General features: G+C 37.6%; 2 protein-coding genes across 5 annotated transcripts in view; one reads left to right on the top strand and one right to left on the bottom strand.

Annotated features, from left to right (window-relative positions):
- Gm29986 (predicted gene, 29986) overlaps positions 1–3,237 on the top strand; it is a 15,612-nt gene extending 12,375 nt beyond the window's left edge. For 2 of the 3 annotated variants that reach the window (XM_011246743.1, XM_017317743.1), the window contains 2 exons: positions 691–745; positions 3,084–3,237. In XM_011246743.1, coding sequence (XP_011245045.1) covers positions 691–745; positions 3,084–3,211 — 183 coding nt within the window. In that variant the 3' untranslated portion in view covers positions 3,212–3,237. The remainder of the gene's footprint in view (positions 1–690; positions 746–3,083) is intronic. The other variant, XR_385443.3, reaches the window with a different exon arrangement.
- Positions 3,238–37,163: 33,926 nt separating this feature from the next.
- On the bottom strand, positions 37,164–70,412 carry Vmn2r92 (vomeronasal 2, receptor 92). Of its 2 annotated transcripts, none has more exons than NM_001104541.1 (6): positions 70,192–70,412; positions 55,426–55,720; positions 54,300–55,091; positions 53,393–53,608; positions 50,957–51,080; positions 37,164–38,098 (listed from the first exon to the last, which is right to left on the bottom strand). In NM_001104541.1, exons 1-6 carry the CDS (start codon positions 70,410–70,412, stop codon positions 37,164–37,166), a joined length of 2,583 nt encoding a protein of 860 aa, NP_001098011.1. The 2 variants fall into 2 exon arrangements, with proteins under 2 accessions (NP_001098011.1, XP_030105800.1); XM_030249940.1 differs by having other exon boundaries at positions 37,164–38,095.
- Between the last annotated feature and the right edge of the window lie 1,677 nt (positions 70,413–72,089).

The raw sequence follows: 72,089 nt of genomic DNA, 5'->3' as shown, positions 1-72,089 counted from the left end.
TTACTTAGTTATGGTTTTTAACTTTCAGTGAACCTGTGGAGCTGTGACAGCTGATAAATATGTAGCCAGATAATTACTCCTAATTGATATGCATGTAAACATTCTGTCTTGTATAATTCTATTTCAATTTATGATTTGATATTACTTGTGAAATTTCAATGAACTTTTTAACATATGATCATGTATTCTGAAAGATGTATAAATGCTGAGCACCAAGAGAAGGGTCAGAGGAACTGAGCTGAGGAGAATATTTTTGGATCAAGCACTTTTTATACAAAGGAGAAGAAAGAAAGAATAATTCACTCCTCCCACTTAGAATCTTTCCACTTTTCCCCCTCTTCTTAGATAGCTTTCATAGGAAATGTTTTAGAACATAGAAAAAATTCTATAATAATTTTTCAAGTTGTCCATTTTTCTTCCTGTGACTTCTGACTAGCAGACTGAAAGTTAGAGCTGAAAGTTCCTGGGGAAATAGAACAAAGGCTGCATTACTTATTTCTTTGCTGCAGGATACAGGGGTCACTCCCCAAAGCTAGCAGTTTTTACACTCAAAAACAGAAAAAAAAATTAGGACATTTGAGAAGTTATTGTCAGTATTTATTTGTAGTTAGGGAGCTAGAACTTCCATGGACCCACAAACTTTACTGCCACACCAAAGTCCTAATCTGTCACTGTTTCTACCCTCTCCAGGCTGGGAGGATCCTGGTGTCTAAATTGGTGCCTTGGAACAGGTACTTTGAAGAAGGTAAGTTGACAGAGATAGAACTCTTATCTGTGTTTTGCAAACTACTTGGGCAGTGAGTGTGATCTTATGGAGGGTGAGAAATAGGAGTTTATATTGCCTAATGCCATCAGCAGAGGCTGATATTGGGCTGATAGCAGAGGCTATCTGTACCAAGGGTATGCCAGAGTAGGTGTTAATTTCCTATTGACACCAGGCTGTTCTCCCAGCATTGCTGTTGAGAACTATCAGCACCAATCTTATGTTAGGAGCTATCAGCTCTGGGTTGTGTGAATTTTGTGTATATCTTTCAGGATGGACAAAGTGAATCTACATAGAGTCCTTTGCATGTCACACCCACTCCACTAAAAGCTGCATGGCAGGCCCAAAAGCTTGGCCTCCGTCCTGAGGCATAAAGTTTCACAGAAACTTGTCTCCTGGAAAGTTTCTGGCACCCCAGAAACAGATGTATTTCAGATACATCCTTGCTATAGTTGGTGAATGGTTCTGTGTGCTTTCTTTCAGTATTGTTTTATTATAAGTGCCTCCAAAGAATGATTTGACAGATACTTAAATTAGGTTGAACTTTGCTTCCTGGTCTTCACCAGTGTCCTAGGCAGTCCTTGAGCTGACCCTGGGGTTGGAATTTAGTAAGAATGTTACCTATTCGGACAAATTGCCAACAGTATTGAAAGAGAGATAGTAAAAGAAATCAGGCATTACTATCTACTACATAGAATTAGAAATTTCAGGGCAAGCTTAGCAAAGTAAGTTTTAAATTCTTATCATAGTTATGAATGGCAGACTACATTATTTAATAGAAGAAAGTCTCCTACAAAATCACTGAGAATAACAGCCAAGTCACTCCCATATACAGGAATTTACAGTGGTTTAGGAAGAAGATCATGGTGTGGTTTGAGGAACTAGAGTATTGCATTATTTATGAGAAAGTTAGTGAGAGAAGAACTCCCTAACACATCCTTTCACTAGTCCAGAGGAATAGCATAGTTAGGCTGGTGGTGGGCTAAACAATAAATCAGAATTAGAACTATGTCTTGGGCATGAAAGCCCTTGCCCTGAGAGCATAACAACCTCACACCTGACTTCTAAGCATATAGCTGACCTTAGATAGAGCTGACTTTGCCTCAGTTCTTACATTTCCTATTTCCTGCCAGTCTTTATGTGTGTATTCCTCTGTCTTGTGTAAAGAGTCATTAAGCATCGGTTAACCTCAATGTACCTTGCCTAATGTGTCACCCAACTTCCTTATTTTTTTTCTGTATTATAAGTCTGATGCTCCCTTTAAGAAATGACATTCAGGGATGTGGTAGCACACACCTTTAATCCCAGCACTTGGGAGGCAGAGGCAGGCAGATTTCTGAGTTTGAAGCCAGCCTGGTCTACAAAGTGAGTTCCAAGACAGCCAGAGCTATACAGAGAAACCCTGTCAAACCGGAAAAAAAAAAAAGGAAAGAAAAGAAATGCCATTCAGATCAACATTCCCTTATGTTAGTATCTGTTTGTCATATTTTTTTACCAACTCCTTGCCTATCTGTGCACCATAAGGCTGATTCTCCCATGGGTTGAGGGGCTGATTGAGTTCAGTCTGCAGCATTTACATATGCTATTAAGGATACTCTTAAAGAAAAAAAAAAAAACATTAAGGTTAGCACTATCAGCTGACTGACTTTTTTCAGTTTGTACAAATGGTCAGGCCTTGATTTCTAGAAAGGAGAACTTTAGTTATGGATACATGGGAGAATGTAGGGTTAGATATTAAAAACAGGTTTACAGAGAATAGAGGAACAGGCATGCCCCTTACTGAGTATGCTATTTGGAATGAGCTTAGGTAGGCATTGATGAATGACAAAAAGGCCATATGTGCTCAGGAGATATTAGTATCGCCTCCTTGTTAGAGGACTGTGCTACTATTGTCTCACTCAGGATCTAAGAACAATGTTTATTCCATGACAGAATAGTCTGGGAAGATTGCTCAAGACAGGTTAGTGAGAATCAAAAGAAAAACAAATCAACCTCAGAGGAGAAATCTGACTCTGAAAATAAATTATCAAAATATCATAAACATATGTGGAATACCCTGCAGCATTTAAATATAAGTCATTTCTTAAGACCCCCTAAAAAAGGTACAAGAAACCAATAAGACCTATTTGATCTGCTGCTGGTATGCTCCAAACTCAGCAGAAGGTAAATTGTTAGGCTGTTTACCAGTGAGTATGCAGAATAATATATGGGAATTGCTTATATCGCCTCATGATTGGTTTAAAATAGCCAGATGTTGGGAGCTATTAAGACAACACTATTGTCCTGATCTCTAAGTTGGGCCTCTCCCCCCCCCGAGAAGAAAAGGGGGTCAAAAGCGGGCCACCGACGCATCGATTCCGAGAACAACCACGGGATGTTCCAGCCCTCAGTCATCGCCAATCTCCTGACCATACCCTGATACCACCAAGTTCCTGCTTCCCCGTGTAGCTGCCAAAAGAAAGAATTTCTATTGCCCCCTCCCACTGATAAGTACTTCTCCTTTTGCTTGTATTGCCCCACCCCTCCCGCTGATAAGTATCTGTACTTCCCCTTTTGCTTGTGCATTTAAGCCTTGGGCCTTTCTCAATACATTTGGGGTCTTGATGCAACCCAGAACGGTTTCCGTGTAGTTATTCGCACAAGACCCTCGTCTCTCTCTACACCCCCCCATTTGGTTATTAGAAGGAGGTCCCCTCGAGACCCTCGAATAACTGGACCTGCTGGACAGGTCAAGTGGTGCCCAATGTGGGGCACGAGGTACGACCACCCTTTGGACAACGAATTAAAGAGGTACCGCGCAGACAGTGAAACAGTGGGACAGTCCACCAATACTTCACTCAAGTGTTGAGGACCGACGTCAGAGAGGTAAGCCTAGGCATTCATTTGTTGTCCCCATTAACTATGGGGAAGGTTCTGTCCTAGAGGCAGTCTTTATTCAAGAGATGAAGGGTTCTCTTAAGGAGAGAGGGATAGAGTTTAAAAAAAAGGGATTTAATAAAATATTTTTGTTTTGTGGACGAGAGATGTCCATGGCTGTTATTGAATGGTTCTGAAATACACCCTTTAACTTAGAATAAAGTAGACAAAGAAATCAATAGTTTAATAAAACAAGGAGAAGATGTCCCTGAGTCCTTTTTTAGTTATTGGGGAATCATCAGAGACCTCCTAGAGCAGGCAGAAAAGGGCAGAGAAGGTGCTCACCTCCTAGCCCTTACTAAAGATTTTTTAGAAAACTCCTGATCGCCGTCTCGCAAAAGCGAAACTAAGCCGCAGGCGAATCGGCGGTCATCGATTATCAATGCCCGTTCACAGTATCTATATTAGAAGGTTTAGCAGGAGAAGGCTACTTGATACCCAATGAATGGAATAAAGTTATTCAGTCTGTCCTCACTAGAGGCCAATATTTAACTTAGAAGTCAGAGTTTAGGGCTGCCCTGAGAAGTAAAACCAAAAGTTCAGATATAAATGGTATGATCAAGCTTTGGAATGAGGTAGATGTGTTTTCTCAACAAATTTTTAAGTCTATTAACCTGGTCATGGGGGCTGCTCTACAACTAAATATAGGAGAAAAAACTTGCTATAGATGCAAGCAACCTGGACATTTTGCTAGAGAATGCCCTACACAAAGACAGTACACCCTAGTAACTGCCATCCAGGGAAACGGCCAGAGGGCTCCCCTGCAAGGCCCGTCTCCCCTAATAACAACTGCAGACAACCCCCTAGCCCCCACGAGAGATTGTCCAGGGTTCCAATAGAGAGCACAGCAAGCTCAGGAGTGCGGCCTTCTTCGCACCGAGCCCCTCATGGCCTCAGCCAGTGCCAGGTGAGCCCGCACAGCCCGAGAGCAGCCTCAGTCCCTACCCTGCGGATGCCAGGAGCCCTTGCCCTCGAGGCAGCCACCAGCTAGGCCTAAAGGCCAAAGCTGGGCCTTCAGGGCTTCTGCAGCCTGAGGCGGCGGGTCTGAGCAAGAACACTCTGCCCGAAGGCCCGGCCAAGCATGCAGACCTAGATGAACTGAGGCCTCAGTGGGCCTAGACTAAGGTGAGCAGCCCCCCCCCCTTCCACTGATTTATTGTGGTCTATATTAAATGCTTCTGCTTTAGCCTGGTTGAATAAGACACAAAGAGATAATGCGTCAGAATTTGAAGATTGCTGGATGTGCTTTTCTGCTTCCCTGCCCTTTTATGAGGGCATAGCCTCATTTGGAAATTTTACCCTGCTTTCAGATGCTAGGCAGCTTCCCCTCGAGTCAGTTCAGCTTACCTTGACAGAACTCTCTGGGGTAAGAAGTTGTGTGTTGGGCCCAGGCATGCTTCGAGGCCCTTGCTAGAGATTTGCAATAACACGTCTAAAGTAAATAAAAATGGGTTTTAAAGAGACTTCGTAAAGGTGAAAATATAGCTCAATTCTTACTGTTACCTTATTTACAACTCCCCAATCCTACATTGTGTCAAAAAATTCAGAGATTAGGTTTTATTGGAAGTTAAGAAATCATTTTCTAAAACATATATAATTCATTTTGTCAATGGTGTTTTTGTTGGTTGCAGAAATTAGAGAGCGTTTTTGCAGATGGCTATAAAATATTTAATTAAGTGTGGACTGATGATGGCTTCAAAAAAGATTTAGCATTGTAAACTTTTAGGCTATTTGAGACATTTAGTGTATAGAGATTGTGTGTTTTCTCAAAAATTTGCCCTCAGATTAAATAAATTAGTTTTAGATCCTTGCCAGAAACTGTTAGAAATTTTTGGATTTTAATCTTGGTTTGACAAGCTACCTCTTACAAGCAGGAAAGGAAAGGAAGGAATAAAGGAAAATGGATTTTAGAACTTTCCCAGGGACAGAGAGAAATCGGGGGACGCCCTGTTTTATTCTCTCTGGCCCCTACAGGAGAAGCTCTCTACCCTCTTTCTATTGTCTATGTTTGGTGCACCAATCACATCAATTCATGTATGTTTTTTGTTTCGTTGTCTGAATGATTGTTTCGTTGTCTGAATGACTGACTGTTTTATGTTTCATGTTAAAAAGAAAAAAAAAACGGTTAGAAACTTTACCTACTGAATCACTCTCAGTTTGCACAACGGAGGCTGAGAGAGGCCCCTCCCTTTAGCCAAAATTCAAGCACATCAAGAGAGGTCCTGCTGAAAAACTGTTTTTAAAGAAAAGGAATCTGCAACATTTTAGTTCTAAGGCAAATAAGCTGATAGTTGTTTTTTCCTAAAAAAAATTCTCTGCAATTTTGTGATTATTGCGTTTAGCAAATTACAAAGTGCTTTTTTATCTTATAAGTATAGCTATAAAAAGTAAAATTCTTTGATTGATCTAAATGTATAAGATTCATGTGGCCACTTCATTTGGTTTTTGATTGGTCTTAAAGGTATAAATATGATCTGTATATCTTGGTCATAGAGAATTGGCTTATAAGTATTTGGGTATGATTAAAAAGGTATAACACTGGTTACAAAGTTAGCTTAAGTAGTAACTCAGGGCTAGAGTCATTTTCGAACGAAAGCACCTGGCATAAGCCAGCCCCGAAAACTAGTCCCATAAAGATACTTCTAAATTGAGATAATATTTTATGTAATTCTTATCCTAAAAAGTAGACTTATAGAGATAAGATTTTAAAACAATGTCTCCTTAATGGAACATTAAAATTTACACTGTCATACATTCATGAATTGGCAGCCAAACTTCGTAACGTGATAGTGATGTTTCTAGTATTGATTTTAAGAAGAATAAATTGTTTAAAATTGGGTCTTGCTTTTCAAAAGTTATAGATATATTCTAATATTGCAACGGAAACTTAAAAATTATGGTTAAAATTGCCAGTGTTCCATTGACTAGAGCTTGCAGTTTGATTTCAAATTTAAGATCTTTAATTCACCTGTACATTGTAATTAAGATAATTATAAGAGTTTTTTAATCATCTTTTAAAAAGAGTATCAAAAATTTGAGGCATAGACAATTAAATTGTTCCTCTAAAATCGGTCCTTATTACAGGAAGGCCAAAATGCTCAGATTAGAAAATATATACATTTGGGTTGATACTAAGCTTAGAGCAGCCTCAGGGAAGTTTGTGCAATGTTTCTTGTGTTTTGCAGACTGCGCCTAGGGAAGTTCTTGAAATTTCACCCCTCCCTGCCTTCAGAGGAATTTCTTTTTAGCTAAACAACATTTTCCAGATCTACCCAGGTGTTGTTCATAATAAAGTCTAAATTCAAGATTTATAAAAGGTCAATCAGGCTGTAGAACTTATAAAGTCATTACAAGATAGCTTGCCTACTTCATATAAAATTATTATAGATTTGAAAGATTATTTTTTTCCTTTTACATCCTGTTAATTGTAAAGAGTTTACTTCTAGTGAACTGGTGACCATTAGCCCCTAGGTATGGCTAATATAGTCTTACATTATGTAAAATTTTCATTGTCCAGGCTTCAATACAAGAAGCTAAGACTTTGAATCTTTCAGTGTATATTGTTTCCTGGGTGAAAAATATTTTAGCTAATTCCTCTAAAGGAAAGTTTAAAGTTCTAGGGAATAGTTGTTGCTCCATAAGTTTCAAAGGCAATAGTTTTAATATTTAGGGTTTTTAGTTATACTAGAAAATTGTAGTACAAATTTGCTTCAAAATTTTATTTCCAAAAGTTTCCAGGAGATGTTAATTGGCTAAAGACCTCACCTTAAACTCACCACAGGAAAACCTAAGCCTTTGTTAGGTGCTATCAAGTGAGATTCAAATTAACTGGTGAGAACCAAAAAGGCTTTAACAGAAAGTAGAGGAAACTTTTATAATCTATTGGTATCAATTATAATTGGTGGTAATCAAATATTAGCTACATATTCTAGTTATTGTTATTAAATGTGTCCACAGCTATTCTCTGGCAAGAAAAAGCATTAATGTAAAATAATTCTTCTTCACCTTAAAGTTTTAACATCCTATTATAAAGCTGCTGTGGTGCTAATTAAGAATTCCTTGTTCCAAACAGCAATTGGTTATTGCAAAATATTGATATTTGACCTATTACATACCATCATTTTAAATAAAATTGATACTCATCCTAAAAATAAGTTAAAAATTCCTTATATGCATGCTTTTGTATCTCCTATAAATTCATGCATGCATGCATCCCATTTACTGTATTTAAAAACAACCCTTCTATGGGGAAAAAAGTATATGTGAATTGGATCACATGTTTATTCTTTTGAGTTTCTACCTGCTTCAGCACAGATAATTAAATTATGTGCTGTAGATGGTGTTTTAAGATGTTGAAGATTGCCTAGAAAAGACCTCTTAAGACAATGCCACGCTAGATTTATAGCCCAGGTAGATTATGGATCTTATACAAAAATAATTGGCCATATAATCTCATTCTTTACATCATCAAAATAGTAATGGCTTAAAATAATAATTTGGTACTTAAAATGAATAAATAAATATGCACATATGACTTTTGACACCTTTTTAGTCTTTCTAATTACAACTGCTTTAACAAGAAAAGCAACTAAAAGTATAGTTAGTCATTGCTTGTGTTGATTTTTTTTTTTTGCTTGCTTGCTTGCTTGGTGTTCTAAATCAAATTAAAACTGACTATTACAGCCAGAGATTTGAGATGTTTTGTCAACAATTTAATGTTACACATGTTATTGAGATATTTTATAATTCTCAAAGACAAGGTATTGTAAAACTTTAAAAACTATACCTTCTTTAAAAACAAAGAAGGGGGGAATTATATCCCTGTGCACATTATTTAAGTCACATTTTTATTAAAAAAAAAAAACTAGATATAATGATGTCTAGGACAGACAAAAAGGATCCACTTATTGGCACATGCCATGATCCTGTTCAGATACTTATTATGGGGAAAAGGGGGAGTGTTTCTGATTTTTCCACAGAATGCTACAATAGCATACTAGCTTCCAATGTGACAGGCTGACCTGTGACCTGTGAGTGCCCTGACAGTGGTGACCAGAAAGCTGTGTTGAATGCACAAAGAAGAAAAATCTGAGAGTAGCCACTTACAAACAGATAAAGAAACTTTGTATCTCCACCATGGGCTGCAGCAAGGAGTGCCAACTTGGTGCCAACTTAAAATAAAAACAACTTAAAAAGCTGACTCATGAGGCAAAAAGACTGGTACAGAGAATGTACAAGATGATTTTGTCATAGACACTGTTTTTGGCCATTCAGGCCAGCTCCTTATAGCTATGAAAGTTTGTGTACCTTACCTATATGCTTATTGTTAGATAATTTTAAGAGTTAACATCACCAATCTTGGCAAGCCTTTTCATATTCATTGTAATTCTTGCCAATCAATTTATTGTGTAGATCCTAATTTAGATAAGGAATCTACTGTTATGTTTTTGTAAGAGACCTGCTTATGTTTTGCTGCCTATTAGAGTTAAGAAATGATCCTTGGTTTAAAAATCTGAGAATGCAAACTTTGAAAAGGTATCTACCACAGCTTTAGATCAGCAGCTACATACTGCCCATTTTGTTAATGATAAGCATAGGAATATTTCCATAGCTTTGTCAGAGCAACATATTATATAGATAAAAATTTGGAGGCAAAAGATAGCATCCTAGAAAGTCCTTGAGCTGACCACGGCCTTAGAATTCAGGAAGAAAGTTGCCTATTCAGTGACATTCAGAATTGCCTCTGGCATTACACTATCACTTTGAATAAAAGCTAGGTCACTGCCTTACACAGGAATTTACCATCATCTAGGAAGAAGGAAGTTTAAGACCTAAAGAGGAACCAGAGTAGATACTTAGAACTATAGATAGCTGAGTTACACCCATACACACGTATTTACAATGGCCTAGGGGAAAGGTGGACTACTAAAACTGGTTTTCAACCTCCCCCTGGCTTTTGACCTTGTTGCCCTCCCTTTTAGGGCCCCTATTGGGACTCATATTATTGATCTCCTTCGGTCCTTGTGCCTTTCAGAAATTGACCTGATTTGTTAAATCTCAAATTGATTCATCTCTTTCAAGCGCATTTGTTTCAGTTTATTACCATCCGCTGGTCATTGGCGATAACAAGCAGGTTACTAGAGAAGAGGCAGACGTGGATACCACTTCATCACCCTCTTCTCTGGGAGAGAGACTCAATTTCCATAAAATGCTTAGTAAGACCATTCCCCTCCCCCTAAATTCAGCCATCAGTCTCATGCCACAAATCATTTATAGATTGCCATAGTCTGTGCTTCCGACATGGTAATATACATTCTCGCCACATTGGAAACTAAACAGTCATTACAGGCTAGATACATCAAAAAATTGGAACTTGAAGCCATCGCCCGTGAGAGTTGTAAGATTAAGTACTGCACTGAAATTAGTCTGGAAGCTGTTAGTCTCTGAGAGGCATGTCTGATTGCATGAAGGTTGAGTGCCCTAGGATCCTTCCCCCAAGAAAAATGGCACAGGAGCAGTTCAGGGTTACTCTGAGTAAAAATCTGTGGGCCTGAGAGTCAATCCTGTACATGGCTCCTAACATTACACACTGGGGATCAGACCTCTACCTCGACCCACGGAGCTTGCTTCGTTCCTAAATCCCTTGGCTAGCCCAGGTTAAACCCAACAGATTGGAACCATTAATTCAAGCCTCATAGATGACTTGTCCTTGTGTCCTTCATGGTTTTAGAGAATCACCCAATGAGCAAACAGACGCTTAGGTGATCGTTAAAAACGTGGCTACAAATTTATTATACAATATGCCTTTATAAAAATATTAAAACAGGGGAGAGCCAGAGCTTACCTAAAGATGATTTTTTACTGAGGATTGAGATATATATGTGTGTGTGTGTGTGTGTGTATATATATATATATATATATATATATATATATATGGTTAAAAAAGTGTTATCAAAGATATCTGGAAAAAGAGAGGAAAATGGAAGGGTTAACATATAAAATGTTTATGGGAATGGGGGAATGGTTAAAGAAAAAACTAAAAAAAAAAAAGACAAAGGAAGCTCTAGTAAAAGTTGCAGCTGCAGCTCTAGAAGCATAGACATGCTTATCCAATAGTGATGCAAATGACAAAGGCTTGAGGACTCTGTTGCTCATCTGAAAGAGGCTATAGAAAAAATGGTCCTTAGCTCTGAAGCAAAAGATATTGTTTTAAAACATCTGCCTTTGAGAATACAATACCCACTTGTCAATCAATCTCTCCTAAAGACAATTAAAAACTCTGGAAATTTACTTAAACCATTTGCTGAGGTTACTACTTCATATTTTCAAGGTGTGTCTATTACAATAACTTCCCAAGTGAGAACACTACCCAAAAAATCTTACTAATCAAGGATAGAAAAAAAAATTTTAATCAGGCTTGGCAAGCAAAATATTCAATTAACAAGCCTCGACATATCAGCAAACAATATTCCAGTAAGACAGGAAATGCTATAAATTTTAAGGCTTCTGGCCCCACTCAGAGCACAAATACAACCAGGTGTCATCCTTTTCTTAAAGGGTGCCCCTGGCATAAAGAATTCCAATCTAGCTTTCATTTAAAAAGGCACTGCCTTCACTGGTGCTACTGTAAGCCCTAATAATACAGAAATCTTATCAAACCAGGAAAACTCTGTGAGGAACCTACCTCAAGCCCCTCAAACAATACAGGTATTTCACTAGCCTCAAACAATGTACCCATTTGTCTGTACAGAATTATCCAACAGCTGCAGCAGGCAATCCCTGGCAGTATAGGACTGAACCTCCATTAAAAAAATTTCCTCATGTCTCCTCCTCAAAAAGGTTACCTTAATTATTAAGATCTAAAAACAATTTTTGATTTGTTCTCTGGTATCTCACTTAGGCAGGTCTGCACAGGAAAGTGCCAGGCCCAGAAGCAGTAGAGCTTATTGGACATGGTCCTAACAGGCCATCATCCTTAGCTAGGAGGTGGAGCTGATCCTCAGTCCTCTGTGCAACTTCCCTGCCAGGGGAGAGCTTGCCTCCAGGCAGTGCTCTGACCCCGGGACCCAAGTAGGATCATCGTTTTCTCTCTAGTGTCTCTCTGAGGTAGGTTTGCTCAGGAGAGCACAGGCAACACAACTTCTGGGACAGGGTCCTACATTCCTACATCTGCAACAAGGAGGTAGGGCTGTTATGTAGCCCTCTGTGCACTAGTCTTGACAGTACACAGCTGGTCTCCCAGGAGTGCTAACACAGGCTAACACACTCACAGGAGGAACAAGCTCTGGCCAGACACAATTAGAACATCTAACACAAGCAATTACCAGATGGCAAAAGGCAAAAATACAAATCTGACCAGCAGAAACTAAGACTAACTTGGCATCATCAGAACCCAGTATTCCCACCACAGCTAGTCCTGGATACCCCAACACACTAGAAAAGCAATATTCTGATTTGAAATCATATCTCATGATGCAGTTAGAGGATTTTAAGAAGGACATTAATAAATCACTTAAAGAAATACAAGAGAACACAGCTAAAAAGATAGAAGTCCTTAAAGAGGAAACACAAAAATCCCTTAAAGAATTACAAGAAAAAAACAACCAAATAGGTGAAGGAATTAAACAAAACCATCCAAGATCTAAAAATGGAAGTAGAAACAATAGAGAATACAAGAGGAGAGACAACTCTGGAGATAGAAACCCTAGGAAAGAAATCAGGAGCCATAGATGCGAGCATCACCAACAGAATTCAAGAGATGGAGAGAGAATCTCTGGTGCAGAAGATTCCATAGAAAACATGGACACAACAATAAAAAAATCCAAAATGCAAAAAGATCCTAACTCAAAACATCCATGAAATCCAGGACACAATGAGAAGACCAAATCTATGGATAATAGGTATACATGAGAATGAAGATTATCAACTTAAAAGGCCAGTAAATATCTTCAACAAAATTATAGAAGAAAACTTCCCTAACCTAAAGAAAGAGATAGATGCCCATGAACATACAAGAAGCCTACAGAACTCCAAGAAGACTGGACCAGAAAAAAAGTTCCTCTCAACACATAATAATCAAAACAACAAATGTACTAAATAATGATAGAATATTAAAAGCAGTAAAGGGAAAAAGTCAAGTAACATATAAAAGAAGACCTATTAGAATTACACCAGACTTCTCACCAGAGACTATGAAAGTCTGAGGATCCTGGAAAGATGTTATACAGACACTAAGAGAACACAAATACCTGCCCAGGCTAATATATACAGCAAAACTCTCAATTACCAAAGATGGAGAAACCAAAGTATTCCTTGCCAAAACCAATTGACACAATATCTTCCCACAAGTCCAGCCTTTCCAAAGATAATAAAGGGAAAACTCCAACACAAGGAGAGAAACTATGCCCTAGGGGAAAAAAAGCTAGAAAGTAATCTTTAAACAAACCTAACAGAGGAGAGGAAATGCAACTAATAGAAAAGAACATGGGAAAGAACCTGGAGAAGAACCTGGAGCACAGGAGAAAAGTTTCTGAACAGAACACCAATAGCCTATGCTCTACCATCAAAAATTGACAAATGGGATCTCATAAAATTGCAAATTTTCTGAAAGACAAAGTACACTGTCAATAGGACAAAATGACAAGTAACAATTTGGGAAAAGATCTTTATAAATCCTACATCCAATGGAGGGCTAAGGTCCAATATATACAAAGAAATCAAGAAGTTAGACTCCAGAGAATCAAGTCACCCTATTAAAGAATAGGGTACAGTCTTGCCATGGTGGCACATACCTTCAATCCCAGCACTTGGGAGCCAGAGCTAGGCAGATTTCTAAGTTAGAGGTGAGCCTGCTCTACAGAGTGAGTTCTAGCATAGCCAGGGCTATACAGAGAAACCCTGTCTTGAAAAATAATAAATAAATAAGGTATAGAGCTACACAGAGCATTCTCAACTGAGGAACTTTGAATGGCCAAGAAGCACCTAAAGAAGCACCCATAGTTATCAAGAAAATGCAAATTTAAACAACCCTGAGATTCTACCACACTCCAGTCAGAATGGCTAAGATCCAAAACTTAGGGGATAGCAGATGCAGGAGAGTTGCATCCTCCTACATACTAACCATCAGTTGAACCAACACCATCTGTTGCAAATACTGCCTTTTTTCCACCTGATAATTTTATCTCCTTTGTCAAATATCAAGTGGCCATATGTATGTGGATTCATTTCTATATCTTCAATTCTATTCCATTGATCTTTCTGCCTGTCTGTGTACCAAAACCATGCAGTTTTTATCACTATTGCTCTATAATACAGCTTGAGTTCAGGGACGTTAATACCCACAGAGGTCCCAAATGAAGAAGCTAGATAAAGGATCAAAGGAGCTGAATGGGTTCGCAGTCCATTCAAAAATTCTGCCAGAGAACTCCTAAACTTGATAAACAGCTTCAGTGCAGTAGCTGGATATAAAATAAACTCAAACAAATCAAAGGCCTTTCTCTACACAAAGGATAAATGGGCTGAGAAAGAAATTAGGGAAACAACACCCTTCATAATAGTCACAAATAATATAAAATACCTTGGTGTGACTCTAACTAAGGAAGTAAATATCTATATAAGGACTTCAAGTCTCTGAAGAATGAAATCAAAGAAGATCTCAGAAGATGGAAAGATTTCCCATACTCATGGATTGGCAGGATTAATATAGTCAAAATAGCTATCTTTCCAAAAGCAATCTACAGATTCAATGCAATCCCCATCAAAATTCCAACTCAATTCTTCACAGAGTTAGAAAGGGCAATTTTCAAATTCATCTGGAATAATAAAAGTCCTAGGATAGCAAAAACTATTCTCAACAACAAAAGAGTGTTCCTCTGGTGGAATCACCATCCCTGACCTCAAGGTACACTACAGAATAATTGTTATAAAAACTGCATCGTACTGGTACAATGACCAACAGGTATGTCAATGGAATAGAATTGAAGACCCAGAAATGAACCCACACAACTATGGTCACTTGATTTTTGACAAAGAATTTAAAATCATCCAGTGGAAAAAAAGACAGCATTTTCAACAAATAGTGCTGGCATAACTGGCCATTAGCATGTAGAAGAATGTGAATTGATCCATTCTTATCTCCTTGTACAAAGCTCAAGTCTATATTGATGAAGGAACTCCATATAAAACCAAAGACACTGAAACTTAGAGAGGACAAAGTGGGGAAGAGCCTTGAATATATGAGCACAGGGGAAAAAAATCCTGAACAGAACATCAATGGCTTCTGGTGTAAGATCAAAAATCAACAACTGGGACCTCATAAAATTGCAAAGCTTTCTGTAAGGCAAAGGACACTGTCAATAAGACAGAAAAGCGAGCAACAAATTGAAAAAGATCTTTACCAATCCTAAATCAGATAGGGAACTAATATCTAATATATATAAAGAACACAAGAAGTTGAACTCCAGAGAACCAAATAACCCTATTAAAAAATGGAGAACAGAGCTAAACAAAGAATTTTCAACTAAGGAATAACAAATGGCTGAGAAGCACCTGAAAATATGTTCAATATCATTAATCATCAGAGAAATGCAAATGAAATAACTCTGAGATTCCACCCCATGCCTGTCAGAATGGCTAAGATCAAAAACTCAGGTGACAGCAGATGTTGGCAAGGATGTGGAGAAAGAGGTACTCTCCTCCATTGCCCGTGGGATTGGAAGCTGGTACAACCACTCTGGAAATCATTTTGTCACTTCCTCAGAAAATTGAACATAGTACTACTGGAAGATCAAGCAATACCACTCCTAGGCATATACTCAGAAAATGTTTCAACTTGTAATAAGGACACATGCTCCACTATGTTCATAGCAGCCTTATTTATAATAGCCAGAAACTGAAAATATCCCAGATGTCCCTCAACAGAGGAATGGATACAGAAAATATAATACATTTATACAACTGAGTACCATGCAGCAATTAAAAACAATGAATTTATGAAATTCTTAAGCAAACGAATGGCTCTAGAGGATATTATCCTGAGTGAGGCAACCCAATCACAAAAGAACACACATGATATGCACTCATTGATATGTGTATATTAGCCCAGAAACTCAGAATACCTAATATACAATATGCAAAACAAAAAATATGCAGAGACTGAAGAAATGATGATCCAGAGATTGCTCTACCTGGGGATCTATTCCATAAACAACCATCAAACCCAGACAATGATGGGGATGCCAACAAGAGTTAGCTGACAGGAGCCTGTTAAAGCTGTCTCCTGAGAGGCTCTGCCAGTGCCTGACAAATGCAGTAGTGGATGCCCACAGCAATAAATTGGACAAAGCACAGGGTCCCCAATGAAGGAACTAGAGAAAGTACCCAAGGAGCTGATGGGGTTGGCAGCCCTATAGGAGGACCTACAATATGATCTAGTCAGTACCCTCAGAGCTCCATGGGACTAAACCACAAATCAAAGAAATCACACGGTTGGACTCTTGTCTCTAGCTGCATATGTAGCAGAGGATGGCCTAGTCGACCATCAACAGGAGGAGAGGTCCTTGGTCTTGTGAAGTTTCTATGTCCCAGTATAGGGGAATGACAAGGCCGGGAGGCAGGAGTTGGAGGGTTAAGGAGCAGAAGGATAAGGGAAGAGATATGGTACTTTGGAGAAGAAACTAGGAAAGGGATAACATTTGAAATGTTAATAAAGAAATCATCTACTATAAATAAATATATAGATAAATAAATATATAAATTTAAATAAATATACAATATTGAAAAATAAATTACATTTTAAAAAAGGATATCTAAAATTTTATTTGTTTTTATTAAGCTTTTTGTTTTCATCATTGAACTGCTGTTAGGTCCTTTTCTGATTGTAAAAAATGCAACGAGAATTCTGACATTCTTCCATGTGTCATCAGTTAATTGCTTCTCAATTATACCCAGACTTTGTACTATCTAGAGCACATTCCAAGAGGTTGTAAAACAAACAAATATCATAAAAATGATACTATTACTTTTATATGTGCTAAGACAGAAGATAAAATATTGACTGAGTTTATCTATGCAAAACTTCACTAATAACTTAGTTATGGTTTTTAATGTTCAATGAACCTGTAAAGCTGTGACATGTGATGAATGTTTAGCCATATAATTACTCCTAATGGATATGCATGTAAACATTCTCTGTTGTAAACTTCTATTTCAGTTAATGATTTGATTTTATGTGTGAACTTGTGATGAATTTTTTAACATATGATCATGTATTCTGAAAGATGTATAAGTTCTGAGGACCAAGAAATGTCATAGGAACTGAGCTGAGGAGAACTTTTTTGAACAGAACACATCTTAGACAGAGAAGAAGCAAGAAAATAATTTTTCCCCACTTAGTATATTTCTGTATTTCCTGCTTTCCTTTAATAGCTTTCATCAGAAATGTTTTACAACTTAGAAATAAACTCTATAATCACTTTTCAACTTGTCCCTTTTTCTTCCTGAGACATCCAGGTAGGAAACTGAAAGTTAGAACCAAGCAGTTCTTGCTAGGATAGATCAAAGGCTAAATTACTTAATCCTTTGCTGCCAGGCTACAGATGTCCATCTCCTAAAACAGCAGCTTTTTGCCCTCAGAATGAGCAAGAAAGTTGTTAGGACTTTTTAGAAGTTACTATCAGCATTTCATTATAGATAGACATATACTATATTTAGAGTATAGCTAGAATGTCTAGAGACCCTCAGTCTTTAAAGCCACGCTGGAGTCTTACTTTGTGCCCTGTCTCAACCCTCTTCAGGCCTGTAGGCTCCTGGTATCTATTTTTTCTCTATATGTAATTTGTTAGGGGTTTTTCTTTTATTTATTTATTTATTTATTTATTTATTTACACTCCAGATATTATTCCTCACACCAAGGTTCAACCTCTGGCTGTTCCACATCCCATACCTACTCCCAAATTCCATGTCTCCATGAGGATGTCCTCACCCACCAAGTCCCAACTCAACCAGACCTCTAAACTCCCTGAGGGCTCCAGTCTCTTAAAGATTAAAAGATCTTCTCTGACTAAACCCAGCCCTGGCAGCCCTCTGCTGTATATTTGTTGGGGGCATCATATCAGCTAGTGTTTGCTGCCTGAATGGTGGTCCAGTGTTTGAAAGATCTCAGGGTCCATGGTTAATTGAGATTGCTGGTCCTCCTGCAGGGTCACTCTCTTCCTCAGCTTCTTCCAGTCTTACCTTAATTCAACCATAGTGGTGAGTAGCATGTGTCCATTGGGTGGGTATATTTATCTGCCTCTGACTTTTTCAGCTTCTTTTTGGGTCTTCAGGTATACTGTCATAATAGGTCCCATTTTGTGAGTGCTCCATAGCCTCAGTAATTGTGTCAGGTCTTGGGACCTCCCATTGAGCTTGATCCAACTTTGGGTCTGCCTCTGGATTTAATTTTCTCATGCTTCTCTCCATTTCCATCCCTGCAGTTCTTTCAGACAGGAACAATTATGGGTCAGAGTTTTGGCTGTGGGATAGCAACCCACTCCCTCGCTTGATGCCCTGTCTTCCTGCTGGAGGTGGGCTCTCCTAATTCCCTCTCATTACTATCAGGCATTTCACCTAAGGTCCCTTCCTTTGAGCACTGAGATTCTCCCATCTTCCAGGCCTCTGGTGCATTCGGGAGGTTCCCCCAACCTCCTACCTCTTGAGGTTGCCTGTTTCCGTTCTTTTTGCTGACGCTCAGGCTTCAGTCTTTTTCCCTTACCCAATACCAAATCAGTTTCCTTTCTCTCCCCACATTCTCCCTCAATCCACTTTCCCTCCGATGTCCTTCCCTCCCTACCCAATTGTTATTGCTTTCTTTTCCCTTCCAGGTGGGGCTGAGGCATCCTTACTTGATCGCTTCAGCTTGTTAACTTTTTCGAGTTCTGTGGACTATATCTTGGTTATTACGTACTTTTGGGGGGCCAAATATCCACATATTAGTGAGTACACACCATGCATGTCATTTAAGGTCTGAATTACTTCACTCAGGATGATATTTTTAGCTCAGTTCATTTGCCTGCAAAACTCAGGATATCCTCATTCTTAGTAGCTGAGTACTGTTCCATTGTATAAATGAGCTACATTTTCTGTATCCATTCTTGTGTCTTGGGACATCTGGGTTGTTTGCAGCTTCTGGCTATCACAAATATGAAATATGAAAAATGAACATAGTGGAACACATGCCCTTGTTGTATGGTGTGACATCTTTTGAGTATATTCCCAAGAGTAGTATAGTTGGGTCTTCAGGTAGATCTATTTTCAATTTTCTGAGAAACCTCCAAGTTCTCCAGAGTGCTTGTACCAGTTTACAATCCCACTAGCAATGGAAGAGTGTTTCTTTTTCTACATATCCTTTCCAACAAGTCTTGTCACCTGAGGTTTTGATTTTAGTCATTCTGATTGGTGTAAGTTGGAATCTCAGTGTTGTTTTGATTTGCATATCTCTGATCATTAAGGACTTTGAACATTTCTTTAGGTGCTTCTCAGCCATTCTTGATTCCTCAGTTGTTAAATCTCAGTTTATCTTTATACCCCATATTGTTTTTTAATAGTTGGAAAGTATTCCAATGTGTAGGTGAATTATACTTCTTAAGTTGAGGAATATCTAAGTTGTTACCATTTTCATGTATAATATCTGTCTTTATTGCATTTTGTTTCTTCTCTTTTTCTCTGGCCTTCATGCCCTCATGGTTTTAAGAGTCTGAATCTACAGGTCCACTTGAGTTTCTCCATTAGGTTTTGTTTGAGGTTTGTTTGATTTGGTTTTGGCATACATCACCTGTGCCTTTTGTTTACCAATATTGCCTCTGAGATGTATAAATTGAGTATGGTGATCTGGAATGCAGAGGTCGTTTGATAAATTTGTGGACCAAAATATGAGGTCCAAGTATAGGGTAGACTTTATGCTTATTGGGTGTATTTTAATGGAAGTTGTGGCACATAACAGGGTCCTTACTTGGGCCTGGGGTGCTAGCCTGGTCTTTAGAAAACACTGTAATACTTGGTATGGAATGTTGAGTACTGAATATAGGGTTCATAAATTCACTTTTAACACTTCACAAAATTTTAATTGTTTACATATACTATAGTCTTCTTAACCACTGACTTTTTATGAATTCAAGGTTGGCCACTGAATTTTAGCTTTGTGAATAGAAATATTGTATCAATGAACATAGACAAGTAAGTATTCCTAATTGGAGAAAGCATAGTTTGGCTTTTTACTCAGAAATGATAAGGCTCTTGTATTGTTGTAATTTTTAAAATTTTTCAACTGAAGTTTTCATAGTATCTTTGTAGTCATTAAATGTATTAGAACTGAATAAATATTCTGATATTCAAATAGGCTACTCTCAATATGTTCTCATTACTGCCTTTGAAGTATACATTTCTACTGTGATGAAATGGAATATTAAGTTAGTGTTGATGTAGTTTTCTCTGACAGTTGATGATGAATATTGAAAATTAATATTTATTGGCCTTTATGTGTCTTTACTTTAGAAAATACTTTTCATCAAATTACAGTACTTAATTACGTGCAAGTTATTGTCATAGGTATTTGGCTTGGTCGTTTTATTATATATTCTAGATAGGAAAAACAATGTGACATAGACTTTGAAAGTATCTTCTCTCTTTCTATAGGTTACTTAGTCACTTTGCAGTTTCCTTTGCTGTGGATAAACTAATTTCATGAAGTCCTATTTGTTGGTGTTGCAAAGAATATTCACAACTTCTAAAATATTTTTCAGAGTGTTTTTATCTGAAAGTACATAAATGTGTACATTCCCTCTGTTTTCTCATGGGAATTTCAATGTTTCAGACATATAGTGAATTTTTCTACTCTGATTTGAATTTATTTATGCACTGGTTGAAAGATATACCAGTAATAAAATTGTGCAGGCAGATGACTAATTATGTCAGTGATTCTTGAGCAAAGAGTGTTGACAATAGGTGTGATTTTTATTGCTTAAGAAAATGTTGTAACTGTACCTGTTCATTGGAATTTTGAGACAGGGACTCTCAAGGAATATTGGGCTAACTAGAACAACCTTGGAGTCCACAAGCACAACTTCTAGGAGTATGAAACTTTTGCTTTTTTGGAGAAAGAACAGATTCCCAAAAGTATATAGATATGTGTATTATGAGAATATATCAGAGTAGGCTCAGAGCAAGAACAAATGTTTGTGCTAATCTACTAAATCTTTAGGTCAATCCTGTCAGGAAAGGGACATAAGTATCTATTTGGGACTCTGAGCTATATGGACCCTTTAGAAGATGGATTCCAGAAAACAGATAAACTATTGAAGAAGTATGTAAGAGAAGAGAAGAGGTACTATGTCACTCAGAACAAGGATAATTATTTTCAGAACCCATACTATACTTAACATAACCAAAGATAAATAAGAACTAGTTAAAAGGGCAGAAGCAAAAGAAGATTTTAAGAAAAGATTTGAGTAGACTGAGAAATCTCTGGAGAAAAGAAATGATGTTGGCTTGCCATGTAAAGCTTATGTCCAGGTTAGACATCTGGAGAGCCACTAAGAATCAGTGATCAGAACTTTCAGGAAAGACAAGAAGAAAATCTAGAAGATACACTACTTCTCCGACTGTTAGTGGATAGACTTTATGTTATTTCTTGGGCAAAGTGATTGAAGTAGTGGTAAAAATTCTCCCCCAAGACACACTTAAATTTTCTTATTTGTAAGTGTCTATAATACAACTGTATGCTGGTAAGTACAAGTAACAAATATAGAAGTCAGTCAACATCCATGTACCCATCAGTCACTCTTTTTTTTTCTTCATTATTTTTATAATTAGGTATTTTCTTCATTTACATTTCCAATGCTACCCCAAAAGTCACCCAAACCCTCCCCCACACTAGCCTACTCCCCACTTCCACTTCTTGGCCCTGGCATTCCCCGGTACTGAGGCATAAAGAGTTTGCAAGACCAATGGGCCTCTCTTTCCAATGATGGCCTACTAAGCCATCTTCTGATACATATACAGCAAGAGACACAAGCTCCAGGGGGTACTGGTGAGTTCATATTGTTGTTCCACCTATAGGGTTGCAGATCCCCCCCCCAGCTCCATGGGTACTTTCTCTAGCTCCTCCATTGGGGGCCCTGTGATCCATCCAATAGCTGACTGTGAGCATCCACTTCTATGTTTGCTAGGCCCCAGAGTAGTCTCACCAGAGACAGCTATATCAGGGTCCTTTCAGCAAAATCTTGCTAGTGTGTGCAATGGTGTCAGCATTAGGAGGCTGATTATAGGACGGATCCCTGGGTATGGCAGTCTCTAGATGGTCCATCCTTTCGTCTCAGCTCCAATCTTTGTCTCTGTAACTTCTTCAATGGGTGTTTTGTTCCCAATTCTAAGAAGGAGCAAAGTGTCCTCACTTTTGTCTTCGTTCTTCTTGAGTTTCATGTGTTTTGCAAATAGTATCTTATATCTTGTGTATTCTAAGTTTCTGGGCTAATATCCACTTATCAGTGAGTACATATCATGTGAGTTCTTTTGTGATTGGGTTACCTCACTCAGGATGATGCCCTCCAGGTCCATCAATTTCCCTAGGAATTTCATAAATTCATTCTTTTTAATAGCTGAGTAGTACTCCATTGTGTAAATGTACCACATTTTCTGTATCCATTCCTCTGTTGAGGGGCATCTGGGTTGTTTCCAGCTTCTGGCTATTATAAATAAGGCTGCTATGAACATAGTGGAGTATGTGTCCTTCTTACTGGTTGGAACATCTTCTGGATATATGCCCAGGAGAGGTATTGCTGGATCCTCCGGTAGTACTATGTCCAATTTTCTGAGGAACTGCCAGACTGAATTCCAGAGTGGTTGTACAAGCTTGTAATTCCACCAACAATGGATGAGTGTTCCTCTTTCTCCACATCCTCGCCAGCATCTGCTGTCACCTGAATTTTTGATCTTAGCTATTCTGGCTGGTGTGAGGTGGAATCTCAGGGTTGTTTTGATTTCCATTTCCCTGATGATTAAGGATGCTGAACATTTTTTCAGGTGCTTCTCTACCATTCGATATTCCTCAGGTAAGAATTCTTCGTTTAGCTCTGAGCCCCATTTTTAATGGGGTTATTTGTTTTTCTGGAGTCCACCTTCTTGAGTTCTTTATATATTGGACATTAGTCCCCTATCTGATTTAGGATAGGTAAAGATTCCTTTCCCAATCTGTTGGTGGCCTTTTGGTCCTATTGATGGTGTCTTTTGCCTTACAGAAGCTTTGCAATTTTATGAGGTCCCATTTGTCAATTCTTGATCTTACAGTACAAGCCATTGCTGTTCTGTTTAGGCATTTTTCCCCTGTGCCCATATCTTCGAGGCTTTCCCACACTTTCTCCTCTATAAGTTTCAGTGTCTCTGTTTTTATGTGGAGTTCCTTGATCCACTTAGATTTGATCTTAGTACAAGGAGATAGGAATGGATCAATTCACATTCTTCTACATGATAACAGCCAGTTGTGCCAGCACCATTTGTTGAAAATGCTGTCTTTTTCCCACTGGATGGTTTTAGCTCCCTTGTCAAATATCAAGTGTCCATAGGTGTGTGTGTTCATTTCTGGGTCTTCAGTTCTATTCCATTGGTCTACTTGTCTGTCCGTATACCAGTACCATGAAATTTTTGTCACTCCTTATATGCTTATATGGTTTCTTTGAATGGAATTCAATTTTGCTGGTTTTTACGGTCAGGGCCTCACATAATGAAACACCTCTGGCATTCCTATTACATCTTTCCCTAGATTCCATTGCATTCTACCGTTTTCCTAGTAAACTGAATGACACCAAACAATTGAAAGAGTATGTTACAGAAGAGTCAGCACCTAGTTAAGTCATACTTACTTTGACTATTCTGATTCAAGACTACAGATAAAGCAAACAACTTGCCATATATTTTATTAACAAATAAATTCAATGAGAAAAGAGACTAAGTAATTTAAGTTTACAAACAATGATTCTGCCAAATCATTTAAGAATGTGACAGAAACTAATACCATTGAAAAGAAAATTTGTCTATATCACCTTCATTTGGATAAGTTTCCTCTAAATGGAGAGTTTCTTCTATCCTCAACAGAGAAATCTGTGGCTAGTCATATTGCAACATGATATGCCAAGGAACGTTGATAAGCTTGTAATGCCTCCCCATTTCTAAGAAGAGGGTACCAGGTATGGTCAATGGAGGAAAGGAGGTAGGAGTGAGGACTGAGAATATGGGAGGGAGGGGAATCTGTAATAAGGATAAATGTTATATAATTTAACTAATAAGATATACTACCAAAAAAGAAAAAGAATACCCTATCTAACAATCTCATTGTTTCAAGTATATTTTTCCAATCATTGCTTTAATAACTTCATGAAAAGGCATTTGTCGTTAAACAAAGAATACAAAAGAAATGAACAATTATTCATTTCCTTCCATAAGCTGGAGAGCTATTTCAATGCTCATGACAATAGCACAGAATTCCCTAACCTTCACTAACTAAAGCACTTTCACTGGCTAGTTTTGTGTCAACTTGACACAGCTGGAGCTATCAGAGAAAGTAGCTTCAGTTGAGGAAATGCCTCCATGAGATCCAACTTTAAGGCATTTTCTCAATTAGTGATCAAGGGGCAAAGGCCCCTTGTGGGTGGGACCATCTCTGGGCTGGTAGTCTTGGTCTATAAGAGAGCAGGCTGAGCAAGCCAGGGGAAGCAAGCCAGTAAAGAACATCCCTCCATGACCTCTGCATCAGCTCCTGCTTTCTGACCTGCTTGAGTTCCAGCCCTGACTTCCTTTGGTGATGAACAGCAGTATGGAAGTGTAAGCCAAATAAACCCCTTCCTCCCCAACTTGCTTCTTGGTCATGATGTTTGAGCAGGAATAGAAACTCCGACTAAGACAGCACTCTTAAAAGAAGAACCTGCACCTCACAGGAGTATCACAGTAGGGATGATTCTGTGTTTTTGGAGAAAGTTGAGTAGCCTATGATAGTGTGAATATATAATCTCTGGCCCTCTAATTTGTTTACTATGCATTGGTATGGGCCATGGAGACATGCCAATAAGATCCTTCCTTCCCACCTACTATGTTAGGCCTGAGATAATGAGAACAAGAATACTGTTCCTGTCTCTCCCTGGCTACAAAACATGGAAGAATATGACCTACATCTATCCTTGTGAGCACAGTAGAATTGTTCATGGCTCTGCATATTGTGGAACAGATAGCCCTTAGGACAAGGGATCAGGAGTGTTAGCTGTGCCTCTTGCTGGTTTCAACATTAAGTGAGATAGCCAGGACAGAGCTGGGGAGCTCTCCCTGGTGGACTGGGTGTGGTCCAACTAATACCCAGTCATAGCTGGATCCACAATCTTGAGGTGGTCCTCCCACACATTTATTTTTTCTGCTGTAGTACATGTAGACCCAGACCTGCAGATCCAAAGCTGCAGGGTGTCAATGACACATGGCAAGATCATAATGTTGAATAGCAGTCATGGAAAGTATCCCATATGTGTAAAGCATTACAAGCCATAGGACTCAGACTAAATAAATGCATTAATACAATGAACATGTATAAGTAAAGAAATGTGGGCAATAATGTATGGACATACCAACAGAGTACTACTTCCATAATGAGATGTTTTTTTTCCTTTTATTGATTTTGGTGGAATGTTAAATGGGGAAACGTGGTACAAATAGATGGGAAGGTGAGAGAAATTGGGGTGCCAGATTTTTAACTTAGGATGAATGAATAAGAAGTTTTTAAATAGGGAATGCAACAGCAGAGAAAACATGAAGTAGCTTATCCTCCTAACAGGGCAACTGGCTACAATTTTCAAATGGTGATTTAAACAAGTAAAGAAATTAAAAAACATTGGCCATATATATAAATATTTTGGCAATAGAATCTTAAATCCTATATTTGAAGAGAAGCACATTCTTCTTTCCTAATTGTTTTTTATTATTTATCATAGATTTATTTATTTATTTTTCCTTTTTATAGATTATTTTTATGTTCCATATTCCATTCCCCAACCCCCACCCACACTCCAACTGCTCCGGATCCCATGCCTCCTTGCCAACCCCCTACCCCCATTCTCTGCTAAATGGGTGGTGATCCTCCTGGGGTATTCACACACCTTGTCATAAATTCTCTGACAGTCTGTGTATACCCTCTTCCACTGAGACTACACAAGGCTTTGCAGCTTATGGAACATATTCCACTGACAGGAAGTAGCTTTTGCGATAGCCTCAGCATCAGTTTTTCGGAACACACATAGAAACCAAACTGTACACCTACTACCCATGTCCAGGGAGGCCTAGTTCCAGCCCATGAATATTCTTTGGTTGGTGCTTCAGTCTCTGAGATCCCCAAGGGTATAGATTAGTTGATTTCCTTTTCCATTTGATGCTACAATCCATTCTCCTGTTCTTCCATAGTTCCATCTATGGCTTGGCAGTAATGACTGTATCTGTCTGAGTCAGTTGCTTTTTTGAGCCTCTCAGCAGACAGCTATGGTAGACTCCTGTCTGTAAGAATAATAGAATCTAATTAATTTTATGAGGGTTTGGTATTTTTCCAGGGAATGGGTCTCTAGTTGGGTTGGTTATTGTTCGGCCATTCCCCCATGATCTGTTCCATTCATTCTCCCTGCATTACTTGTAGACAGGATAAATTTTGGGTTGAAAGTTAGGTGAGTGTGTTGGTGTACTTATCAGGCTATTGGGTTTACTGTCTGGCAACAGGAAGTGGTACCTTCACGGTCCATAGACCCAATGCTGTTAATCACAATTAAGGACATCCCCATTTATTCTTGGGTGCCTATTACATCCCAGGATTCTTTCTCTTCCTGGAGAGGTCCTCTACCTCCTTATTCCCATTAGTTGTAGATTCCCATTCATTTTGTCAACTTGTTTTGAAAAGAGCAACAACAAACAACAACAGGTAACCAAAACAATTATGAAAAATAAAAGGACTTTGTGAAAATTTTACACCCCTGATGTCAAGCAGCACTACAGAACAATAGTGATAAAAAGTACAAGATACTGGTCCAGAAACAGACACATTGATCAATAAATTTGTATTGGATGCCCAGAAATAAATCCACACAGCTCTGGACTTTTATTCTGATAAAGAGACCAAAACCCTATACAGAAAAAGGATGTATCATCAATAATGGGTACTGGACTAACTAAATATTTACATGTAGAAGAATGAAATTAGATCCATATTTATCACACTCAACAAAGCTCAAGTTCAAGCGGGGCAATGACCTCAATAAAAAGAAGAGATACACTAAATCTCATAGAGGAGAAAGAGGGAAAAATTCTTGAATGCTTTGGAAAGGAGAAGATTTCCTAAAGAGAAGACCAATGGCTCATCTTCTAAGATAAAATGTGAAATATGGGAAATCATGAAATTGCAAAATTCTTTAAGGCAAAGGACACTGTCTGTGGGACAAAACTTAAGACTTCAGATTGTGAAAGGATATTTAGTGTTCCTACATCTGACAACGGGCTAATATCCAAAAATTATAAAATCTTAAGAACTTAAATATCAACAACCCAAGTAAACCAATTTAAAAATGGACACATACAGAGCTAAACAGAGAATTGTCAACAGAAGAATCTCAAGGGACAGGAAACACTTTAAGAAATGTTAAACGTCCTCAGTCATTAAAAGTTAAAATGTTAAAAGTCAGGGAAAGGAAAATCAAAATAAAATCTAAAAACAAGGAAAGAGAAGCCACTAGATCCAAGTCGAAAGACGACACTTATTTTTTTTTTCATTTTTTATTAGGTATTTAGCTCATTTACATTTCCAATGCTATACCAAAAGTCCCCCATACCCTCCCACCCCCACTCCCCTACCCACCCACTCCCCCTTTTTGGCCCTGGCGTTCCCCTGTACTGGGGCATATAAAGATTGCGTGTCCAACGGACCTCTCTTTCCAGTGGTGGCCGACTAGGCCATCTTTTGATACATATGCAGCTAGAGTCAAGAGCTCCGGGGTACTGGTTAGTTCATAATGTTGGTCCACCTATAGGGTTGCAGAGCCATTTAGCTCCTTGGGTACTTTCTCTAGCTCCTCCATTGGGAGCCCTGTGATCCATCCATTAGCTGACTGTGAGCATCCACTTCTGTCTTTGCTAGGCCCCGGCATAGTCTCACAAGAGACAGCTACATCTGGGTCCTATCAGTAAAATCTTGCTAGTGTATGCAATGGTGTCAGCGTTTGGATGCTGATTATGGGGTGGATCCCTGGATATGACAGTCTCTACATGGTCCATCCTTTCATCTCAGCTCCAAACTTTGTCTCTGTAACTCCTTCCATGGGTGTTTTGTTCCCAATTCTAAGGAGGGGCATAGTGTCCACACTTCAGTCTTCATTCTTCTTGAGTTTCATGTGTTTAGGAAATTGTATCTTATATCTTGGGTATCCTAGGTTTGGGGCTAATATCCACTTATCAGTGAGTACATATTGTGTGAGTTCCTTTGTGAATGTGTTACCTCACTCAGGATGATGCCCTCCAGGTCCATCCATTTGACTAGGAATTTCATAAATTCATTCTTTTTAATAGCTGAGTAGTAAGTACTCCATTGTGTAGATGTCCCACATTTTCTGTATCCATTCCTCTGTTGAGGGGCATCTGGGTTCTTTCCAGCTTCTGGCTATTGTAAATAAGGCTGCTATGAACATTGTGGAGCATGTGTCCTTCTTACCAGTTGGGGCATCTTCTGGATATATGCCCAGGAGAGGTATTGCTGGATCCTCCGGTAGTACTATGTCCAATTTTCTGAGGAACCGCCAGACTGATTTTCAGAGTGGTTGTACAAGCCTGCAATCCCACCAACAATGGATGAGTGTTCCTCTTTCTCCACATCCACGCCAGCATCTGCTGTCACCTGAATTTTTGATCTTAGCCATTTTGACTGGTGTGAGGTGGAATCTCAGGGTTGTTTTGATTTGCATTTCCCTGATGATTAAGGATGTTGAACAATTTTTCAGATGCTTCTCTGCCATTCGGTATTCCTCAGGTGAGAATTCTTTGTTCAGTTCTGAGCCCCATTTTTTAATGGGGTTATTTGATTTTCTGAAGTCCACCTTCTTGAGTTCTTTATATATGTTGGATATTAGTCCCCTATCTGATTTAGGATAGGTAAAGATCCTTTCCCAATCTGTTGGTGGTCTTTTTGTCTTATTGACGGTGTCTTTTGCCTTGCAGAAACTTTGGAGTTTCATTAGGTCCCATTTGTCAATTCTCGATCTTACAGCACAAGCCATTGCTGTTCTGTTCAGGAATTTTTCCCCTGTGCCCATATCTTCAAGGCTTTTCCCCACTTTCTCCTCTATAAGTTTCAGTGTCTCTGGTTTTATGTGAAGTTCCTTGATCCACTTAGATTTGACCTTAGTACAAGGAGATAAGTATAGATCGATTCACATTCTTCTACAAGATAACAACCAGTTGTGCCAGCACCAATTGTTGAAAATGCTGTCTTTCTTCCAATGGATGGTTTTAGCTCCCTTGTCAAAGATCAAGTGACCATAGGTGTGTGGGTTCATTTCTGGGTCTTCAATTCTATTCCATTGGTCTACTTGTCTGTCTCTATACCAGTACCATGCAGTTTTTATCACAATCGCTCTGTAGTAAAGCTTTAGGTCAGGCATGGTGATTCCACCAGAGGTTCTTTTATCCTTGAGAAGAGTTTTTGCTATCCTAGGTTTTTTGTTATTCCAGATGAATTTGCAAATTGCTCCTTCTAATTCGTTGAAGAATTGAGTTGGAATTTTGATGTGGATTGCATTGAATCTGTAGATTGCTTTTGGCAAGATAGCCATTTTTACAATGTTGATCCTGCCAATCCATGAGCATGGGAGATCTTTCCATCTTCTGAGATCTTCTTTAATTTCTTTCTTCAGAGACTTGAAGTTTTTATCATACAGATATTTCACTTCCTTAGTTAGAGTCACGCCGAGATATTTTATATTATTTGTGACTATTAATAAGTTTGTTGTTTCCCTAATTTCTTTCTCAGCCTGTTTATTCTTTGTATAGAGAAAGGCCATTGACTTGTTTGAGTTTATTTTATATCCAGCTACTTCATTGAAGCTGTTTATCGGTTTAGGAGTTCTCTTGTAGAATTTTTAGGGTCACTTATATATACTATCATATCATCTGCAAAAAGTGATATTTTGACTTCCTCTTTTCCAATTTGTATCCCCTTGATCTCCTTTTGTTGTCGAATTGCTCTGGCTAATACTTCAAGTACTATGTTGAAAAGGTAGGGAGAAAGTGGGCAGCCTTGTCTAGTCCCTGATTTTAGTGGGATTGCTTCCAGCTTCTCTCCATTTACTTTGATGTTGGCTACTGGTTTGCTGTAGATTGCTTTTATCATGTTTAGGTATGGGCCTTGAATTCCTGATCTTTCCAACACTTTTATCATGAATGGGTGTTGGATCTTGTCAAATGCTTTTTCTGCATCTAACGAGATGATCATGTGGTTTTTGTCTTTGAGTTTGTTTATATAATGGATTACATTGATGGATTTTCGTATATTAAACCATCCCTGCATCCCTGGAATAAAACCTACTTGGTCAGGATGGATGATTGCTTTAATGTGTTCTTGGATTCGGTTAGCGAGAATTTTATGGAGGATTTTTGCATCGATATTCATAAGAGAAATTGGTCTGAAATTCTCTATCTTTGTTTGGTCTTTCTGTGGTTTAGGTATCAGAGTAATAGTGGCTTCATAAAATGAGTTGGGTAGAGTACCTTCTACTTCTATTTTGTGAAATAGTTTGTGCAGAACTGGAATTAGATCTTCTTTGAAGGTCTGATAGAACTCTGCACTAAACCCGTCTGGTCCTGGGCTTTTTTTTTGGCTGGGAGACTATTAATAACTGCTTCTATTTCTTTAGGCAATATGGGACTGTTTAGATGGTCAACTTGATCCTGATTCAACTTTGGTACCTGGTATCTGTCCAGAAATTTGTTCATTTCGTCCAGGTTTTCCAGTTTTGTGGAGTATAGCCTTTTGTAGAAGGATCTGATGGTGTTTTGGATTTCTTCAGGATCTGTTGTTATGTCTCCCTTTTCATTTCTGATTTTGTTAATTAGGATTTTGTCCCTGTGCCCTTTAGTGAGTCTAGCTAAGGGTTTATCTATCTTGTTGATTTTCTCAAAGAACCAACTCCTCGTTTGGTTAATTCTTTGAATAGTTCTTCTTGTTTCCACTTGGTTGATTTCACCCCTGAGTTTGATTATTTCCTGCCATCTACTCCTCTTGGGTGAATTTGCTTCCTTTTTTCTAGAGCTTTTAGATGTGTTGTCAAGCTGCTAGTATGTGCTCTCTCCCGTTTCTTCTTGGAGGCACTCAGAGCTATGAGTTTCCCTCTTAGAAATGCTTTCATTGTGTCCCATATGTTTGGGTATGTTGTGGCTTCATTTTCATTAAACTCTAAAAAGTCTTTAATTTCTTTCTTTATTCCTTCCTTGACCAAGGTATCATTGAGAAGAGTGTTGCTCAGTTTCCACGTGAATGTTGGCTTTCCATTATTTATGTTGTTATTGAAGATCAGTCTTAGGCCATGGTGGTCTGATAGGATACATGGGACAATTGCAATATTTTTGTATCTGTTGAGGCCTGTTTTGTGACCAATTATATGGTCAATTTTGGAGAAGGTCCCGTGAGGTGCTGAGAAGAAGATATATCCTTTTGTTTTAGGATAAAATGTTCTGTAGATATCTGTCAGGTCCATTTGTTTCATAACTTCTGTTAGTTTCACTGTGTCCCTGTTTAGTTTCTGTTTCCAGGATCTGTCCATTGATGAAAGTGGTGTGTTGAAGTCTCCCACTATTATTATGTGAGGTGCAATGTGTGCTTTGAGCTTTACTAAAGTGTCTTTAATGAATGTGGCTGCCCTTGCATTTGGAGCGTAGATATTCAGAATTGAGAGTTCCTCTTGGAGGAATTTACCTTTGATGAGTATGAAGTGTCCCTCCTTGTTTTTTTTGATAACTTTGGGTTGGAAGTCGATTTTATCCGATATTAGAATGGCTACTCCAGCTTGTTTCTTCAGACCATTTGCTTGGAAAATTGTTTTCCAGCCTTTCACTCTGAGGTAGCAAGACTACACTTCTTAAGTGCTGTTTCTCAACAGTGCTGCATGAATATCCAGGGGAAAATGAAAGCAAATGTAGTATTCTAAACATGCAAAAAAGGAAGTAACATATTTTCAAATGAAAAGCCCATATGTGGTTTAATGAACAATAACCTTTACTACTGCCTATTTTCATTCAATAATTACCAGAATGTCTTTTCCTCAACTTAAATTAAGTATCCTAACATGACTGCTTATTGTTTTCTAAGTATTACTTAGTTTTCTGTGTTCTTTATGCATTGTCTCATGAGCTGTCCACATTTAGAGCAGCATGTATATATTGCTGCTCTGGCTCAGGTAATATATAGATAGTCATGTTGATGATATTTTATATAATATTACAGGTATCTGCTTCCTATCCACAAATAGAAACTTTTACCAAACCTTCTGATTTCATGACTCTTAAATTTTTCTGCCCCCCTTTTACCAATTAACCCTGAGCCTATGTTTGTTAGTGTTTTGCAAATATATCAGTTTTGATTTGATCTTCAAAAGGCTGTTTTAAGTGGTTGTGGTTTCCTTTAATGATCTGGATCTATTGCCAGAGACATTCCTTTGATGAGTATAGAAAACAAGATTTATGTGTGAATATGAATGTCACTGTTTAGACTGTTTAAAGACTATGTTGTGATTGGAAGAAGCTCTAGTAGTAGACAGTATTTAGCAGAGAAGAGGTAACAAGGATGGAAAAAAGAAGTGAGTTACACATCGTATTCAGGAGAATCTTGCAACCTTGACCACCTGACAGTCAGAGTTCCTTTTTAATTTAGTTACAAATTTGTGCTTGGAGATAGGAGCCTGCACTGCTGGTTTGAGGTCCCAGACGCAAATATAGCAGAGGATTTCCTTGTGTGACCTCAATGATAGAAGAGGAGCCTAAAATTGTAGAGACATTTTACCCAAGGAAAGGGAGATTCATGGAGCAGGATGAGAACTATCTCAGATGTAAAGGGGAGGGAAATGGGTTGAAAAACTCTGAGAAGGGAGAACAACAAGTGGTCATATTATTGCTTGTAAATTTAAACATTATTTTTAAAAATAGAATCTAGATGGATGTTTTTCCAAGGCATGACAGCCAATTCTCAGACTGGCAGCTTTTGAGGTTTCAAGGGCAATAGACATAAGGAAAATAGCCAAGCTATGGTGAAATGCTTGCATGTCCCAATTGGTATATTATCAATTTTTAATGGCCAAAGTACCAATTGTCATTTGAGTCCAAATAAACTTTCTGGCCAAGGCTGCTGTCATTATTTTTCAATTTCAGGGAAAATATAATCTTTATTTTTTTATATCTTGCTAAAACTTCATTGTTCTAAAATTGGTCTTATGGCATTCTGTGCTAATTAGACACCACAGTGGCCCTTTGTAAACTAACTTCTCCAAGAAAGATATCTTGGTGTTTTGATTCTTTTTTATCATTCTTCCATACCATTCTTTTTCTAGCATTATAAGCCTTATGCTAGAGAATATCGATGTCAGCCATTTTAAATTTGTTGGTGTATTTCTTGCTGGAGAACCATACTGTCTTAGTCAGGGTTTCTATTCCTGCACAAACATCATGACCAAGAAACAAGTTGGGGAGGAAAGGGTTTATTCAGTTTACACTTCCATACTGCTGTTCATCACCAAGGAAGTCAGGACTGGAACTCAAGCAGGTCAGAAAGCAGGAGCTGATGTAGAGGTCATGGAGGGATGTTCTTTACTGGCTTGCTTCCCCTGGCTTGCTCAACCTGCTCTCTTATAGAACCGAGACTACCAGCCCAGAGATGGTCCCACCCACAAAGGGTCTTTCCCCCTTGATCACTAATTGAGAAAATGCCTTACAGTTGGATCTCATGGAGGCATTTCCTCAATTGAAGCTCCTTTCTCTGTGATAACTCCAGTTGTGTCAAGTTGACACAAAACTAGCCAGTACAATTGACCCCTTGTTAACTTGACACACAAACACATCACTAGTAAGCCTCAACCCTTACATTCTTATTCATCCCCAAGGTCTAAATAAACTTAATCTTCCCACAGTCTTTACATATTCTTAAAATTTCAATCTCTTTAAAATATCCATGTCTTTTAAAATCCAAAGTCTTTTTTACAATTAAAAGTCTCTTAACTGTGGGCTCCACTAAAATAATTTCTTCCTTCAAGAGGGAACATGTCAGGGCACAGTCACAACCAAAAGCAAAAATCAATCTCCAACCATCCAATGTCTGGGATCCAACTCACGATCTCCTTGGCTCCTCCAAGGGCTTGGGTCACTTCTTCAGCCATGCCCTTTGTAGCACACATATCATCCTCTAGGCTCCAGATTCCTGCACTCCACTGCTGCTGCTCTTGGTGGTCATCTCATGGTACTGGCATCTCCAAAACACTGCATGACCCCTTCAGTACTGGGCCATCAATTGCAACTGAGGCTGCACCTTCACCAATGGCATCCATGGCCTATCACAATGCCGAGCCTCAGCTGCTCTGCATGAACCCCTCATGCCTTCAAAACCAGTACCACCTGGGTAACCTTTACACATTACCAAGTCCCAGTCCAGCATGAGTACAACCTTGGCTATCCCTGGAACACAGATTCTTTGTGCTTTCAGAAAGCACTTCCCAGAAGATGTCACGTCAATGATGCTGGTCTCTTCTTAATCACTGCTAATTTCTTAGCTCCAGCTAACCAGCATCAATAGTCCCAGTAATGCATAGGTTTTGCTTTAGTAGTTCTGGTATCTTGTAAATCACAGTTGATTCTTCAGCCCCAGCTAACCAGAACCACAGAATCTTCACAACCTAAAATAGCAATGGCCCTGAAAAGAGTCTTTAATTTTCCCTCTGAAATTTCACAAGCCAGGCCTCCATTTTTCTGCACTGTTCTCAACATTATCTTCCAAACTCTTATACATCTCTCAGAATTCTTAACCGCGAATGGATCTTCTGGCACAAAGTTTCAAAGTCCTTCCACAGTCCTCCCCAAAACATGGTCAGGTGATCACAGGAATATCCCACTATGCTGGTACCAATTTGTCTTAGGGTTTCTATTCCTGCACAAACATCATGACCAAGAAATAAGTTGGGGAGAAAAGGGTTTATTCGGCTTACACTTCCATACTGCTGTTCATCACCAAGAAAGTCAGGACTGGAACTCAAGCAGGTCAGAAAGCAGGAGCTGATGCAGAAGCCATGGAGGGATGTTCTTTACTGGCTTGCTTCCCCTCGCTTGCTCAGCCTGCTCTCTTATAGAACCGAGACTACCAGCCCAGAGATGGTCCCTCCCACAAGGGGCCTTTCCCCCTTGATCACTAATTGAGAAAATGCCTTACAGTTGGATCTCATGGAAGCATTTCCTCAATTGAAGCTCTTTTCTCTGTGATAACTACAGCTGTGTCTAGCTGACATGAAACTAGCCAGTACACATACCATAGGTGAAACCCCCAATCTCATATACCTGAGTGGACTGTAAGAATAGGAATGTAATTAGATATTGGTGCACCTTCTCTAGCCCTCTGAATCTTGTTGGCTTGTTCAAAGTTTACTTTGTTTTGATTATTTTCTTCCTCTGTTAGTCCAAAAGCAGATCTTCCAAGTATATCTTGAAACCATTTCATCATAGGGAGATCTATGACATATTTATGTGTGTCATAACCTCAACTCTGCAAGGGATTGTTCAAGTAGACCCAGACAAGGATATTTTACTAAAAGCAAGATAGGTAGTATACTTATTAAATTCCTGGAGAAGTTTAGGAAAGTATACATAGAAGTTGGCATTAACAGTTCTTAAGAAATTTTCCATCAATCTAATATACCCAAGTTTTACAAATACTAAAAGCCTCCCTTAAGCCTGGAACATATGCAGATCCAGAATAAAATTGAAAAACAATTAATCATGATCTTAACTTGGAGGTCTGCCTTATTGGATCTTTGTCAAAGAGCTGTGCTGGCTTTTTTTTTTTCTGTTCTCATTAGATATGGGTGTGCCAATGTTATTTTAGTAATATAGGTAGTGTATGTTTCCCTGCAAGGCTCATGTCATTTCTGCAACAGGGCAGACTTATATAAATTTCCAATGAAGATGTAGTAGTTTCCCTCTGGTTGAGCTGTTCATCAGCCAAATAGGAAAGTAACCAAGAAAATCTTGAAAAGTTATAGCAAAGGATATAGTGATAAGAGGGAAGATAGACCATGTGTAAGAGAAAAGGCATATTCTATTGTTCTAACAGTTTTATATTTCTTTTCTTTCATATAACAATGGGGACAGAGAAAAGTTTATTTTAGGTATAATGCCTATTATTTTTACAAAATAATAACGAATCATGGAAAATGGGTAGTAATAAAATATAAGACAATAAGTGATTTTGGATATCAATTGACTGTTCTATACAAATTTACAGAAAATTAGGTGAGAGAAAATTTAATTAATAAAAATCAAATGAACAGTTTATATTAAGGGACAATACAAAAATTCAACATGAACAAGTTGTAACACCAGCAATTCTCAGATGAGTTGATACACCAGAAAAGCAATGCATATAAGGATATTCGGCTAACTTTCAGACAGCTGGACATGTCACAAATGTTGACAAACTATATATATGGGCTATAAGTGGATTGCTATGGTTGACTCATATTTCAGTTTGGGTAATAAAATACATTTGTAAATGAACCTTCACACTAAGTTAGAATGCAACACATAATGCCAGGAACTAGAATGCTATAACATTATAAAACTTTTCATTTAAATTATGACAGGTGGTGGTTTCAATATAAACAAATAAATTCAAGCATACCATTATAAATGAATTCAATGTCATGGGAGCTTTAAATATACCATGTTTTTAATTTTAAAATATTGTACATTGAAAATTACATACATAACAAATTTAAAAACTACTTATATGTCAACTGAGTTTTAGTATCACTAATTAATGAACATCAAGAAATTATATTCCAATGGGTTGTCCAAAGTAAATATTTGCTATTGCAAGCAGAAGAAAGAATACTCAGGAAGTTTAATAAAACCAAAACAATAAATTAAAAAGAAGAGTTTCTATCAAGGAAGGACACAAACATTTTACATGATCTAGGAATGGAGCCATCAGGCCTTAGAATCAGAACAGTTGAATCACCAGAGTAAATATGGTTTTCAAACATGGAAAATAAATGGCTTTCATATTATAACACTATAATATAGTTGAATAAAACCTGATAAAATTACATTCATACTGTATTTATGTAACATATTTTAGAATGGTATATGAATGATCCCTGTTGTGAAGTTCTTAACATAAAAACAAAATTCATTTCTAAAACTATATTTTAGGAAAAATCTTCCTTTTAGAATGTGTTTTTTTTTTCCTGGTATGACTAAATGAATTCTTCTCTGGTCTCAACAAGATAATGTAACACTTGGGACCAAATATGAAGGCAAGGAGTGCTGTGCTGGAAGCCAAGATAGAGAATACTTCCATAGCCATCATGACCTTCCCTTTAGTGCTGTGGTAGACAGGAAGAAAGGTGACCCAGACACAGAAGAACACCAGCATACTGAATGACAGAAACTTGGATTCATTGAATGTATCAGGCAAATTTCTAGACAAGAAGGCCATGGTATAACTCACAAGGGCCAAGAAACAGAGGTATCCCAGGACAGAGTGGAAGGCAACAGCTGAGCCCTTGTTGCACAAAATGATGATGTGTCCATATTCAGAATGAGCATCTTGGTCAATGAATGGTGGAGAAGTTGCCATCCATATTCCACAAAGAAGAAGTTGGATCAGGGTGCAGATAGGAATGATGTAGTTTGGACCCCTTGATATCATTAGCCACCTTACTATTCGCCCTGGAAAACTGACCTTAAAAGCAAGAACCACTGTAATAGTTTTGGCCAACACAGTGGCAAGAGCCACAGTGAAAGCAACTGCAAAGGTGGTCTGCTGAAGGATGCAGGCAGCTGTGTTGGGCTGACCAATGAAGTTCAAAGAACATAAGAAACAGAAGGTGAGTGTGATCAGCAAAATGTAACTCAGTACTCGATTATTGGCCTTGACAATAGGTGTGTCTCTGTGTTTCACAAATATGCCAATAACAAAGACAGTGAGTGCAGATAAGCACAAAGCTATGCTGGCTAGAGCCATCCCCAAGGGGTCTTCATAGGCCAGAAAGCTCACAGATTTTTGGAAGCAGTTGTTCTTCTCTGAATTTGCATAATGGCCCTCTGGACACTTCACACACTGGTCTACATCTGCTCAGAAATAAGGTTATCATGATAGCAGAAGTCCAGACTATGACAATTCCTTTTTTTATGAGATATTTCTAATTACAGGGACTATCTCAGAAGTCATGGCACTTTGTTTTCTCAGAGAAAAAATAATTAGAACACTGGTATGCAAAATTCTACATTTATAATCTGCACCTTGTTCCTTACATATTTCTTGCCATATTTATTTTCAAATATAATAGGATTTTATGCAATTTTTTAAATCTTACCAGCACACACATTTGCTTCCCTCAGTTTTTACTCACAAATCCTTGTTCTCCCTATATCTACCTTTTACATGTTAATATCCAATGTGTAGCCAGTATATGTACAACTTGGAATGGTTTCGGTGGGAAAATATGTAGACGGTCAAGCCCTAACTTTTTAAAGAACAGTATTAAATCTTTTCAGATAACTATCAACTTCCAGTAAATTCCTTAAAAATCTTCTTCATTGTGATTTAAACTTTATTACCTAAATGCCTTTGATCTCTTTACATACATTATTTCTCTGCCTTTATTGATAATGCTGTATCTCTTTTGAAAGTAACTTCAATACTAAGTTACATTACAAAAATCTACTGTGACCCTGACAGTACTCATAATTCACAGATCCTTTTTAACTAAAACATGGGAAATCTAGATTAGAGGAAATATTTTTGCAAAGTTTTTCAGATAATGCTTTCTTATATGTGAATACTAAATTTACTTTTTTCCTTAAAACTCCTGTGGTTTCAAATTCTGTTCATTCTCTGCTGGAGTTTCTGCAATGTTACATTAGATATTGCTGAATATCACCCAATAATGTGTTTTCATAACAGTTGAAGCAAGCATATATTTTTACATAGATAGAGTATTCTTAGAATATGTGAGGGATTTTTGAAAACATTATAATCCTCTGCTCTGGTACTTTTAAATATTTTCATAATTATTATGAATAACAGAAAATAGATGTACAAAGATTTATAAAACATATGATGTTCGTATGGTAGTTTGAATATGCGTGGCCCAGAAAGTGGCACTGTTTTGAAGTGTGGCCTTGTTGAAAGAAGTATGTCACTGGGGAGGTGGGATTTAAGACACTCATGCTAGATGCACGGAAGTCAGTCTTCCTAGAAGATTTCACCTGAAAATATAATTCTCAGCTCCTCCTGTGACATGTCTGCCTGGATGCTCTCATTCTCCAGACTTGAGGATAATTTACTGAACCTCTGAACCTGTATGACAATCACAATGAAATGTTGTCCTTATAAAAGTTGACTGTGGGCCGGGCATGGTGGCGCATGCCTTTAATCCCAGCACTTGGGAGGCAGTGCCAGGTGGATTTCTGAGTTCGAGGCCAGCCTGGTCTACAGAGTGAGTTCCAAGACAACCAGGGCTATACAGAGAAACCCTGCCTTGAAAAAAACAAAACAAAACACAAACAAACAAAAAACAAAAGTTGACTGTGTCACAGTGATTGTTTACAGCAGTAAAACCCTAATTAAGACATAAGTTAGTACCCGTAGTGAAATATTTCCATGATACGCCTGGCCATATTTTGGTTGGAAGAATGTGGATTTTGAGATTTTGATCTTGGAAAGCAGTATATTCAGTTTGCCAGAATTTATTGAAGATTTTTGCATCGATAATTATAAGGCAAATTGGTATAAAATTCATTCTTTGTTGGGTCTTTATGTGGTATATGCATCAGCGTAATTATGGCTTCATAGAACAAACTGGGTAGAGTACCTTCTGTTTCTATTTTGTGGAATTGATTGAGGAGTATTGGTATTAGGTCTTCTTTGAAGGTCTGATTGATCACTGGACTTAACTCATCTTGTCTTGTGCTTTTTTTGATTGGGAGACTATTAATGACTGTTTCTATTTCTTTAGGCGATATGGGACTGTTAGAATATTTATCTGATCCTGGTTTAACTTTGGTATGTGGTATCTGTTTAGAAAATTGAGGTTGACCTACTCAGCTTCTTGACCCAGATTTTGGAAAACAGTGGCTATGAGAATCTTAGGCCAAGGCATAATGTTATGCTACTTTAATACCAGAAAAGAAAGAAAAGCAGATCTCTGGGTTTAAGGACAGCCTGTAACACAGCAAGTTCCAAGTAGAGATAATCTTAAATCTAGGAGTGATACTACATGTGTTACATATCAGCATTCTTAAGACAGAGTCATAATGATCTTTGAGTTCAAAGTCAATGTACAGAGCAAGTCCAAGGACAGACAAGTTTATGCAGTTAGAGAATTGTAAAACAAAAGCTGGTAATAGAATAAGGGGGACCCATATTCCAGCCGTAGTACTCAGCCAAACTCAGGCGTATTGGCCATGTGGCTCTGACTTATGAGTCAATAAGATAAGGTGACTACCAGAACAAATGGTGCTGATTATCTAGAGGTAAGAAATTGCAATAATTTAGAATAGATTAGCATCACTGAGGTGAAATCATTTGAGAACTGTTTTTCTGAGAGTAAAAAAGGTGTGTTACAAAGAGCAAAGGTTATACCTCAGTCTCCAGCTTGACTTAGGGTTAGAGTCACACAGGTGTTACTAGGTTTGAAACTATGAGTGGGTCATGGTGAGTAGCTAAGGCTTGGAGCTGTGAGAAGCCAGGAAATTTAATTGGTGAAGGTAAAACTTCAGTTTAAGTTGATAGCCCAGCACTAGAGGAGTCATGCAAGGAAGTGGAGGCTTAGAACTATGACGAGAGCCTATTAAAGGTTATTGTTGAAGCCTAGTTTCAGTGCAAGACCCCAATGTACTGGAGATGCCAATAATATTGGATGATCACCAAAACTACTACCAAACTAGAATGGAGTTTACCAGAGCCTTGAGTGCTACAGAGGGCAGAGCTGGAGCCATAAGACAAGCTCTTTGGAGGAACCTAGAAGATCATGTGTAGATCCCAGGCATTGGAAGAAGAATCATTAATGTTGAAGCTGCCTTGGAAATTCCAAAATGTTCAAGATTCCCAAGCCATGGGATATCTTCTGAGGAAATCTGCTAACAGATATTGGAAGTAGCCCAGGAAAAAGAAGTTTGTTGCAGTCAACAAAGATGAAAAACTAGTGGACATCTGATCACCTCCTTGACATCAAACATGGAGATCAGGAGTCTGCAGTTTGCCCAACTGGTTTGTGTCTTGCTTTGTGATTACATTGAATAGTTTGACTTAATCTCTGAGGAGACTTTGAACTTGGATGTTTAACATTGTTGAAACTGTTATAAAATATTTGTATGTTGTCAGTTGGACAAAAGGTATTTTTTTAATAATGCTGTGCCTGGTTATTGCCTCCAGAGTCTCAAGTGTTTAACATGCCTATGGGACCCAGGGACTATAAAGTTCTAGTTTAAATATGGTTGGCACTATTTGAAGGTGTGTTCTTAAAGGAAATGTGTCATTGTGTGTATGGTCTTTAAGTCCCTTGTCTTATGTGCCAAGATACCAGTCTTTAACTAGAAGCCTTCAGAAGAAGTTGTAGAAATCTCTACTTGTCTGCATCATGCCTGACTGGATGATGCCATGCAATGATAATTGATTAGATCTCTGAACTGGTAAACCAGGCCCAATTAAATGTGCTTATATGTTCTGCCTTTGTCATGGTATTTGTTCACAGCAATAAAACCCCAAGACAGTGTCTAACACAATAGTTTTATATTTCTTAAAATATAATTGACAGAGTGTCAATTTTATTTAATAACATTGAATTGATATTTTAACATATAAAGGGTATTATTACCTTACTGCTCAACTTCCTATAAGCAATATTTTCAAATTTAGTGTTTATCATTTCTTTGTGCTGCATACTGTTGTACAATATAATAAATTAATAGACACCGGCCAGGTTTGTTCTTAGTTTGTGAATAACTCTTTATATGGACACACAGGATAATTCAAATTTTTCATTTATATATTCATGTGTGAGTGTTTGTGTGTTTGTGTGTGTGTGTGTGTGTGTGTGTGTGTGTAAGTATTTCACTTGGGTGAAATTTTTAGAGTAAAAATTATTATTATTCAAAGTTGGTATTAAAAGAAAATAGTGTGGACACTTCATAAGAATCAGAAGCCTCCATTTGAAGTTGATAATTGTTGTTTCAAAATTTGTGAAGAATTGTGTTGGAAATTTAATTTAAATCTGGATATTGCTGTTGGTTAGCTGGTCATTTGCTCTGTGTTAATTCTACTGAACTACAAGCAAGGGAGATGTTTTCATCTTTTGATATCGTTCGCAATTTCTCTCTTCAGAGACCTGAAGTTTGTGTCATACAGATCCTTCATTTACTTGGTTAGAGCTACATGAAGTTGCTGTTATTTGTGTTTATTGTGAACAGTATTGTTTCTCTAACTCCCTTCTCAGACCTTTTATTGTTTATGTATAGGTTGGTACTAATTTCTTTGAGTTAATTTTGTATACAACCACATTATTGAGTAGTTATATCAGCTGTAGGAATTCTCGTGAAGAATTTTGGGGATACAAAGATGGTTCAATATACAAAAGTACATTAATATAATCCACTATGTAAATAAACTCACTGGAAAAATCACGTAATTATCTCAATAGAAGCTGAAAAAAGCATTTGTCAATATAAAACACCCCTTCATATTAAAAGTATTGGGCAGATCAAGAATTCATGTCCCTTACGTAAGCATGATAAAATCAATATACAGCAAACCATCAACCAACCTCAAATTAAACAGAGAGATAGTTGAAGCAATCCTCCTAAATTAAGGGAAAAGTCAATGATGACCACTCTCTCAATATCTACTTAATATAATACTCAAAGTTCTAGATATAGCAATAAGACAAGAATAGTAGATCAAAGCGACAAAAATTTGAAAAGAAATAGTCAAGGTACCACAATTTGTGAATGATATTTCATTTCACATAAGTGACCACAAAATATATACCAGAGTCTATCCACAGCTAATATAGAACTTAAGCAAAGTAGATGGATAATAAATTAACTCAAACAAATTGTAGCCTTCTGCTACATGAAATATGAACAATATAGGAAAAATATTAGAAAAACAGCACTCTTCACAATAGGCAGAAATAGTATGAAATATCTTACTGTAACTTTTACCAAGTAAATGAAAGATCTATATGACAATAACTCCATGTCTTTCATGAAAGCATTTGAAAAAGACCTCAGAAAATGGAGAGGTCTTCCATGCTCATAGATTGGTAGAATTAACATAGTAAATATAGCCATCCTACCAAAAGCAATCAACAGATTCAATGCAATCCCCATCAAGATTCCAATACAGTTCTTCACAAACATTGAAAGAGCAACTCTCAATTTCATATGTAAAAACAAAAATCCCAGCTTAACAAAAAACAATTCTTAACACCAAAAGAATTACTGGAGGAATTACCATCCCTGACCTCAAGCTGTACTACATAGCAATAGTGATTTAAAAAAAAAAACATATTGTATTGGAACATATAAAGACAGGTGAATCAATGGAATTTAGGTGAAGACCCAGAAATAAGCCCACATACACATGGACACTTTATATTTGAAAAAGAAGCCAAAAACATACAGTAAAAAGAAAGCATATTCAATGAACAGTGCTGGTCTAATTAAGAGTCTGTATTTAAAAATATGAAAATATATCAATACTTATGACCTTGAAGAAAATGGAGTACATCAAGTAACTCAGCATAATCCAGACAATTTACAAAAGAGGTATCTCTAAAGGCTAAAAAGCACTTAAGAACTAAAATCCTTATTGATATGTGAAATGCAAATCTAAACAACCCTCAGATTTATTGAACAGTGAAATGCAAATCTAAACAACCCTCACCTTACACTAACTAGAATGGCTGAGATTAAATCCTCAGGTGAGATCACATGCTGTAAGGATCACATGCTGAAGAAAGTGGAACACACCACTATTGCTTTTGGGATTGCAAACCTGTACAACCACTCATGAAATCACTCTGGCATTTCCTGACACAATTGGAAATAGAGCTACCTGAAGACCCAACTATACCCCTTTTGGATATATACCCCCAAAATGCCAGAAGATATCACAGGGACATGTGCTCAACTCTGCTTATAGTGGCCTAAAAGTAAGAGCCAAAAGCTGGAAGCAAACCAAATGTCCTATAACAGAAGAATGGATGCAGAATATGTGGCAGATTTATACAAGATAATATTACAGTTATTAAAATCAAGGTCATCATGAGTTTTGAAGGAAAATTGATGAAACTACAAAATATCATCCTGGGTGAGGTATCCCAGACCTAGAAGGACATACATTATATGTATTCACTAATAAGTTCATATTAGTCAGAAAAAAACAAAAACCAAAAAACACAGAATACCTAGGATAAAACTCACAGAGTTCAGGAATTTTAAGAAGCAGAAAGGCCACCAGAGACACTGAAACTTATAGAGGAGAAAGTGGGGAAAAGCCTTGAAGATATGGGCACAGGGGAAAAATTCCTGAACAGAACAGCAATGGTTTGTGCTGTAAGATCGAGAATTGACAAATGGGACCTAATGAAACTCCAAAGTTTCTGCAAGGCAAAAGACACCGTCAATAAGACAAAAAGACCACCAACAGATTGGGAAAGGATCTTTACCTATCCTAAATCAGATAGGGGACTAGTATCCAACATATATAAAGAACTCAAGAAGGTGGACTTCAGAAAATCAAATAACCCCATTAAAAAATGGGGCTCAGAACTGAAAAAGAATTCTCACCTGAGGAATACCGAATGGCAGAGAAGCACCTGAAAAAATGTTCAACATCCTTAAACATCAGGGAAATGCAAATCAAAACAACCCTGAGATTCCACCTCACACCAGTCAGAATGGCATAGATCAAAAATTCAGGTGACAGCAGATGCTGGCATGGATGTGGAGAAAGAGGAACACTCATCCATTGTTGGTGGGATTGCAGGCTTGTACAACCACTCTGGAAATCAGTCTGGCAATTCCTCAGAAAATTGGACATAGTACTACCAGAGGATCCAGTAATACCTCTCCTGGGCATATATCCAGAAGATGCCCCAACTGGTAAGAAGGACACATGCTCCACTATGTTCATAGCAGCCTTATTTATAATAGCCAGAAGCTGGAAAGAACCCAGATGCCCCTCAACAGAGGAATGGATACAGAAAATGTGGTACATCTACACAATGGAGTACTACTCAGCTATTAAAAAGAATGAATTTATGAAATTCCTAGCCAAGTGGATGGACCTGGAGGGCATCATCCTGAGTGAGGTAACACATTCACAAAGGAACTCACACAATATGTACTCACTGATAAGTGGATATTAGCCCCAAACCTAGGATACCCAAGATATAAGATACAATTTGCTAAACACATGAAACTCAAGAAGAATGCAGACTGAAGTGTGAACACTATGCCCCTCCTTAGAATTGGGAACAAAACACCCATGGAAGGAGTTACAGAGACAAAGTTTGGAGCTGAGATGAAAGGATGGACCATGTAGAGACTGCCATATCCTGGGATCCACCCCATAATCAGCATCCAAACGCTGACACCATTGCATACACTAGCAAGATTTTATTGAAAGGACCCAGATGTAACTGTCTCTTGTGAGACTATGCCGGGGCCTAGCAAACACAGAAGTGGATGGTCACAGTCAGCTAATGGATGGATCACAGGGCTCCCAATGGAGGAGCTAGAGAAAGTAGCCAAGGAGCTAAAGGGATCTGCAACCCTATAGGTGGAACAACATTATGAACTAACCAGTACCCCGGAGCTCTTGACTCTAGCTGCATATGTATCAAAAGATGGCCTAGTAGGCCATCACTGGAAAGAGAGGCCCATTGGACATGCAAACTTTATAGGCCCCAGTACAAGGGAACGCCAGGGCCAAAAAGGGGGAGTGGGTGAGTAGGGGAGTGGGGGTGGGTGGGTATGGGGGACTTTTGGTATAGCATTGGAAATGTAAATGAGCTAAATACCTAATAAAAAATGGAAAAAAAAAAGCAGAAAGGCCAAGATGGGGGTAAAGTAATGAGTTAAAAAACTGTGGGATGGTGGCCACCAAGTGGGTACCATGACTAGATAGTAAACAAATAAAGGCATTCATTAAACATTGTGTGTCCTCATAGATTTAGTATTTGTTCAATTCCATAATAGCGGGAAGCATAAAAGCAGCTGGAGATAGAACACACTAGAATACAAGTTAAATGCTAAGATCCTGATTTGAAGGCAACAACAGAAAAATAAAATACAGTAAAAAGATACCGGATGTCACATTGAAATGTAAAACTTAAAATAAATCCCTAGCTGTAAAACTCCCCATAAAATACCACTACTCCTAATCTTTCCTTATGGTTACCTTTATTAAAAAAAACAAAAAACAAAAAACAAAAAACCAAACAAATAAACAAACAAAAAAAACCCGAAGTTCTGTAAACTCTAATCTGAGAGACAATAGAAAGTTACCAAACCTTCTGTGTACAAAAGAGCTCAAAATAATACTGTTTTCTGCACAGAAAAATTGCTCCTATTAATTCATGACACATGTGAAAATGTGTTAGAAGAACGCTGGCTTAAGCCAGAGAAATTTCAACATAGATATTAGAGTTAGTCATAAAGAGACTCCCATATTCAGAAAATGAATATTACCAAATGATAGATAATGGGAGGATAATCAGTTTTCTATTTCAGTGTGCAGAACGTGGTTTGTTAACAACCTTTATGTGACAAGCACACACATAAGAATAAATGGGTATCATGAACTGTTTTAGATAGTTTAATTACAAATTTTGGGAGATACGGAATGGGGAAATAAATCTGGGAGGAGTATGAGCAGTGAAGGTGATGTAAAAACATTGTATAAAATTATCAAACAAACAAAAGTGAGAAATGAGCTGTTAATAACTATGAAGGTGCAACAGATCTGAGCCTTATATGGCTCTTAAAAATCATTGAAAAACATTTTGACAAACTATCTTGAGAGGATTCTCCACACTGCAGGCAGCCTAGCAAACCCGGGACTTTGAGATCACTGGTGCTTGGAACGCAACATCAGTTCCAAAAATCCCAGAGGGTCTTGTGCTAGCAGCAACAGGGTCAAAGGACAAAGACAGGACCTAGCACACCCAGAATCTTGGGATCACTGACATGGGTCAAAGCAGGAGAGCACATGGGCAGCAGAAGCAACAGAGCTTCTTGGACAGGGATCCCTTCAGGTTTTCATCCTCAGCAAGAAGACAGAGCTGAAACCCAGACCTCTGGATACTTTCCATGCCAGAGGAGAGTCAGCCTCCAGGGAAGGCTCTGACCTCAGGAACCAGGAGGTGGATCTGAGCCCCAGACTTCTGTGCACCTTCCCTGTAAGAGGAGAGCTTGCCTGCAGAGAGTGTTCTGACCACTGGGATGCAGGAGAGAGTTGGTCTCCCAGGAGTGCTGACAGAGGCTAAAGAATCACAGTGGAATAAGCTCCAGCCAGAGACAGCTAGAACATCTAACAGCAGAGATTACCAGATTGTGAAAGACAGAAACCAAGACCACAGGGCATCATCAAAACCAAGTACGCCCACTACAGCGAATCCTGGATACCCCAACACACCCGAAAAGAAACACTGATTTACAATCATATATCATGATGGTGGTAGAGGATTTTAAAAAGGGAATTAATAACTCACTTAACGAAATACAGAAGAACACTGCTAAACAGGTAGAAGCCCTTAAAGAGGAAGCACAAAAATCCCCCAAAGAATTACAGGAAAACACAACCACACAGGTGATGGAATTCAACAAAACCATCCAAGATCTAAAAATGGAAGAAGAAACAATCAAGAAAACCCAAAGAAGACAACTCTGGAGATAGAAAACCTAGGAAAGAAATCAGGAACCATAGATGTGGGCATCTGCAACAGAATACAAGAGAAGGAAGAGAGAATCTCAGGTGTAAAAGATTCCTTAGAGAACATGTGGACAGAACAATCAAAGAAAATGTAAAATGCAAAATGATCCTAACCCAAAACATCCAGGAAACCCAGGACACAATAAGAAGGCCAAACCTACAGATAATAGGAGTAGAGGAGAATGAAGATTTTCAACTTAAAGGAACAACAAATATCTTCAAAAAAATATAGAAGAAAACATCCCTAGCCTAAAGAAAGAGATGTCCGTGAACATACAAGAAGCCTACAGAACTCCAAATAGACTGGACCAGAAAAGAAATTCCTCCCAACACATAATAATCAGAACAACAAATGCACTAAATAAAGATAGAATATTAAAAGCAGTAAGGGAAAAGGTCAAGTAACATATAAAGGCAGGTCTATTAGAATTACACTAGACTTCTCACCGGAGACTATAAAAGCCAGAATATCCTGGACAGATGTTATATAGACCATAAGAAAACACAAATGCCAGCCCAGGCTACTATACCCAGAAAAATTCTCAATTACGATAGATGGAGAAACCAAAATATTCCATGGCAAAACCAAATTCACACAATACCTTTCTATGAATCCATCCCTTCAGAGGAAAATAATGGGAAAACACCAACAAAAGGACAGAAACTATGCTGTAGAGAAAGCAAGAAAGTAATCCTTCAACAAATCTAAAAGAAGACAGCCTCTAGAACGGAATCTCAACTCTAAAAACAAAAATAACAGGAAGCAAGAATTACTTTTCTCTAATATCTCTTAATATCAATGGACTCAATTCCCAAATTAAAAATAAAAGCTGTACTACAGGGCAAATGTGATTAAAAACTCCATGGTACTGGTACAGAGACAGACAGGTAGATCAAGGGAATACATTTGAAGACCCAGAAATGAACCCACACACCTATTGTCACTTGATCTTTGACAAGGGAGCAAAAACCATCCAGTGGAAAAAAAGACAGCACTTTCAACAAATGGTGCTGGCACAACTGGCAGTTATCATGTAGAAGAATGGGAATTGATCCATTCTTATATCCTTGTACTAAGGTCAAGTCCATGTGGATCAAGGAACTCCATGTAAAACCAGAGACACTGAAACTTCTAGAAAAGAAATTGGGGAAAAGACTCAAAGATATGGGCACAGGGGAAAAATTCCTGAACAGAGCATCAATGGCTTGTACTGAAAGATCGAGAATCTACAAAGGTTCTGTGGGGAAAAAATCATGGTCAATAAGACAAAAAGGCCACCAACAGATTGGGATAGGATCTTTACCAATCCTAAATCTGATAGGGGACTAATATCCAATATATATAAAGAACTCAAGAAGATGGACTCCAGAAAATCAAATAACCGTATTCATAAATTTGGTACAGAGCTAAACAAAGAATTCTCACCTGAGGAATAGCAAATGGCTGAGAAGCACCAGAAAAAAAATGTTTAACATCTTTAATCATCAGGGAAATGCAAATCAAAACAACCCTGTATTTCCACCTCACACCAGTCAGCATGGTTCAGATAAAAAATTCAGGTGACAGCAGATGCTGGCAAGGATGTGGAGGAAGAGGGACACTCCTCCATTGTTGGTGAGATTGCAAACTGGTACAACCACTCTAGAAATCAGTCTGGCGGTTTCTCAGAAAATTGGATTTATTACTTCCAGAAGATACAGCAATTCCTCTCTTGTGCATATACCCAGAAGATGATCCAACTTGTAATAAGGACACATGCTCCATTATGTTCATAGCAGACTTATTTATAATAACAAGAAGATAGAAAGAACCCAAATGTCCCTCAACAGAGGAATGGGTACAGAAAATGTGATACATTTACACAATGGAGTACTACTCAGCAGTTAAAAACAGTTAAGTCATGTAATTCTTAGGCAAATGGATGGATCTGGAGGATATCATCCTGAGTGAGGTAACCCAATCCCAAAAGAACACACATAGCATGTACTCACTAATTAGCGCATATTAACTCAGAAACTTAGAATACCCAAGATTCAATTTGCAAAACACATGAAACTCATGAAGAAGGAAGACCAAAGTGTGGATACTTTCTTCCTTCTTAGAATGGGGAACCAAACACCCTTGGAAGGAGTTACAGAGACAAAGTTCAGAGCTAAGATGGAAGGAAAGACCATCCACAGACTCCTCCACCCAGGGACCCATCCCATATACAACCACCAAACCCAGACACTATTGCATATGCCTGAAAGATTTTGCTGACAGTACCCTGATATATCTGTCTCTCGTGAGGCTATGACAGTGCCTTGCAAATACAGAATTAGATGCACACAGTCATCTATTGGTTGGAACACAGGGCCCCCAATGGAAGAGCTAGAGAAAGGACCCTAGGAGCTAAAGGGGTCTGCAACCCTATAGGAGGAACAATGATATGAACGAACTATCCCCCTCCCCACTCCCAGAGCTCTGTCTCTAGTTGCATTTGAAGCTGAAGATGGCCTAGTCGGCCTTCAACGGGAGGAGAGGCCCTTGGTCTTGTGAAGATTATATGGCCCAGTACAGGGGAATTCCAGGACCAGGAAGTCAGAGTGTGTGGTTTGAGGAGCAGGGAGTTTGGAGGGTGTACAGGTCTTTGGGATAGGATTTTAAATGTAAGGAAAAAAACCTATATATTAAAAACAAATAAAAAAAATTTGATCCCTTATTAATACATGTTAAGTGGCAATGTGCAATGTAAAGCATTGAAAAGTATGGGGAGATATATTGTATCTTCAAATACCAATATTGACAATGGATTAAAGCTATAAATCAAGAATGATTTGCAATGGCTATTTTGAGCTATTTCAAGGGGATGATGATGAATATGGCATTTAAATTCCTTTTAAAAAGAAATTAAAAATAGTATTTAACTTTGACTAAGAACTTTTTTATTTGCTAACAGATTGTAGAATCCAGTGGAGAAATAGGAAGTATTCTATAAAATTACATTTACCTGTCTCATTAGAAATCTCATTGTCTGCACAGGGAGTGCACTTGTAGCAGCAGATGGCCTTGCCCGCCATGGTTACTTTCCTGAATCCAGGCCCACAACTCTCAGTGCAGAAAGACCGAGGGACCTGTGAAGAATGAAAAGAATGTTATCTAATGCTTAGAGTTTTATGGAAAAAAAAATCATAAAAACAGAGTTTTTGAAGATCATACACTGGAAAGCAAAGTATTGTTGTTAACACCTAGACTTATGTAAAGATTAGTTGTAGTAATAAGGGATGGGGAACTAGGGTTAGCCACCATAAAGTTCCAGGTGCCACGAAAGCTAGAAACTCCCAGGATCCATCTGGGATGACTTTAGCTGATATACCCCACAAATGTGAGAGAAAACCTGTTGAGACCATATTTATAGGTTAGACAAGGACCCTGGTTGAGAAATTGGGGCACCAACCCATATCAAAAATACTAACCCAGAATTGCTCTTATCTAAAGGAAGTATAGGGACAAAAAGGGGAGCAGAGACTGAAGGAAAGGTTATCCAGAGACTGCCCTACCTGGACATCTATCCTATATATGGTCACCAAACACAAACACAGCTGTTTATGCCAAGAAGTGCTTGCTGACAGGAGCGAGATATAGCTGTCTCATGAGAACTTCTGCCAGTGCCTTAACAATACAGATGAGGATGGTGACAGCCAACCATCTGACTGAGTACAGGGACCCCAGTGGAGGAGTTAATGACTGAAGGAGCTGATGGGTTTGCAACCCCATAAGAAGAACAACAATTTCAATGAACTAGAATGTCCAGAGCTCACGGGGACTAAATCACCAACCAAAGAATACATATGGTAGGATCCATGGCTCCAGCAGCATATGTTACAGAGGAGGCCCATATCTGGCATCAATTAGAGGAAAGGCTCTTGGTCCTCTGAAAGCTTGATGTCCACCATAGGAGAATGCTAGCTATGGTGATGAGGCAGAAGATTGGGGGTGAAACACCCTCACAGAAGCTTGGACTGGGAGATGCGATATGGGGTTTGCAGATCAGAAACCAGGAAAGGGGATAACATTTGAACTGTAAATAAATAAAATAACCAATAAATTTTTTTCAAAAAGAAATAAAAATTTTGCCCTTAAGAAGGCAAATATTGTTTAAATTTTGGCCTGAGAATTATCATAGTGTTAAAAAATTTGGATCTTAATGAGTTAAGGACAAGTTAGTGAAACATCAGTGATTAGGAATATGAAAAAAGGAGTTCATTGGGCCCATCTAGTCTCTCACTACCTTTGTACTTTCTGACACCTGTGTTGAGCATCTCAATTTCTACCATTACTGTGAATTTGGACTGTCAATTTGAGAGGATTTATACTTAAAATGGAAGCAAATAAACATATATTTGTAGGAAGAAATATATAGATAAATTTAGCTAAGAAAAAAAGATTCAGTTAAATTTTAAGTGTCACTAATTATTGTAAAAATATCCCAATTGCAGAAAAGATAAATGAGAGCCGTGTTATTCATTGCTTCCTGCAGAGGATATTATATCATCAGCAACCTCTTACATTTGAAAATCATGCATTTTCCAATATAATGCACTACACCCTCAATTAGTTCTCTAAGTTCTTTCAAGTTATTATTAAACATTGAATGAGGTAGGACATATTGAGAATCAAGGAACAATTAGCGGATGCTAATGGAGTTATTATATAGTATTTTGAAAGAAAAATATTCCATGCACGTTAATTCATTTGAGTGCTTACTTCTTGTTGGTGGTATTATATGTGAAGTTACTGAAACTATGGGGGATTCAGACTTGCTGATGAAATTATGGCACAATGGTTGGGAATTGAAAGACTATACTATTTCCTCAATTCCAGGCTTCTAATTTTATTTATTGTTAATACATGTGTATAGAAACACTTTCTTTCAATTTCCTATGCCTGTGTCGAGTATGACCACTTGTTGTCATACTTGCAATCTTGGTAAACAATGATACTTAAAGAACCATAAAACAAAACATAGTCTTTTTTATAAAATTCATATTTGGTCATGGTTTTTTGAACATAAATTAAAACATAAATTTGATATTGTTCTATGATATTAATCCAAAATGAGAGATTTTTCTCCAGTACATTAACACATGAGTCATTTGGAAATGAAAATTTCCTCTTACCACGGGTCTCATCCCTAATTCGTAACAATTGGAGGAAACCTAATCCTCATATAAGTTAGCAATGAGGGACTTATTGAACAATGTATACTTCTATTGATCTGAATCAAGGAAAATCCAAAGCCAGTATTCTAAAATTAGTTTGTGTTATTTTATACTGATACTCAAAGTGTAATGGAACTGATATAATGAGTCAAGCATCATTATAACAGAAAACATAATTGTGTTAGTAATATAAACACAAAGTATTTAGATAATACATTACCCACCTCTGAAAATATTTCTGGCCATTGTATCATCTGTTCTGATAAAGACAGCTGTTGACCCTGGGGAGCATTTACAGAAAAGGATCCTATTTTCACTTTTAATCCAAGACCCTTTGGTAAATTCCAAAGGTTAAGAATGTCATATTCTTCATCTATTGTCTGTCTCCAACCTAAACTCTTTTTGTCTCTCACTTCAATGTCCTTCAGGAAAGTGTTAAGCTGAAAGAGAAATATAATTTTATATTACATTGTGCAAAAGGAGCAGAATAAATAATGGTTTTAGAAATCCTAGTATTCTTAATTTCTGATGTGTACATCAACATTAATTTAGATTCCATTACTGATGACTAATTGAAAATCTGAATGTTCAGAATACCATTCTGCTTCTGAATTATTATTTAAACTCAAGCTCAAATAAGCAATCCATGATTACTCATCTATGAAAAGATAAACTTTTTTAAAGCTAGGAAGACTTACTTGCTTTTAGAATATATTCAGAGCTCCGGTGTTGAAAATGAGGGTGCTCATATCTAGAAATTAATTAAAATGTATTGTTTCTATATAAACCACTCTCATTGTTTCACTTGAGTATCCCTGTTTTAATTTCTCTTGTAACAAATATATAAAGCAATAAGTTTTTTAATTGCAACTATTTTCATGAGAAGTCTGTACAGCTAGATACTGATGACAAGAACTTAGTTTTTACTAAGCATATTTGTCCCTGGTATCTTACACACCATTTTACAACATCGTACAGTTTAAATTATCTTTACTCCTAGGTAAGAATAGAAACACAAAAAATTCTGCGATTGTGGACAAGATAACTGAATTTTACAATACCTAAATTAGTATTGTTGTAAATCTCTTATGTCAGAGTGCTGACAATAAAATACAGTAGGAAGGATTTTACCTGCCATGGAAAGGACACCATCCCTTCACCATTCTTACACCGTTGCATTTGAATTTGCTGAAGTGTCATCTCATGGAGGCTGTGAGCCACAGCATATACACCATTGTAAATATTTCTGCTCTCATCATTCATGGCCACATCAAATATGTGACTAGGTAAAATATCCAAAGAGGCATTGGTTTGACAGTTGGCCAAAACATGACAATTAATGCCAGCAAATGAGCACTTGAAGAAGAAATACCACAGCTTAGGAAGATAAATGTCTTCTGGGTATTTATTGGGATTAACTGTTTGAATAAATTTGGTAAATTCAAAATTCTCCCTATAATGGTGCTTAAAAATTAGGCTTCCATGGAATAAGTCTAACATGAAATAATCAGCTGTGTCTATAACATGATGTTCAATGTTCATGACCCAGACATTCCATGTCAATAACCTTTGCCCAATATTTCTCATTAGACTTGCTAGAGAATCAGTGTCACCATAAATAATTATTACATTTGTCTCATCCATATTTTCCCAGAATTTGGCAAAATATAAATTCCATGTTTCTGGGATCATTTTTACAAAAGCTATACAGATTCCCTTTCTCTCCATCTCCTCCCTAAAATCTGATAGAATTTTATTTCCTTTGTGGTCATCTGGGATGATGAGACCAACCCAAGACCACCGAAAATGAACCATCAATGAAACAATGGCAAGTGAAAGAGATGTGTCCCTTGGGGACATTTGGTAGAGAGAAGGATACTGACTATGGTCACTCAAGAGAGGATCATAAGGTCCAAAAGTAATCTGAAGCAAATTGGAAAGAAGAGGAAGAATATTATCATCAAAAAAATTTCATTCCTAAAGAAATAGATAATAACAGGAGAGCTTTTTAAAGGCACATTCCAATTACTACATTTTACAGAAATTTCTGTTAGGCCTGCAAGTTTCAAGGACTTACCTGGCTCATTGACTACACCAACCTTTCTCTTACAACCAAGAGAAATCTGGATTAAATTCTATGTGTCTGGATATTGCTTTGATATTTGGATAATTGATCAATCACTCTTTCCATTTAAAGACACATAAAATATGAACAAAGAGAACTAACTCTCAGTTCCCACAATCCAAATTTTCTCACCTGTGGAAATTTAAGGAATTGAAGCAAGGTCCCAATTTGGGCAGATGTTTTCCATGATGTTCCTGTGAGTGCAGCAGTGAAGGTTCTCTTTTTACAATTGTAATTAGGTAAATAATTTCTCTGAACAAGAGCTGAGAGCCATATAAAAACATTATCAAGAGTGTCCTTTTCAGTGAATCTGACATTGTAGAAATCAAATCCAAGAGATGTATTGGGTAAAAGATTGGGGTTCCCATTGATCTCCTCAATGGCAAATAGCAGAGCGAGAATATATCTGTAGTTCTTAAAGTTATACCTGTGTAATTGTCATAAAAACACATAAGAGGATGACCAAATATACCACACAATATACATATCTAGTATAGTAAATTATATGGTTTAACTCTGAATCTATAAAACATGTAATTTAATTTCTTCACCAACAATAGCTGAACTAGATTAGATGAATACGTTAGGTTTAGGCAAGCACATTTACCATTACTACTCATTGTTTATAGACCCTCAAAGCATATATAATTTGCATTTCATAGATTATTCTTTACACATTCTGATTAGGAAAAAAAAAGAATCATTTTCCTCCAAATAGCACATCTGTTGGAATGTAGATCTGTAATCTTCACATATCAAAATCATCTATTTTATTATCCACCCAACTTTTAATAACAGTATATTAATTAAATAATATCATGAAGTTCATTTCATTGCATGTGGACATTGTTGATATTTCTCTGATACAGTTTTTTTGAGTATGGTAGCATGGAATTACTAGTGCCCTTGAAAAGCCTGCTTCTCTCAAGAAAAAGGAGGACCAAAGTATGGTTACTTTGGTCTTTCTTGGATAGAGGAGAAATATAACCATGGGAGGAGATACAAATTGTGGAGCAGAGACTGAAGAAAAGACCATAGAGAATGCCCCTCCTGGGGATCAATCCCATATATAGTCACAAAACCCAGACACTATTGTGGATGTCAACAAGTGTTTATTGACAGGAGACTGATATAGCCATCTTCTGAGAGGCTCTTCCAGTACCTGACAAATAGCACATCTCAAATAGCACATGAAGTGGATGCTCTCAGCCAACCATTGGATGGAACACAGGGTCCCCAATGGAGGATCTAGAGAAATGGCTAGGACACAAGGAGCTGAAGGTTTTGCAGCCCAGTAGAGGAACAACAATATGAACCACTCAATATTTCAAGAGCTCCCAGGGACTAAACCACCAACCAAAGAGTACAATGGAGGGACCCATGGCTCCAGCTGCATATGTAATAGAAGATGGCCTTGTTGGAAATCAATGGGAGAGAGGCCTTTGGTCCAGTGAAGGCTCAGTGTTCCAGGGTAGGGAAAAGCCAGGACAGTGAAGCAGGAGTTAGTTGATTGGTGAGCAGGAGGATAGGGAACAGGATTGGGGATTTTCAGAGGGTAATCAGGAAAGGGGATAACTCCCAACATATAATGGCACAGAATTTACAGTAATATTTGAATTTTGAGAAAAAAGAACATAGTCAGAAAATACTAGATTAAAGCTAGATCAAAAACAAGCTGAGCAATCACACTAAAATCAGGGACTAGACAAGGCTGCCCACTTTTTCCCTACCTACTCAACATTCTACTTGAAGTCCTAGCCAGAGAATTTGACAACAAAAGAACACCTCAGGGATACAAATTGGAAAGAAAGAAGTCAAAATATCACTTTTTGCAGATCATATGATAGTATATATAAGTGGCCCTAACAATTCCACCAGAGAACTCCTAAGCCTTATAAACACCTTCAGTGAATTAGCTGGATATAAAATTAACTCAAACAAGTCAATGGCCTTTCTCTACACAAAAGATAAACAGGCTGAGAAAAAAATTAGGGAAACAACACCCTTCTCAATAGTCACAAATAATATAAAATACCTTAGCATGACTCTAACTAAGGAAGTGAAAGATCTGTATGATAAGAACTTCAAGTCTCTAGAGAAAGAAATTAAAGATGATCTCAGAAGATGGAAAGATCTCCCATGCTCATGGATTGGCAGGATAAATATAGTAAAAATGGCTATCTTACCAAAAGCAATCTATACATTCAATGCAATCCTCATCAAAATTCCAACTCAATTCTTCAATGAATTAGAAAGGGCAATTTGCAAATTCATCTGGAATAACAAAAAACCTAGGATAGCATAAACTCCTCTCAAGGATAAAAGAACCTCTTGTGGAATCACCATGCCTGACCTAAAGCTGTACTACAGAGCAATTGTGATAAAAACTGCATGTTACTGGTATAGCGACAGACAAGTAAACCAATGGAATAGAATTAAAGACCCAGAAATGAACCCACACACCTATGGTCACTTGATCTTTGACAAGGGAGCAAAAACCATGCAGTGGAAAAAAGACAGCATTTTCAACAAATGGTGCTGGCACAACTGGCGATTATCATGGAGAAGATTGTGAATTGATCCATTCCTATCTCCTTGTACTAAGGTCAAATCTAAGTGGATTATGGAACTCCATATAAAACCAGAGAAACTGAAATTTATAGAGGAAAAAGTAGGGAAATCCTCGAAGATATGGGTACAGGGGAAAATTCCTGAATAGAACTGCAATGGCTTGTGCTGTAAGACTGAGAATCCACAAATGGGACTTCATAAAATTGCAAAGCTTCTGTAAGGCAAAAGACACCACCAACAGATTGGTAAAGGATCTTTACCTATCCTAAATCAGAGTGGGGACTAATATCCAATATATATATAAAGAACTCAAGAAGGTGGGCTCCAGAAAATCAAATAATCCCATTAAAAAATGGGGCTCAGAGCTAAACAAAGAATTCTCACCTGAGAAATACTGAATGCCTGAGAAGCACCTGAAAAAATGTTCAACATCCTTAATCATCAGGGAAATGCAAATCAAAACAACCCTGAGATTCTACCTCACACCAGTCAGAATGGCAAGATCAAAAATTCAGGTGAGAGCAGATGCTGGTGAGGATGTGGAGAAAGAGCAACACTCCTCCATTGTTGGTGGGATTGCAAGCTTGTACAACCACGCTGGAAACCAGTCTGGTGGTTGCTCAGAAAATTGGACATAGTACTATCGGAGGATCCTGCAATACTTCTTCTGGGCATATATCCAGAAGATGTTCCAACTGGTAAGAAGGACACATGCTCCACTATGTTCATAGCAGCCTTACTTATAATAGCCAGAAGCTGGAAAGAACCCAGATGCTCATCAACAGAGGAATGGATACAGAAAATGTGATACATTTACACAATGGAGTACTACTCAGCTATTAAAAAGAATGAATTTATGAAATTCCTAGGCAAATGGATGGACCTGGAGGGCATCATCCTGAGTGAGGTAACCCAATCACAAAAGAACTCGCCCAATATGTACTCACTGATAAGTGGATATTAGCCCAGAAACTTAGAATACCCAAGATATAAGATACAATTTGCTAAACGCATGAAACTCAAGAAGAACAAAGACCAAAATGTGGACACTTTGCCCCTTCTTAGAATTGGGAACAAAACACCCATGGAAGGAGTTACAGAGACAAAGTTTGGAGCTGAGACAAAAGGATGGACCATCTAGTGACTGCCATACCCGGGGATCCATCCTATAATCAGCTTCCAAATGCTGGCACCATTGCATACACTAGCAAGATTTTGCTGAAAGGACCCAGATATAGCTGTCTCTTGGAAGACTTGCCAGGACCTAGCAAACACATAAATGGATGCTCAGATTTAAATTGGATGGATCACAGGGCCCTCAATGGAGGAGCTAGAGAAAGTATCCAAGGAGCTGAAGGGATCTGCAATCCTATAGGTGGAACAACAATCTGAAATAACCAATATGCCCCCCCCCCCCGGAGCTCAACTCTCTAGCTGCATATGAATCAGAAGATGGCCTAGTCCTCCATCAGTGGAAAGAGAGGCACATTGGTTGTGCAAACTTTATATGCCTCAGTACAGGGGAAAGCCAGGGCAAAGAACTGGGTGTGGGTGGGTAGGGGAGTGGGTGGGGAGCATGTGGGAGACTTTTGGGATAGCATTGGAAATGTAAATGAAATAAATACCCAATAAAAAATGTAGCATCATTCTTTTCCAAGATAACTAAAGACCAATCTCTGGAAAACACTAATATTCATATCCTCTGTCCAATGGATGAGGATTGCAAAGATCAAATTACACTCAGCAAGACTTTTTTCCACATTCTTCCTTGGTTGGCTCATTAAGCAACACTTTACAGGTTTAACTGCTTTTCTAAAAATAAAAAAAAAAGGGGGTCACAAAGTCAATAGTCCAATAAACACAAAAACAAAGGAATAAGCCTTTCTTTAATATCAACTTCTGTCTTCCTTATGTTTGGTGGATGTGAAGAACCACAATGACCATAAAAAGTATTATGAAGGAAAACTTACAATTTCATAGATCTTGTCCATTTCAGCATATGGGAAGCATTGCAGTGTGCAGGCAGAAACGGTCTTGGACAAGGAGCTTGAGAGTTCTACATTTTTGTCCACAAGAAACAGAAGTGAAGAACCTGAGCAAAATTGAGCTTCTTAGAGTTCTAAACCACCCTTGAATAGGGACACGCTAACTCTACCAAGGCCACAGCTACTCCAACAATGCTACTCAGTATGCTCAGGCATTCACACACAGGAGTCTATGGTGCCCATTTCTACTAAAAGCACAAAAATCTTGCTATTTATTTATATTTTTATTTAATTTGATAACTTCTAGAAGAAAAGTCAGGTTTCCTAAATAATGTGATTTCTTCTAGACAAGTCATATTCTGGGATGGCCCCACCTCAAAATTACTAAGGCAACACAAAATGATCTTGATTGAGAGTTGTATTAAACTTTGTCAGGAAAAGTTTCTCTGAGTGCAGAGGTGATTTGATGTTTTTGTAAGATTTTGCTAAGTTACCTTCCTAGAAAAAGCAACAATATTTTGTCAGTGAGTTAAATTTAACCTTACCTTCTTCATGAATAGGAACAGAAAGAATAGGAGGAACTTGAACATGTCCAGTAGAGAAAAGGCAACATGGATCAAGGGCCTCAACAAAAAACCAAATCCACTGAATCTAATAGAAGAGAAAGTGAGAAAGAGCCTTGAACTCATTGGCACAGGGGAAATTTACCAAACAGAACTCCAATTGCTCATGTTCTAAGATCAAGAATTGATAAATGGAACCTTATGAAACTGTAAAGCAAAGGACATAGTCAATAAGACAAATCAGCAACCTACAGATTGGGAAAAATCTTCACTAACCCCACATCTGATAGAGGGCTAATATATTAAGTATATAAAGAACTCAAGATGTTAATCACTAAAAGACAAACAAGCCACTGAAAAAAAATGGGATATAGAAATAAACCAAGAATTCACAACTGAGGAATCTCAAATGCCTGAGAAATACCTAAAGAAATGTTCAAAGTCCGTAGTGATCAGAGAAATGCAAATCAACACAACCCTGAGATTTCAGTTTATACCAACCACAATGGCTAAGATCAAAACCTCAGGTGACAACACATGTCGAAGAGGATGTGGAAAATGAAGAACACTCCTCCATTGCTGGTGTGATGACAAACTGACACAATCACTCTGAAGAACAATATGCTCCTCAGAAAATTGAAAATAGATCTACCTGAAGACCCAGCAATACCAATCTTGGGAATATACCCAAAAGATATACCACAATGCCACAGGGTCAAGTGTTCCACTATGTTCATAGTAGCCTTATTTGTGACAGCCAGAAGTTCAAAACAACTTACATGTCCCACAACAGAAGAACGGATACAGAAAATGTAGTTCACTTACACAATGGACTACTGCTCACCTGTGAAGAATGAGGACATCCTGAGTTTACAGGCAAATGGATGGATCTAGAAAATATCATCCTGAGTGAGGTAACTCAGAATCAAAAGGACATGCATGGTATGTACTCACTAATAAATGAATAGTAGCCCAAAAAGTGCAGAATACCCAAGATACAGGCCACAGAACTCAAAAAGTTCAACAAGCTGAAGTGCCCAAGTAAGGATTCCTCAGTCTCACTTGGGAGAGAGAAGAAAACAATGACAAGTGGGGTGAGAGGGAGAGACCTAGGAGGGAAAGTGTGGGGGGGAGCATGGAGAGCAGATTCTGATGAAAAAGGACTGAAGGCCTGAGGGCCAGCAGAAAGAATGGAAACAGGCAACCTTGGGAGGTAGGAGGTTGGGGAAACCCTCCAGAATGCACCAGAGACCTAAGAGCTCTCAGGACTCAAAGGGAGGGACCTTAGATGAAATGCCAGGAAGTAGGGACAGGGAACTGATAAAGCCCACCTCTGCAGGAAGACTGGGAAATTTCTAAATTGAAGCAAGATGTAATTCTGGGAGTTGGGGATAAAATATCTATGGAAAGGAGTGACACAGAGTTTTTAAAAGTGGTTTGTCCTTAGTATTTAAAAGACAATAATAATTGTCATTAACTTCATTTGTTATGCAAATGTTTCTTATGTAAAAAAAAACATCATTTTTAGGTCTTAATAATTAAGGTAACTTGTTTGTGAAGAAGTCAAGTACACATATTTCAGTGGAGCTTAAGTCCTGTACTGCCAGTGGTTGCCTGCTGCAACAACTGTTTTATAGTTCTCCATTGACAAATAAATTGATTGCCTGAGGCTGTTGTATTATCTCTATTGTTTGAGGGGCCTGAGGTAGGTTCATTATACAGTATCCCTGGTTTAATAAGGTGTATTATTACGGTTTACAGTAGCACCAGATAAAGAAGTGCCATTTTTATGATAGATAGTTTGGAAATTTTAATTACAGTAGGACCCTTTCAGACAAGGAAGATACAGTTAGATTTCTGCTCTGAGAGGGAAAGGAGCATTGAAATTTATGGCACCTCTTGCCATTCTGGGGCATTGTTTTCTGATATGTCCAGGCTTGTTGAATAATTTTGTGAGCCAAGCCTAATTAATTTTTTTCTGTCCTTGACTACTAAGATTTTGGATAGTGTTCTGGTCTTGAGAGGTTGTTGTAATGGATATTCCTTGAAAATATGAAGTAGTAAACACATGCTTTAAATACATTTCCAGATTTTTAAATTGTCTTTAGAAGAGATTGACAAGTGGGTGTAGCATTCTCAAAGGCCAGATGTTTTACAACAGTATCTTTTGCTTCAGAGCCTCTATCAGCTGAGCAAGAGTCCTCAAATATTTTTTTACTTTCTGTATTATATTAGCAAGGCTTTTGGTATTTGTATCACTACTGGGCAAGAATCTCCATGCTTCTAGAGTTGAGGCTGCTAATTTTTTATTAAATAATTTTTTTACACTCCATATTTTATCCCCCACCTCCCTCAGACTGTTCCATATCCCATAACTCCTTCCCACTCTCCTGTGTCCACGTGGATGTCCCCACCTCCCACCCCACCTAACCTCTAAACTCCCTGGGGCATCCAGTCTCTTGAGGGATGGGTGCATCATCTCTGAATGAACACAGACCCTGCAGTCCTCTACTGTATGTGTGTTGAGGGCCACATATCAGCTGGTATATGCTGCCTGTTTGGTGGTTCAGTGTTTGAGAAATCTTGGGGGTCCAGATTAATTGAGACTGTGGGTCCTCCTGCAGGATCACCATTTTCCTCAGCTTCTTTCAGCCTTCCCTAATTAAACAAGAGGTCAGCAGCTTCTGTCCATTGGTTGGGTGCAAATATCTGTATCTGACTCTTTCAGCTGCTTGTTGTTCCAGAGTGCGTTCATGCTAGGCCCCTTTTTGTGGGCACTTCATAGTCTCAGAAATACTGTGAGGCCTTGGGACCTTCCCTTGAGCTGGATCCCCCTTTGGGCCTGTCACTGAACCTTCTTTTCCCCAGGATCCTCTCCATTTCTATCCCTGTAATTCTTTCATAAAGGAACAATTATGGGTCAGAATTGTGACTGTGGGTTGGAAACACACTCTCTCACTTGATTGTTCTTCCTAGAGAGGTAGGCTCTATAAATCCCCTCTCCCTACTGCTGGGCATTTCACCTAAGAGTCTCTTACCTCCCAGGTTGATATTTACTGTTTTTATTTACCACTAACTTCTTCTGAGTTACTTTTCTCAGATATTTAGGTTGAAGAATAAACTTTGTTCTTAGATTCTATTTGAGACAGTACTAAAGGATTCCCCACACAATGAGGTGAATCTACTGTCTTCTACGCACATATGTTTTTTGTTTGTTTTGGGTTTTTTTGGGGGGGGGTTGTTTGTTTGTTTGTTTGTTTTCATCACCCAATGCCTTCCTAATCACAGTCCAAATAGCAAACACTGTAAGGGGCAAGCCTAATCCTCTACTCTCTGTAATCAAATTGTTAATATCTAACCCTGTTTTCTCCCATGGGTCCATATCTAAAGTTCTTTTCTCCGGAAACCAAGGACTGACCATTTGTAAAAACTGAAGTCAGTCAGTCAGCTGGCTAGTGCTAATCTTAATGCCTATATTCTTTAAGAGTATGCTTAATAACATCTGTAAAGAACTCTCTGTCTGCAGAATAACATTGTCCCATCATAAGTGATAACACAAAATGCACACAACCCAAAGCTGATGGCTCCTGATCAAAGGTTGATGCTGAAAGCTCCCAACAGAACTGCTGGGAGAATTGACTGTTGACAGCAGGTAATTAAAGCCAATTAGAGCTGATGGCTCCTGACCTACCTTGAGCACTGACTGTACTCTATCAAGCAAACCAGGTGTTGAATACTATTGGCCTCTGCTGATGTCAGCAGGCAATTTCAAGACAGAACTAATGGCTTCTGGTGTAAACCAGGTTCTGATGGTACCAAATATCAGCTTCAGCTGATGGCAGTAGGCAATATCGACTCCTAATTATCACCCTCCATAAACAAGCACTCCCTGTCCAATGGTTTTGCAAGGTCCAGGTGAGAGTCCTATCTGTGTAGATATACGTTATATGTCATCCTCTTCCAGGGTGACATTTTAGGTTCTGCAAGCCTCCCAAACTAGAGAAGGTAGAGACAGGGTACAGAATAGTACTCTAGTGTGGCTTTAAATCTGAGGGTCTCTGGAAATTCTAACTTTCCAAATATACTGAAATGCTGATGATAACTTCTAAAATGTCCTAAATTTTTTCTTGCTCTTTCTGAGGGTGAAAGAGCAAGAAAGAGCTGGTTTAGGAGATTGACATCTATTGCCTGGCAATTAGACATTAAGTAATGTGGCCTTTGATCTATCTCAACATGAACTGCTCATCCCTAACTTTCACTGTCCAAGTTGGATGTCTCAGGAAGAAAAAGGGATACTGATGAAATTTATCTAAAAATCCGGAAAAACATAAAGGTCCTAAGTGTCCAAGTGAAAATTTTTTCTTCCTTCTCCTCCTCTTTGTCTAAGAAGTGTTCTATCCAAAAAAATTCTCCTCATCTCAGTTCCTCTGCCATGTCTCTTGGTACTCAGCACGTATACATCTTTCAAGGTACATGATCTCATGGTAAAAACTTAATCAAAAGTTCACACATAAAATCAAATCATAAATTGAAATACAAGTTTACAGCAGAAAATATTTACATATGTTTCCTTTAGAAGTAACTATCTGCCTAAACATTCATCACCTGTCACAGCTCCATAGGTTCCTTGAAAAGTTTAAAAGCATAACTAAGTTATTAGTGATGTTTTGTATAAATAAATTCATTCAATATTTTATCTTCTGTCCTATCACCTATAATAAATCATAGTTGCCCTCTTATACCTTTGCTTAATTGTTTTACAACCTCTTGGAACAGGCTATGAGTATTAGAAAGTCTGGTTACTATCTAGAAGCAATAAACTGGTGACAAATGAGAGTTTGGCAGAATTCTCAGTGCAGTTATGACCGTCATAAAAGGACCTAATAGGAGTTCAACTATTAAAAAAAAAGCTTTATAAACACGAAAATAAATTTAGGGATTCTTATAGGATCATCATTAAGAATTAAGAAGCCATCCATTTGTCTCTATAGCATTAGACATACATCTTTCTGGATCTGCAGAGATCTGCTCAAAGAAGTGGGAAAACACCTACTGATTATTATTTGTGTTCAATAATAAAAGGAAAAGCATATTTACAGCAGGAGTCTTTCCTAAAAGACTTATTCCCATTCCTTGCCTATTGGAGCTTTGTTATAGATATAATCAAAAGCAAAGTCATTTCAGGAAGATCACCTGCTACTTATTAGCTTGGCCTATGATAGCTCCTGACCATACTTAAAGTTGGGGATGAAAGATATGGGCTGAGAGGGTGAATACTGAACTAGGTTGGGGGCTTTGGAGAATATGATAAATGCACTGAATTTCTAACAAGTGTAAATATATTATCATTATTAAGATTTTCAAGGAAAATTTTTTATGGTGGGGAGGAGGACTTGCTCAGCAATTAAGGGTGTGATTTTTCCAGAGAATCTAAATTTGATTCTCAGAAATATTAGTAGGCAGCTCACAAACATCCAAACCTTGAGAATCTAATACAAGTATTGGACTCAATACATACAAACATGATAGGCTAATATAGTCATACATAAATACCCACAAAAAGAAAGAGAAAAGGTAATTATAATAATATCAGTATAATGTCAAGCAATAGATATGTTAAAACATAAAAAGCAAGGTCAACAAGATGGCAACTTGGCAGTAGGAAAATTGCTTATTGTACCTACCTGAGTATATCTATGAAATTAATTATAATGATACATTGTGAATACATGCCTGTATTTGGAATTAACTGAAAGTTTTACTTGAATGATTAATAAAGTTCTTTGATATCACAATCTGAAATGACAAATATTAATTTTAAATGAAAGAGGATAGATAAAAATATAAATGAAATAATATAGTCCAAAGGAAAAGAATTGATAATTAGGATGTTTAATTTCAGAAATAAGATCAATGATATTTTCTCATGTATAAATATTATATCTTCAAATAAATACATATAAACATTTAAGGATACATATGATTTTTGAGGATTCCATACATGTGAGGAATTAAGTAATAATCACTAGTAATAGAGCAGAGGAACTCAAAATCTACAGTCATGGAACAATGATCAAAGGCAATGAAGGAGCTAGAGAAAGTACCCAAGGAGCTAAAGGGGTCTGCAACCCTATAGGAGGAACAACAATATGAACTAACAAGTACCCCCCAGAGCTGTGTCTCTAGTTGCATAAGTAGCAAAGGATGGCCTAGTTGGCCATCAATGGGACGAGAGGCCCTTGGTCTTGCGAAGATTATATGTCTCAGTATAGGGGACTGCTAGGGCCAGGAAGCAGGAGTGGGTGGGTTGAGGAGCAGGGCAGCGGGTGGTGGGGGGGGAGTGTAGGGGGCTTTGGGGATAGCATTTGAAATGTAAATGAAGAAAATATCTAAAAAAAAACAGATTTGCTCAATCTTTTTTGCAAACCAAATTTTTAAAGTTCATGCTTTTAATAAATATATTTTGAAAATGAAAACTATATCATTTGTTTCTCAAGATTCTAAAATGATTGTATCATTTTCCTCTTCCATTCTTTATGCAAATTCTTATGCACTTCCTTTCTCATTTTAATTTCAGGGACTCAACTTGAATCAATTGCCCAGCAGGACTTAAACTTACACAACAGACACACGCACACACACACACACACACACACACACACACACACACACAAACTTACACACATACACACAATTCTTGGTAACTAATGAATGCTGTGAAACATGTTACCCTAGGTGTAATATTCTTCCATAGGAAAGATTATAATTTTCCCCAGTAAAGATTTTACATAAAATTAGTCTATATCTGTCTTATTACTTACAGAATATTAATACTTTAGCTGGATACATACATCCACCACTATAAGATGAATGGTAAAATAATCCATACAGTGCTGACAATAAGGACCATCAGTCAATACCACAGTGAGAATTTGCCAAACAAATGTATGCAACAACACCTGCAGTACATGCTATGAGCTGCTTTTGTTTGTATTTTTAAATTTGATCGACTCTACCTCTGGAGATTATGTCTTCCTTTGAATACACACAGATAAAAGGAGATCTCACACAAAAAAAGACATTAGTGCCAATGAAAAGTGCAAATGGAATGAAAGAAGGTCAGTGGTTACAACAGGGTAGACACCAAGGAAGAACTTTTGTAGTTAATTCAAACAAAAATAAGGCCATGAAATATTTGTGTTTGCATTCAAAATCAGTCAGTGTTTTTGTACTGAAAAACTGCATTGTTGAAATTCAAAGAAAGGATGAGATCAATTATAAAGCCATTCCAGAATCACAACAGAATTAAGAATGGAGCCATATTCACTGCTAATATACATGAGGGAAGACATGGTAGAAAGAATCCAGAATGGCATTATATACATGAGAAATGTTCTAGAAAATGAGTTTGTCATTTACTATGTAAAATTGCTTGCAATGGTGCATAGCTCCAGTAAAATAGCAAAGTACATTAAAAACAAAATTGCCTTGAATTGAATTCTGATGATACCTCAATTTTATCAAACTATGAAGAGTAAAATTGAATAGATATTTGATGAAATTAATTTCGATGTATATGTTCAAACCCATATTTTACTTGCTATAAAGGAAAATAATTCTCTCTCATAAACCCATAGAGAAAATTTTGAATTTGACTGGGAAAGATTCAAGATACATCAACCAAAGGATTGAACATATTGGCCAATAGTATGACTTATGCATTTCAGAATCCTAATGATGGACCTGGGAATCTGATCTTGATCTTTGCACACACATTGAGGATGACAACATTTGTTTGAACAGTTTTACCTTCACTTGCAAATGTGGGCTACTACAAAAGTATGTCCACACATGCAAATAATGGATGTGATAAGAAATGTGAAAAGACTGTACTATGAATGTGAGTATAAAATAAGCCACCTTTCTCTTAAAAGTATTCCACACTCATAAGGAACACACTATACAACAAATATGCTTAATACATTATAATAAAAGTGACTGAATTTTGACATTAATTTAGCTTAGTTTTTCTGATTTTATGCAAGTTCATTGTTTTTCATAGGAATCAATCCTCTTATTTATAATGACTAAACCGGACTAGTTTTTCACATATCAGACTATGCAATGAATGGTTTGTTGCTGTACAAAATAAAGAGAAACACACATACACATTGATACCTGAACTGCTGAGAGATAGGTCATCAGAAAAGTGCATCTATATGGAGCATTAATTATAATGAAATATAAGAGGCCCTGCCCAACAACCAAAGTTGCCCCATCTACTCAGCACATGAAAATGTACTATGATTTCCATTGAGTCAAAATATGATTCCCTAAAAATTTAAAAATAACATTAAATATTTATCCAAATAACAAATTTTATACACTTACATTTGATGTTTTAAAAATTCAAAATAAATTGTCAAACAAATAAACCAGTAAGTTTTAATTTATATCTAAACATTTTTCAACTCTACTCTTTTTGATTTAATGCCTTAATACCACAGAAGATTTTACCAAGCACATAGTATTATCTCATAGAGCATAATTCACCTTTATACCTCATTTGTTTTTTTTTAATTGTTATTTTGACAATATAATTTTAGAGATTCTAAAATTTTTCAGGTATTTCTTTGGACCATTTTCTGCTTGTTGATTTCTAACACATGCCTTCATGTATTCACAGGAATTTATAAGTTATTGTTCTATATCCATGACATACTAACTACTCCATACAGATATTAGAAAGTATTCTTGGGAAAGGAAAGTCAGACTTGGATAAAAACACCGTATTTACTTTATTAAGAAACATACATGAATATTTCTGTCCAGCTCAGCAATACCTGTCTGACACTATTCATTAACCTGGATTATTTAATTAAAGCTAAGAAACAGCACCAAGATAAAACTCTCATAGTCACTAAGACTTGGTAGACACATATATAAAATAAGAGTACGTACTACAACCCAATGGAGTAAATGTGGAAACACCAGAAAGCTGTCTGAAAATAAAAAGTAAATTATCAACAACCACTTATAAGCCGGGCGGCGGTGGCACATGCCTTCAATTCCAGCACTTAGGCAGAGGCAGAGGCAGAGGCAAAGGCAGAGGCAGAAGCAGGCAGATATCTGAGTTTGAGGCCAGCCTGGTCTACAGAGTGAATTCCGGGACAGCCAGAGTTCCACAGAGAAACACTGTCTTGAAAAACAAACCAACAAACAAACAAACACCTCAGACAACCACTTATAATAAAAATGAGATAGATGAAATATCTTAGGAGAGCAGAAGTATACACAACTTCTAATTTTGACACTGTTAAAACTGGAAACAGATGCATGTAACACACATAGCCTCTTTCTTCACTGAAAAATCCCAACAAACACAAAGAACTTACTGCATTTCATGACAACGTCTAATACTGCAGGTGAGTACTTCCAAATCACCAAAAACAACAAGGTAAGGCTTAGAATAAATCATCCTTCCTTGAAATCATAACACTTTAATATATTCAGATATTGCGGCATAATAAGAATAGCCAATAAGAGGTTATTGTTAATTATAAAATGAGAAAACTAAAGTGAATACAGTCAAAGTTTCCATTTACTCCTGCCTACCTCCCCCACCCCAATGAGAAAAACAATCCAAGAGGAAAATAAAACTGATGAAAAGATTTTAAAAACTCTAAGAGTGAATTTGTCAAAATAAAAATAAGTAAATTTTAATGATTTTACCCTCGAAGTCATAAGAATTCTGAACTAAAAAAAATAATTTTACTTACTGTATGTAATTATCCAAATATTTATATGGTACAGCTGAATTTGGCATTTTCTTCCCAGTGTAGAAAGTATGAAGAGGGAAAAATGCACCAATCAGAACATCTCCTTCATGGTGAAATTCTTCAGTAATTATGTAATAACATCTACTGATATTAAATATAATAGAAGAGAAAAATTTTGGAACTTGCAAGAGCCAGAAGATTAAAATCAAGGAGGACATCATATTATTACATGGATCTGCTTGATGCAGAAAAAACAGTGTCCAGTACATATATGCTTGGTTCTTATTTTTGTGACCATGATTTGTATTTGTTGATGACTCAGTCTGTCACACTAATTATTCCAAGGGATTGAGAATCCCATTGGGAATTTTAAAACTATCCTTCCCATGGACTCTGCTGCTGAGGCCCTCTATTCAAGTGAAAAACAAGTTAGGAAATATGTTTCTTCATATTCTTCACTACCCAAAGGCCCTATGACGTCAGCAAAGACTACAAACAGCAAGAGTTCAGGTTTGACCTTCTCTTGGGATGAATTGGCTAACCATGTGAAACAAGAAACTTTTAATATGAAAAACAATTTAGGCTGATGTAACCCCACAGGTTACATCAGAGGAGGCAAACTAAGTGGAAAAGGAAAAGGCTAAAAAGAAAGCACTGAAGGACTGACCACTCAAAATTAATGTATTGCAGCTCTTTAGTTGGCAATTAACAAGTGTGGGTTATAGAAAACAACTACCAATCAAGTTTATACAATATACATTAGTGTACATTATACCAACATTTCCTGCTTTTATTCCAAAAAAGAGACTTTATTTCTAATATCTGTAAGCTTTATACAATGAGAACACATATGAAAATTTTCAGGGTAAGGATTGTTATTACAATGTCTAGTTCATTTGTATTTACAACTTTTAACAAATTACTTCTATTCTATCTTATTTACTCCAAAGTTCTCTAAAGGGTTTATGCCAAAAGGGCACAAGGCAAAGTGCATTTAAATTGATACTTAAAAGACAACCTAAGGAAATATTTGGTTTGGGGTTTGTGACTAAGATAATGTTATCAGAACGTTGCTAAGTAATGTTAAGCTCTGGAATTAGGAATCTCTATCATTAATGTACTTTTCATACCCATCAAATATCTGAGAGAGAAACATTTCACCTGAGTAAACAAGATATACATACTAAGAAGCTTCTGCTTTAAATAAAAAGACAAATACATACTGGTTCCTGGGAAAGTCACCAAAAGTTTATCTTTGTTAGTAGAGACATCCATTTTGGCAACGATGCCCAGAAGTTCTGACAATGAAGCAGAAAATTGAAGGAATCTCCTACCTTGTCTAGGAAATGTGGGGTAATTGCCTATCTAGTATCTTCCTTGTCAACAGTTTGGACTCTACTGATGTCAGTAAAGTTAAAGGGTACTTTATCGCCTAGTGGCCAGTTTTAACATACTTCTAGCAAACTTAATATGAAGACTGATTTTTGCCCATCATCTTCTTTGGAAGAGATTGAGAGTTTTGCCTTCCTTAATGTGACTCTCTATCACAAAAAGCATTTTTATTAAAATACCTTAAATGCCACATTCTCAATATCTATGAAGTTTGTGAGAAATACGTATCTGTGTAAAGTCTATCGAAATAGAAAAACTGTGCTTGTTTCCTTTAGGTCATTCTAAGCTTAAGCTTCAAAACATATACAGCAGACAGTGTTAGTCTTATTCTCGTAATTAAATGCATCAATACTAAGCATAGCAACAATGATAATTCTGAATGCACTAAAGAATTTGATTGTTTATAAGGTGAGGGACTTCCAACGTGACTATCATAATTATTATTAACAATTTATAAGAGTAGCCTTTTTAAGTGTATATATTTAAAATAGGGATTTTAAATTCAA

Source organism: Mus musculus, chromosome 17 (genome assembly GCF_000001635.26).
Source record: "Mus musculus strain C57BL/6J chromosome 17, GRCm38.p6 C57BL/6J".
NCBI lineage: Eukaryota > Metazoa > Chordata > Mammalia > Rodentia > Muridae > Mus > Mus musculus.
The sequence above is the reverse complement of the archived record's forward strand: the minus strand, read 5'-3'. Positions and strand labels throughout refer to the sequence as shown.

Coding starts and splice junctions, on each gene's coding strand:
- Vmn2r92 (NM_001104541.1), bottom strand. CDS start 70,412: ATGATGTCCTCCTTGATTTTAATCTTCTGGCTCTTGCAAGTTCCAAAA. Junction 53,609..54,299: donor TGGTGTCCTTTCCATGGCAG/GTAAAATCCTTC, acceptor TTTCTCTTTCAG/CTTAACACTTTCCTGAAGGA. Junction 51,081..53,392: donor GGCCAGAAATATTTTCAGAG/GTGGGTAATGTA, acceptor CATTCTTCACAG/GTCCCTCGGTCTTTCTGCAC.